Raw genomic sequence first — 69,026 nt, forward strand, 5'->3', positions numbered from 1 at the left:
GAAAGGCCATACTTCCTTGGTTTACATTTTGGGGGGGCAGAGGGCAGACCTCTGTCTCCCCTCATTGCTCAGAAATCCTCTTAAAGAACCAGATGCGCACGTCAGAGATACAGACGTTGTCTCCGATGAAACGAAGGGGCTCAGGGAGAGAAACAGGAGAAACGGTAAAAGAAGGAACAGGAGAAAATCTGCAGGCTGGCCGGGGGGTGGGGGAGGGACCAGCGCTCAGCCCTGAAGCAGGCTGCGATGCGCAAGGGCAGTGGAGGGAGACAGAAGGTCTGAAAGTTTCTGGGGGTAGAGGCTGGCCAGCGCGGACAGTGTCCCCCCTCCCCTGTGACGCTGGACGTCCCGCCTTCCCGGCCTGAGTGTACAGGACCACGGGCCCCGCAGACCAGCTGTCGTCGGAGGCGTGAATGAAGACATCTGCGGACACGGCAAGTCTTCTCAAAAGATGGGCCTCCGGCGCAGCCCTCCAAGAAGACCACAGGGACGTGCGCCCCAGACGGAGAGAGGGGACCTGCGGGTGGAGACAAGGGTGCCCAGGAGTCCGGAGCTGCTCACCACCCGAGTCCGGGCACCGCGGAGGGACGCGCCCGGCCCCAGCCTGTGTCCGGCCTCCGGGGCGGGTGGGCCCCCTGCACCCTGGCCAGGGCTTGACCCCAGGGCGGACAGACGGACAGCGCAGGGAGGAGCTGTTGCAGGACACAGGGGTGTGGCCAAGGGCCCCTGGCCCCAGCGCTGCCGCCACCAGCAGCGTCTGCACATGTACACACGCTGTGGGACCACCACGCGGCAGGAGCCCCACACGACACCGTCGACACACAGATGACACGAGGTCCACACACCAGCACGCACAACCGGATCTGCGTGCAACACAAGGCCTGCCGACAACAGCAAAACACAACACCTGCAGAGACAAGACCCCCGCCCTCCACACACAACCAGAGCTACACGTCACACGGACCGACACACCAGCACACACAACACCCACGTGAACCAGTGCACGGGTCCTCACGCACAACGTGACCGACACAGAACAACAAAGTCTAACCTACGTACCCCGTGGCAGAGTGTGTGCAGATAAGAACTAAGGAGATCTGCAAAGTGAATCATTACCTTCCTGCCGGCCACACTGCAAGTGTGTGAATAATAAATCCGCTCGAGCAAGCGGTCGGCGCCGTCGCTGGTGTTTCAGAGTCAGAGTCATGATGTTACACACACCGATTTCACCAAGACGACGTCGGGGGTGCTGGGAGGGGACAGAGTGGGCCGCCGTGAGAACTCAGGGTGCAGCCCCCAGAGGGAGCCGCCCGGGGCCTCAGCCAAGCCCGTCCTTCCCAGACGCGGAGGCCGATGTGGCAGAAAGACAGGAGACGGCCGGCCTGGGAGGCACCGTAGGAAACCAGGCAGAGGGGTTGTCTCTTGGCTCCCGTGGTGTGCGTATGGTTTGTAGCAGTTCACTTTTCCTTTTTTTTTTTTTTTAAGATTTATTTATGAGAGAGAGCGTGCGTGCAAGCGAGCGGGAGGGGGGCGGAGGGGCGAGACAGTCTCTAGCAGATTCCTGCCTGAGCGCAGAGCCGGACGCGGGCTCTATCCCACAATCCTGAGATCGGGAGCTGAGCCGAGATTAAGAGTCGGACGCCACCGACCGAGCCCCCCCAGGCGCCCTGCAACTGTTCGCTTTAATAGAGGGGAAAGTGACCTAGGATGAGAACAAGAGGACGCGGAGTGAGAGGTCTGGATGCTCCATCATCTAAGGGCCCCGCCCTGAGAGGTGGCTTGAGCTAGGTGGGGGACAGTTTTCTTCCTGCAGGTCACCTGGGTATGTGCCATGTCCCCCCGGGGGTGCCCTCCTGTTCCCACGTCCCCGGTCCCGGATCTGGAGACACGGTACCTGTTGGGGGACTGGGGCCATCCTGAAGTCAGGAAGCTGCTGATAAGGTCCTGTGGCCACAGCAGAGGCCCGTGTTCTGTGTCCGTCCCCACAGACACACAGAGAGGGACTGGCCTCCCACGTCTGCTTTCGAGAGCCCCTGTCGGCCTGCAGATTCCGGAGTGGGAACCCGCGGGTGGGTGAAGCGGTTCTTGGGAATTAGTCTCCAGGCAGTGAAACATTCCCCGAGTGGTCACGGAGTCCCGGACGGCGCGCAGCTGTCCAGTGGCCTGTGGCAGTCAAACCCGGTCCTCCTGGTGGCGTCACGGTGCTGGGAGAAAGGGGCACGGGCATGCACAGTGGCCGCCTGGGGCTTTAAAAGCGGTGCCCGCCCAGAGAGAGCGCGCACGCCGTTCTGGAGGGAGGGGGAGATGCATCGAGACGAGGCAGAGGCGAGGCAGTGGGACTGGCGGGAGGGCGGGTAAGGGAGGCTCTGGGAAGGTCCCGAAATGAAAACTCTGGAGTGTGGGCCGTCACGTCACTGGGCCGGAGCAGAGGCACGTGTGATGGGAGACAAGGTTGGGAAGCACTGGAGACTGTAACCGGGGCACAGAGTCGTCGATGTCAAGTTCATGGGTCTGAACTAAGCAACCAGGCGTGACTGCCGTATCCTGCTTCTTCTCTCTGACACCGCAGGCAGACGCAGGCAGGGTCATGGGGGGTGTGGGCTTGTGCCATGGGAAGTGCTAGGGAGCCACTGTCCTACGGGATTGTCACGATGAGCTAGAATTTCAAAGCCGTACCTGTGCGGGCTGGAGGGGGCTCGTTGTGCAAAGGAGGAAACTGAGGCCCCCGGAGAAGAAATAGCTAATACGGAGGTGTCTGACGTCCAGAACAGGGCAGAGCCAGACTCACACCCTGGTCCCTGGTGCCTGTGCCCTGCAGCAGGACCAGCCCCTTCCCTGGCACTGGCACACCCAGCCTGTCTGTGCTTTGGGCTGCAGTTCTCTAGCACATGAAACAGTGTGTGCACAAGTGTACCAGAGAAGCTCAGACCCTGCTGGGCTGAACACTTTCCAGTAGATTTTTATTACAGGACTTCTCAGGGCCTTTACTGTGCCATTGTGAATCAGGACTCCAGATTGGGAATCTGCAGTGTCTCACCAATTTACTGGCCACAGAATTCCTCTCTACCCACCTACTACTTCCCGGGGGTCCACACCCCACCCAAGACCCGTCTTTCAGGAACATTCTGCAGCACACGTTTGTCAAGACGGCTCGTTTGTTTGCTTTCCTCTTTTCATCATTTTTCTCTTAAAGCTTTTAATATTTTACGGCGCATGGACCCAGTGGAAAACATCCTTCTTGCTTAAAAAATGTTCCCTGAGCCTCTAGACCAGGGCTGAGCACTTGAAATGGCTGATCTGAGTGAAGATAGGGTATACGTATGAAAAAAATCATTAATTATTCTTATATTAATTACATGTTGAAATGATAACTTCTTGGTTATATTCTGTTATCTAAAACGTTACCAAGATTACCTGTGTGAATTCCAGCAAGACTTGACGTAGGTAAAGGCACGGTTGTTCTAAACGTCTGTATAGAAGGTCAAGGGATGAGCATGGCTTCAACCATCTCAAAGGAGAATAAAGTGAGAGGAAACAGTCTACCACGTTGTAGGACTTTTTCCAAAACCGTGGTCCTTCCGCCAGCATTGCCTGCTGTCTGCCAAGCCTGGTGCTGGCCGGGGACAGACATCGCGGCGGGCGTCGGAACAGGAGAGAGAAGGCAGACGTCCAGCGGCACGAGTAGGGACAGCTGGTTCTGGGCCGAGGCGCAGAAGCGTTTCCGTGGTGCCGGCCCACTGCTCGTCTGTGGGCAGAGTGACCCTCGCCATCCCGTCATACACAGACATTAACTCAAATGGGAGAATGCAGCTTAACGTGTGAAAGTGTAACGTTCTCCCGAGAAAGCTCGGAGGAAATTTGGGGAGCCAGGGCTCAGCGCACGGGTCGTAGCCAGGACACCAGAAACAGAATCCACAGAAGCGAAGATCGGTTGAGTGGAGCTGGATCACGTGAGAAACCTTCGCTCGGCCAGGCCCCCGTTGGGAGGATCCCGAGCAGAGCTGTAGGGAGGGAGAAAATGCTTGGGAGCCACGTTTCTGACAAAGGGGCTAGATACGGGGGGACCCTCGAGACACAACAGGGAAAAACCCCAGGCGGTCTGAGAAAATGGCAAAGGACGTGGGGGACACTTAGCGATGAGGTAATATACATGGCGGAGTGGCCGCGAGAAGGTGTCCAGTGACCTTCGCCATTCGGGACGTGCGGAGGGAAGCCCCAGGGAGATGCCAGGTCCGTCTGTGACGGCGGCTCCGGTCAGACCCGGTGGCGACCCCAGACGCTGGCGAGGACGCCGAGACACTGGGCCTCTCAAACACTGTGACAGCTTCTCAGTCAGTGAAGCGTGCACTTGTCGGCGACCTGGCCTGACCCCTCGCACTCCAGGGCGTGGATCCCAGGGAGGGGACAGCCGTGTCCACACAAAGCCGTGCACGCTTGTTCACAGCTGCGTTATAAGCAAAAGCCTCAAGTGGGGGAAAGCCCAGGGGTCCCCTGGCACGGGAACGGTGAAACCAACCGTTTCACACCCATGCCTCTGAGTGTTACAGCTCCGCACAGGGATGCCCCGACCCGGTGACAACCTGATGGACCTCTGGGGCATTTTGCTGAGTGAAAAAAAGCCAGCGTCCGAAGGTGTCTCATGCACGATTGTGTCCGTATGATCCCCTTGAAACGACAGCGTGTCAGAGACGGAGACTGGCTTCGAGGTGGCTGGAGGTCAGGGGTGGCTGGAGGGGGCGTGACATTGAGGGGGCCCATTGGCAAGGTCTTCTGCAGATGGAGCAGTCCTCCTGCATCGGGACGGTGGGGGAGGCCGCCCAGAGGTGCAGCTGTGGTGCGAGTGCACGGAGCGACAGGGACGCTCCGCGCGGCGGCCTCGTGGGGACGTGCCGGCGCCCATAGTTACGTAAGCCAGACCGTCGGGGAAGCGCGCGCAGGGTGCTTGGGGCCTCTCTGTGCTCTTCTGGAAATTTCCTGTGATTCTATAATTATTTCAGAAAGTAACACAAACCGCTCCCAGGTGGCGCGTGTGGCTCACCCGAGCCTTGCGTTGGAGAGCGAGGCCGGGTGGATCCAGTCCGTTGTCCCAGCCGGGAACGGACTCGCGGTGTGCCATCGCCCCACTTCCGGAACCCTCCCCCGTCACCTGTCACGTCGATGGTCCCGGGAGGGGCAGGGAAGGCCCCACCAGGCCAAGAAACCAGAGAGAATCTTCGTTTCACACTTACGTCACCGGCGGCCCTGAAAACGCCTCGTCTCGGAGTTATTTTTAGCTGCCTGCGTTCTAAGGTTGTGATGTGTTCGTGTGCAACATTTCCACCCGGGTTGCTTTTTCTGAATCGGTGCTTTTGCAGGTCTCACTAAAAGATGGTCTTTCTCCACCTCCCCCCCACCAGGATGGTGACTACAAAAACAAAGGAGCAGAATCGCAGGCGTGGGGGGACGCGGGGCAGCGGGAAGCCTCGGGCACCGCGGGCAGGGACGGATGGTGACCCAGCCGCTGTGGGCGCCGTATGGCGAGTCCTCAGCCCATGAGACAGAGTCCCCCCCTGCGATCCAGACTTCGTGTCCAGGTCCACACCCGGACGGGTGGAAGCGAGGACTCCAAGAGCTGCTTGTACCCCGCGTTCACGGCAGCGTTATTCGCGGTAGCCGAGGGGTGGAAACAGCCCCGTGTCCGACGGCGGGTGAAGGGCTACGCACGGTGTGGCCGATCCCCGCAGGGAAGGGGTGTCCAGGCCGCGGGAGGAGGGGCATTCTGACCCCCGCTGCCCTGCTGGGGGGCCTGGAGGACATCGAGCCTAGTGACACAGGCCAGACACAAAAGGACGCGTTCTGTCGGATGCCACCGGCGAGAGGGGCCTCCAGTGGTCAGACCCGCACAGAGCAGTCTTCGTAAAAAGCGCCCACACCTGTCCTCCTGAGGGAATTTGAGTTGTGTGGCCTGCGCTGCTTCTCCCCTCTCCAGGCCGGTGTTTCCCTAAGGGCAGGCTGTAGAAGCTTCTGGACGGCAGGGGTTCTGTAGAGCCGTGCTGTGTCCTTATAGAAGATTCCTGCAAAACTCAAGAGTAGCCCGATGAGGCGTCGGGGCTTTCTGAGTGGAGGGCAGTGGTGGGACGTCTTCCCCCATGTCGGAGTTTGGCTGTGAACGCTTGTCACCACGGAGATGAACTCTGGTCCCCTCCCCACCTGCCTGAGGCAGCCAGGCTCGGGCCCCGCGGGTGACCAGTGGCCATCACTGGAGAGATGTGGCTGGCTTGGTGCCCTCCTGCAGCCGGGCTTGGGTCCCAGACGGATTGTGACCTTGTGATTGACCTTGGTGGGGGAGAGCTGCCTGGTCCCTGCAGGTGAAGCAGGTGCACCTCGCTCAGACCTTTTCCCCTTTGTACTGAGGAAGGCGTATGCGGGGCTTCCCTGGGGGCCGGAGCAGCCTCCCCGGAAGCAGAGGGCGAGGAGCCGTTGGTTTGGCCAAGCCCGGGTCCCACACGCGGCCCTTCCAGGCTTCCTCCCAGCTACGGGGGGCACCTGCCAGGTCGTATGTGGTGGCGGGGAGAAGGCTCGTACCTGTTCTGCTGCCTCAGACAAAGCAGAGCTTCACCACGCGGCGCCGGCGGGTGCCTGTGGATACTGGGGCAAGGGACAGATGTGGCCCCGCATGAGCCGTTGGAACGTTCTCACGGGCACCAGCCGCCGTCCTGAAAAGCTGCCATTCCCTGTGACGGCATCACAGTTTGCAAGCTTTCTTCGCTAACGCAGATTATCTGTTCAGACTTTCTTTCAAGTGCGTGGAGCTGGAAACCCTGCAGAGAGGGTCCGTGTCCGAGGGAGAGGGAAGAGGGAAGGCAGGAGCCCCGGGAAAGCAAGGCCAGGCCCGCACCGCCCCCAGACAGCGCACGGGAAGGGCCTCGTGGCCGGCCTGTGTGGGGTGACGGAGCAGGCGGGCCCTGGGTCCCGGGTGGCCGGTGGCTGAGGCTGCCATGAGCAGGTGCTCTGAAACACGGAGGAAGTGGGATAAGCAATGGATGGGAACGCGGGGAGTCTCTTCCGGTCTCCCCACTAATCTACCCCAATTTCTGAAGTTCCCGTCCTAAGTTTGACAAATGAGGCATTTGAAGCTTTCCGACCAACTCTTAATTATCTGGCGGCACCGAGGAGCCAGGGGAAAGACACCGAGGCTTACTGCTGGTGGGGCGCAGCGCACCAGGGACGTGAGGGTTTGGAAAGGGGGAGAGTAGGAAGATCGAGGCTCTGTTGGGAATCTGGGTAAAAACAAACAAACAGCCCCCAGACACCGGCCATGATCTATGACAACTTGAGACAACTGTTCAATAAGAAGGTCAGCCTCGCATTGGGATTCGGCGGGGAGAGGAGCTGAGGGGGAGGGAGGGGTCTGGAGGGTGAGCCTGGGCTCTGTGGAAGGAGCCGGGGGGGCTTGCACGGGGTGGGGGGATCTCTGGGGGAAGCAAACGGCAAAGGCAGCACGAACCTCTGGAGGGGACTTCGGTCCCCAGCGGGGGGGGGGGTGCGTGCAGGGACATACGTGGAGGAGCAGATGGCTCCGTCAGCATTGCCGCCCCTCCCTGGGCCTGGCCTGCACGGGCCCCAACACGGCCGATCGATGGCTCTTGCCCTGTGGGTCCTGTAGGGTCACTGGATAAACGAAACACAGAAGTGATTACCACTGGAAGGTCAAAGTTGCGGTGAGGGAAAATTGCAGGGTGCTTTTAGAACGTGTTACAAGGCCTTAATTTGGACAGGCGGACCAGGAAACCCTTCCCCAAAGATGTGCCAATTAAGCTCAGATGTGAAGAATGAGTAGGAGTGAGCCCAGGGCAGAGCCCGGGGGAGGTTCTAGGCGCAGGGAGGAGCTTGTGGGAGGCCTGGGGGCAGGAAGGCACTGGGTGCTTCTGGGAACGAATGGGAGGCCACAGAGGCCTGAGAGGTCAGCGAGGGGGAGGTGGGCAGAAGAGCCTGGTGGGCTTGGTTCCGTCCCGGGGACAGTGGGAGGCCATCGGCTTTCAGGGTGACAGACGATATGATTGGGTTCCAGTTCTCAGTGAAGCCCCCTCTGCAGCGTGGGAAGTGGAGGCCGGCCGGGGTGGGGAGCAGGAAGCGCTTTCGGGGGCCCTTGCCGCCTTCCAGGAGGGAGGAGGTGGGGTGTGGTCCGTGGAGGCTGCAGGTAGGGTGTGTGGGGCCGCTGGCCCCGGGGCAGGATGAGCGCGTCTCTGACCATCGTGTTCTGAGATGTGGGAGGCACAGGAGGGCCCCGTTGGGCAGGGAAGCCAGGGATGGCCCGGCGCTCGCTTCTGGCATGTTCGGCTGCTTGTGGCCTCCAAGCGAAGGTGTGGGGGCAGCTGGACATCCGCGTCGGACTCCTCGGAGCAGTACCAGCCGCCGATGGTCTGCACGTAGGCATGGAAGCCAGTGTGGCTGCCCGGGGAGGGGTTCTCCAGAGCAGCTGTGAGAAGGGGCGCGGGCTGTGCCCCAGGAGAGCCCAGACCAGACGGGGAGGAGGAGGACCCCCCGCAGGGGAGTGGCTGGGGAGGACAGTGACCGGCCGAGTCCCAGATGACCAGTCAGGTGAGGTGAAGAAAAGATGCCTGTCCGCGGCCAGAGCAAGTGGAAAAGGAGGCGCGGGAGAGCGTGCACGGACGCCATTTACGGGTAATTTTATCACGAGGAATTTGAGCACCCAAAACGGTAGGCCGGCTGGCAGGCCCCGGCCCCCGCGGACCCATCACCCGGCTGATCTGCCCCATGTCCCCGTCCGGGAATCCCCACGGGTAGTGCACGGAAGCAGAAGGGGCCAGGCTCCGGCCCCAGGGCTGAGTTTGTGTTTCAGTCCGTAGCTCTGCAGAAGGAGCCTCACGGGAGCCACGATCCCAGCCCGCGGGGAACCTGTCGTGCTGGTCCCTCAGTGTGCTCGGGGACCACAGTTCCGGTTTCCAGCTGCCCAGCAAAAGCCACACACGCTGTTTTCATCGGAATCTGGCCCCAACCCGCACCCTGTGCTTAACGTCGCTTCTACGGGGCTCCCGGAGGGGCTCAGCTAAGTGTCCAACTCCTGAATTCAGCTCAGGTCATGATCCAGGGTTCCTGGGCTCAAGCCCTGCATCAGGGCTCCCTGCTCAGCGGGGAGCCTGCTTCCCCCTCTCCTTCCCCACTCCTGCTGCTTGTGCGCTTTCTTTTTTTTTTTTTTTAAGATTTTGTTTACTTATTTGACGGAGATCACAAGTAAGCAGTGAGGCAGGCAGAGAGAGAGGAGGAGAGAGTTCCCCAGATCCCGAAGCGTATCCGTGGTTCACTCCTTTTCATCGCGGATGAGCCTTCCAGGTGTGGGTCCCTCTGGACCAGGGACCGGGGTCACCCGTTGGGGGCCAGCCGTCTGGCCTGTTGTGACTAGAGCTGCTCCGAACAGGTGTGCGGGTTTTCGTGTGGGCGCAAGTGTTCATTTCTCTGGGGCAGGCGCCCCCGAGTGCAGCGGTGGGGTCATAGGCCACGTGCTTGCTGGCCACAGGAGACACCACCGTGGTCTCCGCCCCGCCAGCCGCCCACGCGTGCCCGGGGTTTCCTGCGCTACTCGGACGGGAGCGCGCCGTGTCCGGTGACGTGCTGACCACGTTTCCCTGGCCGAGGGTGGCAGTACCTTTACCTACGCTTGTCATTTGTATATTTTCTTGGCTGAAATGTCTTTCGGGTCTTCTGCCCATTTACTGATTGTCTGGTTTTTGTTTTACTCTTGGGTTGTGAGAGTTCTCTGCACGTTCAGTTTGGGTGTGTGGTTTGCAAAGATGCCTCCCGGTCCTAGCCCGTCTTCTTGCCCTCCGCACCGGGGCTTTTGTAGAGCAAAATTTTTGAATTTTGATAAAGTCTAATTAGATTTCTGTTTCTAGAGGATTCTTGTGGTGACAAGTCCAAAAACTGCCTACCCTAGATCCCAACGATTTTCTCCTATATTTTTCTAAAAAATGTTACTATCCTATGTCTGAAGTCTAGGACCCATTAGGAGTTAATTTTGTGTGAGATATGACGCCACGCACAGCTCACTGACCCATCCCCTCGTCCACTGGCCCGTCCCCTCGTCCACTGGCCCAGCACTGCTCCTTCATGAGCTGCTTTTACACGCCCCGCGAAAGCCCGCTGAGCCTATCTGCGTGGGTCTGTTTCTCGGCTTCCGCTGACCTGTGGGTCTGTCCCCCTCACCACCGGCAGCGTCAGGGTGGACTGGGTCCTCCCGGAACTCTTCCTTTTCAGGGTTCAGTCATCCCTGGGGCCTGCCTGTGAGCTCCAGTCCCCACAGAGAGCCTCTGTCCAGAACGGCCCTCGCCCCATCGCCCCCCAGCTGCCAGGTCCTGGTCTGAGCCCAGCTGCTGTTCGTGGAGATTTGGTTCCCGAGGCTATCGGTGTGCTCCCCCGTGACCCCGGCCGTGGCTCGTCGGCTCCGGTCACTGTGCCAGACAGATGTGCGGGTCAGCAGCGACGCTCAGACGTGGGGTTCAGCAGAACGACCTGGGGTTTTGGAGGGCGGCATGCAAGGACCATCCCAGAGGGTCTGCTCCAGCCGGTCTGGGAAGGGGCCCGAGAATCTGCATTCGTGAGAAATTCTCAGGTGCTGCCGGTGCTGGGGACCACCCTTGCAGAACCCACGGCCTAAGGTGACTTTTCCCAGGACAGGTGTTCAAATGGCCACATCTCTCGCTTACAGGCTTTTGGGTTCTTTTCCCTAAAACACTACTTACAATCTGTCATCCTGGGATTTCTTGCGTGCTGCGAATGTCCGGAGGACGGGCGTCCCTGTGCAGAGGGACCGTCTGAGCGCTAAGGGGATTTTGCGAGCCCAGCACACAACGTCAAGCCGCCCCCTTCCTTCCCACCTCACTTGCTGTGTGGGGGTGGCTGTGATCTCTTTTCCTGGCTTCAGAGAGCCGTTTTAGGGGACGGGTCTCGGGGATCAGATGCTACTAAGGAGGGACGTTCGTTCCCGGGATGCGCGTGTCTCAGTATATCCACTGCGCGGGCGGTAAAAGGCTAAACGCCCGTTGTTTCCTGCCGCTCCCGTTTTCCTCTTGTGGCCGTGGCTCAGCGAGTCGGCCGGGTTTCCCGTCCCAGCTTTGTGCTTGGAGGAGCCACTTCTCTGGGGACACTCAAGGGGCAGGAGACGGTCAGCTTTGCCTCCCTGGAGGGGTGCGGAACAGAGGCAGCCCCCCGGGGCTCCGTGGGCCCAGCCAGGCTTCTGCAAGTCCTGCCCAAGGCAGTCGCCCTCATCTGCGCTTGCCCATTCCAACAGGTTCTGGAGGGACCCCGTGTCCTTTGGGCAGCTTCTGGAGAGCCTGCCCCTGGGGTGCCCGGGAGGCTCAGTCAGCTAAGCATCCGACTCCTGACTTCGGCTCAGGTCATGATCTCAGGGTCCTGGGATCGAGCCCTATATCAGGCCCACGCTCAGCGGGGAGTCTGCTTAAGGATTCCCTCTGTCTCTGCCCCTCCCCCTAAAATAAATCAGTTAATCTAAAAAATTTCAAAAAAAAAAAAAAAAAAAAAAGACCTGCTCTTGCCTTTGCAGAACTTCCTCCACTGGGAGCCAGTGCCGGCAGGGGGCAGGTCCCAGTTGCAGGTAGACCTCGGGGCCCAGCAGCCACGCACTAGAGAGGGTTTCCCCACGTGTGTCTTCTGTCGCTTTGTCCCTTTCCACCTCCTGCTCAGTGACCCGAGGCTGTCCCCATTCCAGACTGGCTCCTGACCACAGCCGTGGTACCCATCCGCCAGGAAGCCCCAAGAGAAACTTGCAAGGGCCACATGAGATGCCTTTTAGCTTCAGTGGGTGTTCCAGGAGCATGCTGTGCTGTGTTTGGGAAAATAAACAGCCTGGTTATTGATCCTGGCACTTTGTTTTGAGGGTTTTTTTTTTTTAAAGATTTTATTTATTTATTTGACAGAGAGAGATCACAAGTAGGCAGAGAGGCAGGCAGAGAGAGAGGAGGAAGCAGGCTCCCTGCTGAGCAGAGAGCCCGATGCAGGACTCGATCCCAGGACCCTGAGATCATGACCTGAGCCGAAGGCAGCGGCTTAACCCACTGAGCCACCCAGGCGCCCCTGGGTTTTGTTTTTTTTTAAGAGGGGTCAGGGGAAGGCAGAGGGAGGGAGAGAGAGAGAGGGAGAAACTTGGGCTCTGTGCCAGATCCAGATGCGGGGCTCGATCCCAGGATCCCAAGGTCATGGCGTGAGCCAATACACACGTATAAACGTATACACCACATCTTCACCCACTCCTCAGCTGATGGACACTGGGGTTCTCCCCGTGTCTTGGCTATCGTAGATAACACAGCTGGACCACGCATGTTCCTTTGAATTAGTGTTTTGTGTTGTTTGGGTCAGTATCCAGTAGTGGAATTACTGAATCATATGGTAATTCTGTAATTCTGCTTCTAGCTTGAGGACCCTCTGTACTGTGTTCCAGAGCGGCTGCCCCAAGCTTGCGTTCCCACCGGCAGGGCGCGAGGCTCCCCCTTCTCCGCATCCTCGCCGAGACCTGTCGCTTCTCAAGCTGCTGATTTCAGCCGTCCTGACAGGTGGCAGGTGGCTTCCGGACGATGAGCGATGGGGAGCGTGTCCCTGTGCGTCTGCTGGCCGTCTGCGTGTCCTCTTAGAGGAACGTCTGTTCAGATCTTCTGCCCGTGTTTTAATTGGACCGTTTTGGTTTTTTGGGTGTTGAGTCGCATCCGTTCTTCCGGATGCTAAGCCTTCATTGGAAAGGTCATTTGCGAGTGTCTTCTCCCGCTCCGGAGGTTGCCTTTTGATTTTGTTGATTCTCTCGCTTTGCAGAAGCTTGTCATTTTGGTGTAGTCCCAGTAGTTCATTTTTGCTTTTATTTCCTTTGCTTTACGAGACCGTCGCCATGGCCCATGTCAGAGAAAGTACTGCCTGGGCTGACTTCCAGAATTTTTATGATGTCAGGTTCCCCCATTTAGGCCTTTCATCCATTTTGAGTTTATTTTTGTGTTTGGTGTAAGAAAGCGGCCCAGTTTCATTCTCTTGCAGGAGAGGACAGTTTTCACAACACCGTCCTCTTCCTCTTGCCTGTTCTTGCCTCCTTTGTTGAAGATGACTTGACTGTACAACTGTGGGCTTGTTTCTCGGTTCTCTGTTCCGTTCCATGACCTGTGTCTGGTTCTGTGCAGGTCCTGGACTGCTCTGATCATGACCACTCATATATCTTGCAATCTGGGATCGCAATTCCTCCAGTTTTGTTTTTCTTTTTTCTTTCTTTCTTTTTTTTTTAAGATTATTTATTTATTTATTTGACAGACAGAGATCACAAGTAGGCAGAGAGGCAGACAGAGAGAGAGGGGGAAGCAGGCTCCCTGCAGAGCAGAGAGCCCGATGTGGGGCTCGATCCCAGGACCCTGAGATCATGACCCGAGCCGAAGGCAGCGGCTTAACCCACTGAGCCGAAGGCAAACACTTTAGCCCACTGAGCCACCCAGGCGCCCCAAGTTTTGTTTTTCATTTCACGATTGCTTTGACTCTTTGGGGGTTTGGTGGATCCACATGTTTTAGGATTGTTTGTTCTAGTTCTGTGAAAAATGCTGTTGGTACTTTAACAGGGCCGGCACTGAATCCATAGATTGCTCTGGGTTTGCTCTTCCGCTCCATGAGCACGGGGTGCCGTTCCTTCTCTGTCCTCTTCAGTGTTTCCGCGGGGTTTTCTAGTTTTCAGAGTCCCGGTCTTTCATGTGGATGAGCATCTTTATTTCCATGTTGTAGGTGAAAGAATCGAGGCCCGAGAATGACCGTGTCCAGATCATCCCTCCAGTAAGTGGGGTCCTGCCTCACGGGATGAACAGAACAAAGAAGTGACTGACCCGATCAGAGTTTTGCGAGGTGAGCAGGGCGCTGCCCTCCATGACGCCGTGTGCTGCTCTGGTCCCCAGGAGACGTGGGTGTGCGCTGGGTGTCGAGCCTAGGGTAGCCGCTGAAGGAAGACCGACCGAGGTCGTACGAAGACATGAGTTCCCTTGAGGAGCTGACAGTCCAGTGACAGAGGAAAGAGAGCCAGAGGTGACAGCGTGAAACCAGCTTTTAGAAATGGTGACATATTTGCTTTACAGATGGAAACTGGTGGCTCATATAAAAGATGAAAGTCTGAGTTCATCAGGACTTTCTAATCCAGAGGACATTCAAATCAATTGTTTTTAATTTAAAAAAAAAAAAAAAAACCAGCTCAAAACTCCCAGCCTCCTCACAGTAAAGGGGACCCCACTGCTAGGTACCTTTAAGACCCCCAGGTAACATCCCCACACGAGCTCAAGGAACCTTTAACAGGACTTCTCTTTAAAAATTGCTTTGTGGGGCGCTGGGGTGGCTCAACTTTAAGCCTCTGCCTTCGGCTCAGGTCATGATCCTAGGATCCTGGCATCGAGCCCCACATCAGGCTCCCTACTCAGCAGGAAGCCTGCTTCTCCCTCTCCCACTCCCCCTGCTCAGGTGGCCTCTCTTGCCATGTCTCTCTCTGTCAAATAAATAAATAAAATCTTTTAAAAAATTGCTTTGGGGGGCACCTGGGTGGTCAGTTGGTGAAGTGTCGGTCTTCAGCTCAGTCGTGATCCCGGGGTCCTGGGATCGGAGTCCTGCATCCGGCTCCCTGCTCAGCGGGGGGTCTGCTTCTCCCTCTACCCCCCTCCCCTGCTCTTGATCTCTTTCTCTCGATGTCTCTCAAATAAATAAAACCTTAAAAAAAAGAGAAATAAAATCCAGTTCTTTTGTAAATGAATAAATACTGCTTTTGCAAGAAGCTCGGCATTAACAGCAGACCCTTGTCTCCCGGCAGGTGTCCGACATGGCGGAAGACGGGAGTGAGGAGATCATGTTCATCTGTGAGTAACTCCGGCCCGTCCTCAGGGGCCCGCGGGCGCGGTGCTCACCGCCCCGGCAAAGCCCCATCGTGTTTCCACGCGCCAGAAAAGCTGCTGCTTTTTGCGTTGAAACGGCTCGTCCGGCTCTAGGAAGCACGTTTATTGTGCGCGCAGCGCTGCAGGGCTGTGGTGTTAAAAAGCATCGTCTTTCTCAGGACGCTGGGCCAAGAGCGCTTTGCGGGAGGGCCCTAGATTCAGAGCAGTAAGCCCCGGGGGTTGACAAGGAGGTTTATGAAATGTTCGATTTATGGTAAACAGGTTAAATACGTGAGTTTTTGTGTCTCCTCGGGAAGATCTTGTTCTTTTCAGCGTGGAGTCACTGCGTACTCTGAAATGGCCGCAGGTGGACGTCTCTCCCTGGGGGACCACGTGCTATGCCTGCCCCATGTCCGTGTGGGGGGGGGGCGCCGTGGGTCACCCCCGTCGGGCACGGAGCCTGTGAGGTCCGGGGGACCCCCTCCCAGCCCTCCGTCCCCCTGACGCTGTCCCATCTCTTGCAGGGTGTGAGGACTGCGGTCAGTACCACGACTCCGAGTGTCCCGAGCTGGGCCCTGTGGTCATGGTCAAGGACTCCTTTGTGTTAAGCAGGGCACGGTGAGTGGCCACCTGTAGCTGGTGTTGGTCCTTCCCGTCCAGCGGGGCTGTCTGAACGTGCACCCTGCATCGGCAGGAAGGGGGGTCTTTTAGAGTCCCTGGCCCAGTTCCCACGGGGGGTTCCCCACACATGACTCCGACACCCCCAGGACTGACGTGAAGAGTGAGGTCCCAGGAAAGGGCAAGGTGCCTCCCTGCCCTCCCCCTGCACCCCACACCTCCACTTGTTCACCGGCCGAGAAGCTCCCTGCCCGGTCCTTCTGGGTTTAGGAGCCTTCGTTAGGGAGACATGACCGACCGAGACGTCCGCGGTCCCTGACCCACCTCCAGCCCCTCTCCCGCCCCGGCTGTGGGTGTGGGGACGGGATTGGAGGTTTCCACCCTCTACCCAGGTGGCTGGTCCTCCCAGTAGGGTCTACAAGTCGCCTTTGTTAGTGACAAGACACACGTTTCACCTTTACGGCCCTGATGGGTTTTCAGGAACTGTGGACCGAGCGCTTACGGTCTGGGCAATGCATTTCGTCATCAGAGTGACCAAGGGCATGTTTCTTGTAAGCCGTGCATCACAGCAGGAAACTGCAGACAGAGAAGGCAGGACTTGGAGCACGCCGGTCCTCAGGGCGTGGAGGGCGTCCATGAGTCCGTCCCACGGTGGACGGGGCAGCCTGCCGCCAGGACGGGCTGGGACATGTGCTGAAGGGGTCACAGGGTGTGTCTCGTTCCAGTTCAGGGCTCCTAGGGGCCAAGCACAGCAGCCGTGGAGGAGCCCATGGGCCAAGCCTGCCAGTCTGCTCGTTCGGTTTTCCCCGTGGCCAGAACCTGGGCCTGCCGTCCGGCACATGCCCACCGCAGGCTGCGTGGGACCCGGGGCAGGGAACACGGGTCGTCAGGCCAAGCCGTCCCAGGTCCTGGAGAAGCACCGGCAGTTGTAACCAGGAGGCTGGGTAGCTTTGCCGTTCCCTTTCCGGGCACCTGGGGGGCCGGGGCATCTGGAGGGGCCGTGGCCAGGCCTCTGAGGGACGGTCCGTCCGCAGCCCGGGTCAGCCACATGGTCAGCTTTTGGGACTGGGGCGAGGCAGTCTGTGTCCCGTCCCTCGCTGCCTGGCGCGCAGAGTGGGGAGAGCATCCTGTCCCCCGCATGGTTGTGCTCAGTATTGTGTCATGCACAGCACCTGCCACATGGTGGCGCCGTTGCTATCATCATGCTCTTTCTAGAAGCTTCCCTGCTGGTGTCCCCAGCCTCTTTATTTAGTGCCTTTTTCTCACGGTGACTTACCTTCTCACATGACTGTTTTTGCCTGAAGTAGCGATCTCATCAGCTCCCCCCAAAACCTCCACTGGCTGCCGGTTGCTCACGGTGGCAGCTGTTGGTCCCGGGGCAGGAGCCCCTCTGCTTGGCCCTGGGAGGGGGCTGCGCCCCAGGCCCCCTGGTGTCTGACCCACTCGTGGACGTGGGTGGGGCTTGCCCAAGCCTTGGGTCATGCTGGGGTTCCAGCCGTGGGCCTTCCGCTTCCAGCGCCCCGTCCTCGACACTCAGCATTTAGGTAAATGGACTGGCCCCGGGGCAGAAACCCTTTTCTGCCCCTGGGAATGCCATGGCCCTTTCCCTTTTCTCATGGTGCTTTGAGCATGGCTTCTCGTCATGAAGCCCCCCCACCCCGGCCTTTCTGGGCTCTGCGGCTCTGGGGGTGAGAGCTCAGTCCCGTTCATGTCCACTGGCCCGTCGCGCCCCACACCTGCGACGTCTCCTGGGTGCAGATGTCAAACACATCCTTTAGTAAATGGCCCTTCCCTCTGCGTGTGATCTGGGTGAGTCGTGCTAGGGCCCTGGGGCCAGTCTCCTTTGGCTCAGGCTGGTAAGGAGCTGGGTGTGCCCAGGCCACTGGGCCCTTACCCCCTCTGTCCTCAGTGGGAAGCTCTTTCTCACCCTCGAGGATGGTGTTTCAGTGACAGTGAGCTTCTGGGCCCCCTCACCCACCTGTCCCCGGGGTGAGTGGCTATCCTCAGTCAGCGGTGCTCAGGGGCTGCGCGGCTCCCGTTCCATTTCTAGATCATCCCTCCCTTCCAACCTGGAGATCCGGCGGCTGGAAGATGGGGCCGAAGGAGTGTTTGCCGTGACTCAGCTCGTCAAGAGAACACAGTTCGGTCCGTTCGAGTCGAGGAGAGTGGCCAAATGGGAGAAGGAATCCGCGTTTCCCCTGAAGGTACGGGCCCGGGGCCAGCACTGGGAGGGGATGGGCAGGACCCGCCCCCACCCCAGCGAGGGGAGCTGCGCCTTCCGCTGATGGATGGTGTCTTCCGCGGCTTCAAAGATCCGGGGTCCGCTGTGGTTCTCCTTTATCCCCATTTGCTTTTCTATCCCAAAGCATCAGCCCGGAGCTAGTATTTTAAACTGTTCGGCTTTGCCAGCCCCTGGAGGGGGCATGGGGAACGCAGACCCGCCAGGCTGTCCTCGCCTCTCTCACGACCTGCGCTGGCGTGCACCCCCCGGGCGCTGCTTTCCGCGCTTCGCAGAGCCACGGGGACTTGGTGGAGCTCTTCCGAAAGGAAGGGGTTTCGTTCAGGCAGCGATGGGACACAGTGCAGGGTTTAGCGGCTCCAAAAAGTGCATCAGACCAAGGAAAGCAATGGAACAAAACAGGATGGATGTCAGTTGCGGGCAAGGCTATAAGTTCTCGGAGGAAGGTGTGGACGTGCCACGAGGCCGGATATCCGGGGTCTGTCCCCAGCCCCAGCACGTGCCCCATCCACATGCGCCTCCAGAAACATCTGACGGGAGCAGTGAGGGCCAGGGCGCTGGTCTTGCCGCGGGGACCCACAGAGCGAGCTTTGCCTAGAGGCCCTCAGCAGAGACCCGCGGGGTTAGGACAGGTGTGAGATGGCTAGTCCTGGGGTTCTTGGAAAAGTTGAGCTCACAGGGCAGAACTCAGCAAAATGGGGAGGAAGGAAAGGTATTTGACTTGTTTCCCAACAAGGGGAATGAAAAAAAAAGGCTGTTTTATATAAAGGAGTGAAGACGCTGGAGGCCAAGCCCCACGAGGGCCATCGGCTGCCGTCCTGTGCGGGCCCTGGGGCCCTTGGGTGCACATAGTTGCTGTGGGCACGTGGTCGGGCTGAGGACCCCTTGAAAAAGTCCTCTGTTCCTGTTTTGGCTTCCTTCTGTGACTCGGGGCTCAGGGTCTGTGTCTGACACAGTTTTCGGTGCGGCCTCCGCCACGGACACCTGTGTCGGGGGGCGACTCTCTGCCCACCGCAGCGAGGACGGAGGCTCACTGGAGCGTGTCCCCACACTGGCTGGGGCCCTGGGCACCCGGAGGCCCCCTCTGTCTCCGAGGGCTCTGTCCTCAGAGGGGTCCCCTAGTTCCTTAGCAGTGGGGAGCCCCTACGGGAAAAGCTTGGGAGAGGGGAGAGCAAGGAAGCAGTGATGGCATCAGAAAGGAGAGCCAGACCGTCCTCTACTCCTGTGGTGACTTTGGCCTTCAGAATACGGACGGTTCTCCTGTTGCCACCTGCCGGACACTCAGGCTGCGGGACGGTGTCACAGCCGAGGACGCAGCCTGTCGGGACTGACGGGCGTTGGTGGACACGCCTGTGCGAGCAGGTGTCCCTGTGCCCGCCTGGGGCAGGGGGTGCGTTCAGGTGTCCAGTGATGCCTGGAGCAGATGTCACTACGTCCACTCGGAACCTGGTTAGACCCCGAGCGTCCAGCCTCTGGACCCAGACCAGGACTCGGCCTGAGGTGTCCCAGTTCCCACCTGGGCTGCGCACAGAACTCGGGGGCCCCGATGAGCGCGGAAACGGGTTCTGCGGAGCCTGACCTGCCCCTACGACGCGGCCCTGTCTGGACCGGCTGCCCCCCCCGCCGGCACACACGCCGCCCCGCCGACGGGCGGGTAACCGGCTCCTTCCCCGGCCCCTTGGCGGCCGTGCCCCCCTCAGGTGTTCCAGAAGGACGGGCACCCCGTGTGCTTCGACACCTCCAACGAGGACGACTGCAACTGGATGATGCTGGTGCGGCCGGCGGTGGGGCCCGAGCACCAGAACCTGACGGCCTTCCAGCACGGCAACGACGTCTACTTCACCACGTCGCGGGACATCCCGCCGGGCGCCGAGCTGCGCGTGTGGTACGCCGCCTTCTACGCCAAGAAGATGGACAAGCCCATGCTGAAGCAGGCCTGCCCTGGGGCCCACGGTACGCGTGGCCAGGCACCCGGCAGCTGGGGGGCAGCTGTGCCGGCGAGCCGGTGCGGTGTCGGGCGGGACGGGCTGCTCTTCCCCCGGGCCTGGCTCTGCCGTGGCTTGTGCAGTGTCAGGCCTCGCGCCCGAGCCGGACGCCGGCCGGGAAGCCGGGTGCTGGAGCACGACCGGCTGATCCGCAGCCCCGTCCTCCGGGCTCTGGGTGCGGGGACCCCTCCCCACCCACTGTCCTGTGAAGGGGGTTGGTGATCCGCTGTGTTTGGGGCAGAGGAGACGGAGCACAGAGAGGCTGGCGAACCCACGCTGAGTCATGGTGCCTGAGATGCAGGAGTCGGGTTCAGCCCTGGTCTCCTCCAGGACTGGGGGTGTGTGCACGTGTGGTCATGTGTGCGTGTGTGTGCATGCGTGTGCATTCGAGTGCGCGTGTGTGTGCACGCATGTGCATCTGTGTTCCAGGAAAGACCGGGCGAAGGCCGTGTGTGTGATTTGCCTAAATCCAGCATTCCCGTTGGAAAAGCAACCCAGACTGTGTGTCCTGCTGCCCCAGGGTGTGGGGCAGCAAAGTGTGAAGGGGGCCATGGCGCTTCAGAACCCCTGCCCGGTCGTGAGGCTCTGTGCACAGCCCGAGGCCACGTCCTGCCGCGCCATGTCTGTGGCCACGAAGTCCCCCATTCCCATCCTTGCCTGATGCTGCCCCGGGCAGACGCCCCATTGTTCCCCAGGGACTTGTTCTGGGGGAGACGTGACCCTCTGTCCTCTGACCACCCCCCGCGCCATAGGTTCCTGACAAGAAGACAGTTTCCTTTCTCTTACGATCACGATGGGCTACAAAGCGGGTCTTGACGTATTTGTGAGGCTCTGGTGTGTCCCCCGTGGTTGCGACCTTGTGACCCGTCCCCCCCACCCCCGGAGCCTTCCTGGTCATGCCTGCATCGGCGTGTGACGAGAAGTGTCCGTGAGGCCGCCCACGCCAAGCCCCCCACGAGGGGGCTGCCTCACACCCCCAGAGCCTGAAGGCCAGGACCCGGTGTTGGCGGAGCCGGTTCCTTCTGGAGGCCTCTCCCGGCTTTGGGTGTGGCCAGCAGCCCGTGGCGTTCCATGGCTGGCAGATGGTGTCAGCCTGATCCCTGCCCCCTGCCCTCGCATGGCCTTCTCTCCTGGGTCTCTGTGCTCCCTTGGAGGGATGGCGGTCGTTGGATTTCAGGTCCGCTCTACTCTGGTATGGCCTCCTCTCAATGGCGTCTGCCAAGGTCCCATCCAGAGACTGTGGGCGGATGTGAATCCCGGGGGCCACTCTTCCGCACACTATGGGCTGGGTGGCCGCGGGGGGAGTGTGGAGCCACTGAGGGTGCCCTTGGGGAATGTCGGTGGGAGCCGATGGCCAGACAGCCTGCATGCCGGCTCTGGTGGTGTGGAGGCCTGGCCGCCTTCACAGAGAGATTTGCAGAGTAAGTCCGGGAGCCTTACAGGCTAGACTTTACCGTGGAGGTGAAGGTCACAGGAAGCGTTTGGAGAGACCCAAAGCTTTTCACTCAGCTGCTCCCAAGCCCACCCTTTAGGATTTGCTGAAACCAGGTGCCTGACTTGGCCCTGGGGAGGCACTGATGTGTCCCGCTGGGCCAGGTGTCCCCTCAGAGTGTGGCACGGCCGGGTGGTGCGGCTGGCCTCACCGGGGCCGTGCAGGTGCTCCGGGGTCGTCCTGATCTGGCTTCCTCTCATTCCGGATTCCTTCCCGCCTCAGCAGCTGATGTGTGTGTCCCGGCCCTGGGACCAGCCAGCTGTACATTGGGTTTGTGTTATTAGAGGCTGACCTTGTCTGCTGTGTCCTGCACGGTGTCCTCCCCCGTCACGACTCTCAGGTCACAGTCAGAGCAAGGTTGCCGCCCCCTCCCGGAGCTGGGGTTCTGCTTACTTTCCGTCCAGGACAGCGCTCTAAGCCAGAGCTGCATTTGCAAGGGAGGTTCTTAATGGAATTAGTCTGGACTGTGTCGACCCGGACTGCTGCCTCCTTATTTTCCCACAGGCACCGTCCTGGGGAGCCCTGGGGAGCCCTGAGCTGTCTGTCCTTCGTTCTCCGTGTGTTCCTTCTGAGAACACGGCACACGGTGGGCCATGACATCCCCATCCGCTGGAAGGCACAATCCCCCTAAATGAGTGTTGAATCAGGAAAGCAAATAAGCGATAGAAATAACTTTTCATGGTTTTTCACTCTCTTTTGGGGGAAACGGCAAAAAAGTAGCTCGTAGAAATGTAGAAGTTCTCGACTACTGTTGACTAGTGGGCTACTGGGGTTCCTCACCTCTCACACCTGCTGAATGATGGCTTAGCTCGGGCAGTGCTGGGAACTCCCCAAAGGACACGACGGCCGCCGCGCATCACTCCAGGCCGTCGCACCCTGCCTCCGCTGCTCTGTTCTTCCACCCAGCCCCCTCCCAAAGCCCTGCCGCCCCCTCCCAGGGACCCCCTCCTGGCCCAGTGGAGCCTCTGGAACCCCACTCCAGCCCTGCCTGCCCTGAGTGGCTAGGGCCCCGCCGAGCAGTACTGGGGGCTCACCCCGCTGAAGCGTTTTTATGGGAGCCCACCAGGCCGGCATCTTGGACACTGGAGGAGGGGCCGAAACCTGCGAAGAAGGGCCTGGGCGAGCCAGAGAGCTGTCGTCTGTGTGACTCTGAGTCCCCAGCTCCAGGAGGTCGGGGGAGGGGCTTAACCTCTCCTTCCCAGCAACCGGGGCCTCCCGCCTGCACGCCCTTGGGATCCCCGCAGTGGAACGGAGTGGGGGCCCTTTAGGGGCCATCACTGTGCGCTGGGGCCCGTGGCAGAGGGGCGGAGCAAGCTGAGGGGCCTTAGCGAGCACCACCACATTCTAGAAGAATCATACTGGGGGCCAGTGGGCAGGGAGCTGTCTTCCCATAAGTTACTCAGAGTCTTTCTTGGTGAGCATCAGAACTGGGGAGACTCCTTCATTTCATTCTGTCTCTTTTTGCCATTTGCTTCAAAATACATCTTTGTTCTAGAAATCTAGAAATCAGTTTGCAGATGGCAGACCCACCTTCTCAACATAGCAGAGTTGGAGGAACAGACACATCCTCAAAAAAAAATAACTTCTGTTTTTTTCCGGGTAGGAGATTGACTTTTCACCTTTTTTCTTGGTTTGACAATGAAGTTGGTTTCCTTTCTGTGCACGCTCAGGCCTGCTGACCCGCAGGAGGGACCCGGGATGCCTGGTCTGGACGGGCGGGCGCGAGGGCTCAGGTCGGTGGCTGTCCTCATATGTCATCGTCCAATTTTCAAAACTACTTCCCTAATGAGAAGGATAAAACGCACACACATCTGTAACATTTGGAAAATGATTTTCGGTCACCGTTTGAATGACTCTTGGCCTTTTTGACTAGTGTTTTACGGTATATTTTAAAAATCGGCGCAGCTGATGTACAGTTTGTGCCCGAGAAGACTTGGCAGTTCTCGGCTCGCCGCTCAGTTTCGATGGAGGCATCCGGTGGCCACAGCCGAGAGAGAGAACATCTCCTCGGCCCGAGGGTTCTCACGGTTCCCAAGTGTGGCTTTGCGCTCAGTGCCCCGCAGGCTACCTTCTGTCCCCGCGGCTGAGCTGTGTCCCTCCTGGTCTCCAGGAAAGCCCCGCGTTTCCCCGCAGGCGAGGTCTCCCTCCGTGGACCCTTCTCTTACTTCTGTTTCCGGGCGTACTTGGAACTCACCGTCCCTCCCCAAGTATCCACGCCCCGTGGCTCCCTCTGTGGCTTCTCCTGGGGCCTTGTGGCATTACTGTCACTTTGATGCGTCTCTCGTGTCGGACATTTAGGTGATGGGCCATCAAGAACCCGTCTTGATGGTGGGTTCATTTTTGTTCTTAAAAATTCTGATCTTCTAGTGACAATTTTTGGAAAAGGAGAGTTCTTCCCTTGGTGCGGGGACGGGTCACGACTCGCTGGCCCTCCTGACTGGCCTCAGAGCCTCGTTGAGGAGAAGGGCTTCTTGTGTCCCGTTAGTGTGAATCCGCCCCACGGCCATCCTGCTGGACGTGGCAGCCCCTTGGGACCAGGGGAAGTGGCCCGGGTTCACCGGTCCTTCCAGCTAAGCCCCTCGTCATCCCTGCCCGAACCCTCCATGTGCTGGTGTCTCCGCCCCTCCGTTGAGCCGCGTCTGCTTGAGAAGGTGCGGGAGAAGCGGGAATTCGGCTCTGGCTCCGATTCCTCCCTGACCTCGCGCCGACGGTCTTCAGGCGGTGGGCTCGCGGGGGGTGAGGGAGAGCAGAGGACTGGCTGGGCAGTTCCCATCACAAACTTCCCCCTTACCGGCTGAGGAGGACTCAGAGATGGACACAAACAGTTCTGGGGGTGCCCTGCGTCTCTCCCTTTGCGTCTTTGCAAACTTGCTGCTCGTTGTGGACACAGAAAGAGGCGTGCTTGGTCCCCGCTCGGAACACACGCACAGCTGTGACTCTGGGTGATTTTTTTAAGAAAGCAGGAGTTTGCTGAATGCGTGTCCCCCGGAGCGTTGGGTGACGGTCGTGGGTGCCGGCACAGGCCGTGCGGCGGTTGGGTGGGAGCGGTGGCCAGGGCGCGTGGGGCCGCCCGTCGGGGCCTGGAGAGACGGGCTGGGCCGGGAGGTCATGACCCGAGGCACGTTGAGAATGTCCCCAGTTCTTAGGTCCCACGGGAGCCTTAATAATATTTTGGGGAAAGGAGGCTGCCGTTCCCCTCTGCACAGCCAGTATCTCCCCCGTCCCGGAACCCTGCCGCTTGTCTTTGGGGAGTGAGGAAGGGGGACCGAGGGCCGTCAGAGAGGTCACCTGCCTGGGGTCCCCACTTAAATTCAGATGCAAAGTAAACAGAACTTAAACCTCGGCTCCTCGGGTACACTGGCCACAAGTGGCTGCCACCCCAGACCGCCTGAGTGTTCAAGGCCATCCTGTCATCCCAGAAAGTTCTGGGGGATGACACTGGCCGGGAGCCGCGGCCACACCAGGCCCAGGGCCCCCTGACGGCCGGTCTCTCGTACAAGCCAGAGAGAGACTGAGGAATTCATTCTGCTCCGTAGGGTGTTTTCTTCTCGAAGTCCTGGGAAGGGATGCGTCCTTCCCACTGGCCCTGCTTTGGGAGGGAGGGAGGGAGGGGGTCGCGTTCCCGTGACTGGGACAGACCCCGCAGCGGGGCTGCTCCAGCGCACCTGTCTGTGCTCAGTTTCCTCGCCTGTGAAACGGGGGAGTCCCTGGGGACCGAAGGCGTCCGCGCGTGAAGCCCCGGGAGCGGGGCTGAGAGGGGAGCTGTGCTTCCCGCCTGGATGGCACCGGCCCCGGGTGGACAGGCACGTCCCTGGGCCGCAGGCTTCGGGGTCGCGCCCTGTGCATCACGCTTCCCTCCGCTCCTGTGAAGCTGCAGGCACCCCGGAGAGCAGCACCGCGGTGGAGTCTGAGCCCAGCCAGTGGGTGTGCAAAGTGTGTTCCGCCAGCTTCCTGGAGCTGCAGCTGCTGAACGGTGAGCCTGCGGATGGGGCGGGGTGCGCCGGGGCGTCAGGGCGGGGCGGGCTCTGGGGGACGCTGTCGCTTCCCTGTCCTTCTGGACCAGTGGCCTCCACGGCCAGCCAGGAGGACGTTCCCTGGCCTCGTGCGAGCAGCTCCCTCCCGGGCCGCTGCATAGACCCCACCCGCGTCCCCAGCTGCACACACGGGAGCGCCCCGGGCCCTCCGGCAGCTGGTGCCGGGACCCCTGGCCTGGAACGAGGCTCCCGCGGGCCTGGCACCGGAGCACTCGTCCTCTTGCCCTCAGGCTCTGTGCCGGCTCCTGTCTTTCCAGTGTGTTCAGCCGGGCGGGCTCATCACTGGCGGTTCTGCTGTGTGGCCCACCTGCCGAGCCCTTCCTGTGACACACGTCACGTTCTGTTTGCAAACACGTGTTTGCTTTTTCATTTTCTTTCCCTCCCTGGACCCAGCTCCTCGAGGGCACTCGCCCAGCTCGACGGTCCCACATGTGGAACCAACAGAAGTCACAGCCCCTTCATGCTGGAGGCCTGGGCTGTGGTGGGGGGCAGAGCCCGGTCCCCGGCCCGGTTGTGTGCACAGGCGCCGTCTGTCAGTTCTGGGTGGGTCCCCTTGTCTCGTGGGTCGTTCCCCCCACCTTGCCCGTGAGCTGAGGTCCAGCCGGTCCGGGCCTTCATTGAGGGGAGCCTGTCTGCTCTTAGCTCTCTACCCGCCCTTGCCTCCCTCCTGGGGTTCTGTGGTCTTTCCTTGGGAGACCTTGGAGGGCTTTCTTGACTTGAAAACAAAGCAAAGAATTTTTGCTTTTGTGCAGCGTTTTTTAGATAAATTCATTTATCGTGAGTTGAGTATTTCCCAGAGTTTCTCTTCAGAGGCTCCGTTCCTGAGTGAGTATAGCATAACTTCATCATAAACGCTGGAAACCATGAGTGTAGGGAAGGAAAGGGGCCTGGCCCGTAGCGCCCCGTCTGGAGAGGGCCACGGTGCTGTGCCGGGACAGCTTCTGTGTCTTCCTTGCACATACATGTGTGCACGCTTGTACTTTCTGTAAAACCGTGTGCCTGGGGAATGTGCCCTGGCTTCATCGCCTCATTGACCTTTTAAAGTAGTAGTCCTGTTTGGTGCAGTGAAAACGCTTATATTTTCAAAAGCAGCAGAAATAAATTTTTATTTGCCCACGAAAGGGCACACTCTCAGCAGATGAAGGTAAAAACAAAAATGGGGGCAGGGAGCAGCCGTCGGGACGGGCTGCCTCACTGTCCTTGGGCATTTGCTTCCCTTCCCCGCAGAACACCTGTTGGGTCACTTGGAACAAGCCAAGAGCCTGCCCCCCGCCAGCCAGCACGAAGCAGCGCCAGAGAAGGAACCAGATGTGCCCCGGGGGGAGCCTCCTGCGGTTCCCAAGAGTGTCAGTGCCACCAAAGAGCAGAAGAAAAAGCCTCGAAGGGGAAGAAAACCCAAAGCATCAAAACCTGAGCAGCCTCTAGACATCATAGAAGGCAAGGAGCCGCCAGGTAAGGGAGGTCCTAGGGGAGGAGCCACCAGGGAGGGAGTTCCTTGGGGAGGAGCCGGCAGGGGAGGGAGGACCTGGGGAAGGAACCAGCAGTTGAGGGAGGTCCTGGGGGAGGAGGCGCCAGGTGAGGGAGGTCCTTGGGGAGGAGCCAGCAGGAAGGAAGGTCCTGGGGGAGGATCCGACAGGGGAGGAAGGGCCTGGGGGAGGATCCGACAGGGGAGGAAGGGCCTGGGGGAGGAGCCGGCAGGGGAGGGAGGGCCTGGGGGAGGAGCCGGCAGGGGAGGGAGGGCCTCGGGGAGGAGCCGGCAAGTGGGGACTGGTCCTGGGGAATGATCTGACAGGTGCAGGTGGTCCTAGAGGAGCAGCTGGCAGATGGGGGCTGGTTCTGGGGGAGGAGCCTCTAGGGGAGGTCCTGGGGGAGGAGCCACCAAGAGAGGGAGGTCCTGGGGGAGGACCCGACAGGGGAGGGTGGTCCTAGGGGAGGAGCCGGCAGGGAGCTGGTCCTGCGCTGAAAGCCTCAGCTGTGGGAAAACTCCGTGTAGAGAGGCCCGGTCTGGGAGGAAGCCAGCCTTCCCTTCCCCCCGAATCTGCTCTCTAGAGCACGAATCCCTGTAACACAGTGGGCGCTGCAAAGCGTGCAGGTTGTGAACTGTGGCCAGGGTTCCACCTGTCACCAGCGCCCCATCAGGACAGGAACGTGGCTGTCTCCCCAGACTTACCCTCCTTGACTTGCAGGAGTCAGCCTTGCCCCTCCTGGGGTTTCGTGAGCATCCGTCTCTCCATGTCCAGGGTCCTGCTCGCGGCACCGAGAGCGAGACTCACCCACGCCGGGTTTCTGGCCGCTTCTCCTTTGCTGCGGAGCTGGGTCATTGCGGGTGGGAATGTCCCGCCCTCTGCTCCCTCAGCTGCCGTAGCACCGTGCACGGGCTTGTAGCTGGCTTCCGGGCCGCGACCGGGCTCATTCTCTGTGATGGTTTCCTCAGTTGCGTTTGGAGGGACCCTGGCCCACTTTCTTGGGTGTGCAGAGCCCATGGCCCCTCCGTCCTCACGTGGCCTCTGCCAGCAGCACCTGGTACCAGCAGACTCCCTGCGGGGGGCGTCTCTCGTATTGGGACCAGATAGGATGCTGAGCTCTGGGTCCCTTTGCTAGTTTTTCCTCTTTCTCCCTGTGTGTGTGGTTCTTGCGATCCGTGCCTACAACCCTGGCCTGGCCGCGGTCTGCTCTGGCATGTCCTCTGGGGTTGGCTGTGGTCAGTCCCCTGCCCTGGCAGTGACATGGCCTGTCCCGCCCGTTCACACAGAGCCAGTGGCCGAAATCGTTACCGAGGTCCCGCCGGACGAGCCCGTGGCTGCGGCACCAGACGACCGCATCATGGAGCTGGTCCTGGGGAAGCTGGCCGCCAGCCCCGGCGACACCGGCTCCGTGCCCAAGTAAGTCCTGTCGCGGCACTCAGGGTGCCGGTGCGGACAGTGCACTGCCCCGACGGGAAGGCACCCCCAGCAGGAATACTGGCTCCCTCCTTGTGCGGGGACATGGGTGTGCTTGGGAACAGCAGGATCGTTCCCAAACTCAGGACCAGAGTCGTATGTTCTCTGTGAAAATGGCTAAAAGCAAAAAAAATTTTGTTTATCCTAGTGGAACCTACATCACCTAAAATTTTCCATCTTAACCACTTTTAAGTGCCCAGTCCTGCCGCATTAAGTCCTTGCATATTGCTCTGTGACCTTCACCCCGTCCATCTTCCCAGATGGAAACTCTGCCTTCCCCGACACCCCTGCAACCTCTGTCTCTGCGAAGACAGAAGTGCCTTGTAGGAGGTCGCTGGGTCCCTAGGTTCCTCGTACGAGGACAGCTGCATGGTGTCTGTCCTTTTGCGACCGGCTCTCTCACTCAGCTGTCAGACTGACCCCCCGGGAAGGCCGGACGTTATTGCGTCACAGAGACATACGTAGGGGCCCTATTTTGTTACCTGTTCCTCCAGCAATGGATACTTGGTTTCCTTTCGCATGTTGGCTGTTGTGAGCAGTGATGCTCACGGCATTTTGTTTTAAACGGGCTGTGTTTGAATCTCTGTCACTTTCACAATTTGTTCTGTGTTTTTCCTTTCATTTTTGTGAACAAGGAAAATACTTAAGATTCCAGTGCTTATTTTTGGGTACATCTTTGCTGTGATGCTGAATAAGCCGGTGGTAAATTTTCTTTTCTTTTTTGGCCTTTTTTGGCGTGCCTCTTGTAGTTCTCACCACTTGCCTGGTCCCGTTGCTTCTGGAACCCGTGCAGATACACTGGGGACCAGCATGCTGTCAGACACGGGCCCCTGTTCTCTGTCCGCCCCATCTTCTTGCCCAGGGCATTTCTGTGGCTGACTGTCGGATGGACCTTTCATAGGGAGCAGAAGCTTTAAAAATCAGGGTCAGAGAAAGGATAAAGCAGGGTAGAGGCCAGAGCCCGTGAGAAAAACCGCACAGCTGGGATTATTCTGGGCGCAGACTGAGCCGTGAGCTTCCTGGCGGCCAGAGTGAAGATGCAGTCACCGAGTAGCCTCCCAGACCACACGGATGCCGTTGTACACACACGGTGTCTGTCTCGTCTGGATGCCCAGAGGCAGACACGGCACCCGAGTACCTTCCCTCCCGTCTTGCGTCGCGCGAGGAAGTTTTGGCAGGAACTCTTTCCGAGATGACGGTGACCTGGGACTTCCTCTCCCGGGGTGCGGTCTGCCCGCAGGTTCCCGCACCATCAGAGCAGCACCATCACCCTCAAGAGGAGCCTGATTCTGTCGAGCCGGCACGGCATGCGGAGGAAGCTTGTCAGGCAGCTGGGCGAGCACAGGCGGGTCTACCAGTGCGGCATCTGCAGCAAGGTCTTCCAGAACAGCAGCAACCTGAGCAGGCACGTGCGCTCGCATGGTGAGTCCCGCACGGCTGCGGCCCGCACACACGCACGCGTGGACGGGCCGGGGGTGGGGCTGCCGAGGACCCCGCAGACGTGCCCCGGGGACACACCTGGAGTTGCAGCCGGGCTCCGTGTTGGTCTGCTCGCAGGCGACAAGCTGTTCAAGTGTGAGGAATGTGCCAAGTTGTTCAGCCGCAAGGAGAGCCTGAAGCAGCACGTCTCCTACAAGCACAGCAGGAACGAGGTGGGTGGGACCGGCTTCTGGGGCTGGCGATGGGCGGGCGTGCAGGACCAGCGGGCGGGGGGCAGAGCAGGCTGCGGGAGGAGGAGGAGGCGGGGAGGGCCTGGGGCAGGAGTGGGCAGTGGGCCCCCGGGAGGAGGCGGCAGGGCCCCTGGGTTGGCGTTTGCCCTGCGCTCCCGGAATGGGGCGTTCTTCCTGGGCACCTGGATGGCAAGAGCGGAAACGGCTCGAGTTCCTAAACCACATGGGAGAGGAGCAGACAGCGGTGTAGACCGCAGGCTCGCGGAAGGTGCCGGCGTGCGGGTCGGGGGGGGCACCTGTCGAGGTGGCCCGCCCCCCCTCCCCCGCCCCTCCCGCGCTGACGGTGCTGCTGTCGCCAGGTGGACGGCGAGTACAGGTACCGGTGCGGCACCTGTGAGAAAACCTTCCGCATCGAGAGCGCACTGGAGTTCCACAACTGCAGGACAGGTGAGCGGGTCCTCCGGGGGCCGCGGCCACCGCGGCAGGTAGGACACGCCACCTCGCGGCTGTTGTCTCCCTCTACTGCACTTGCTTCGGAAGAGCTGCTCCTTGTCCCGAAGGAGACACGGCTGGAAACTTGCCGTGGGAAGGGGGACGCGTGCCTGCCGCCTGCCCGCCTCCCCCGGGCGGCCGTGTGTGCCCCCACCCGAGGCTGGCGTGAGGTCGGGAGTGAGCAGAGGTGTGTGAGTGTCCTAGGACCTCGGGATTAGGACCTGTCGGGGGGGGTTTGGAAGGAGAGCTCTGCCTCCCTGCCACCTTCACCGTCCGCTCTCCGTTAGCCGCAATGCCTGGTGGTGGCCCCGACAGCCCGAGGTGGCTGCCCGGCACAGACCAGCTGTGCTACGAGCCCACTTCTGTCCCCGTTTGGAGCCTCACTCGCTCGTGTGCTTGGACAGCCTGTGGCTGGTGGCCTCTGTGGGCTGGGCGAGCGTGTCAGGCCCTGTCTGCTTGTGGTCCCACTCCCTCCGGAGAGCCTGGGCCCGGTGGCAGTGGGCATAGAGACCCACCGGCTTGGCCCTCGGTCCCGAACTCCAGTCCTGTTGAGCCGTCTGTGTTGGTTCTTGGCCCCTCGTCTCTCAGAGACCCCCACGGGCAGGCGGCACCTGCTCCCGGCATCCGCGGCTCCCTAGGTGTGCTCGGGTCTGGGGCCTCCTGATGGCCCCACGGCTTGTCTCTTCACCGCTCCTTGCTCCCGTGATGGCGCTTCTGTGCGTGGTGGGTGCGTCCCGTTTCCCCTGAGCTCCCTGCCTGCGGCGTCTGTCTCTGTGCCGTCCCCACGCCGTCCCCCCTCCAGCGTCCGTGCCCTCGGCCACTGGGGGAGGAAGACCCCTTAGTCCCCTTTGATCTCAGGTTCTCTGGGCGCAGAATGAGTGGAGCAGAAAGTAATAAAAGAAGTCAGAGCCGCCACCTGTGCCCGCCAGCTTCGGGTCCCGTTAACCGGGCGTGTACCTGTTTTTCGTTATATGGAAATAGCGGAGCTGCAGTGAGTTCCTCTCCAAGGTTAGGAGTTTCAGACGGAAAACAGAATAAACCAGGAGACCGAGGTCCTTTCTGTAACGCATCATCTGCAGCCTCACACTTTTCCTCCGCACGCATGTTAAGGGACCGTGTCCTCCGTAGACCGTCAAACCGCGGATTTCTGTGATGCAGGCAGGAGCTTTTGGAGATGTGTCGACGGATGGGTTCTGCTCAGGCATTTGCTCGGCGGGACCTGTCCCCGGAGCTCATCTCGGCGGGCCCCGCGTTGTCCCTGACTGTCTAGGCAGAGCTGGAGAGCAGCATGGGCTCACGCCCAAGCCCTCGGTCACAGCCTGCACCGTCAGCCTCCCGGGCCGCTCGGCTCCCCCAGACATCCACCGCCCCCGCAGTCTCCCCGCACCCCCACCAGGTCCCCGGTAACAGGCATTTGTTCTTTGTTGCTGCATTTTGTAGAAACACAGGTGCAGACCTCGAGGGCAGGGGGTTGCTGGTGGCAGGTTACAGTTGGGACCGGGCACCGGTCTGGCTTCCTGAGTTGGGGACGTGCCCGCCCCACGACAGGGAAGGCTGCCTGCACGGGGCGGAGCCCTTGGGAACGGCTGCAAGCGGGTTCTCTGCCTGCACCTGCCGGTGCTCGCGACAGAGAAGGCCGGAGCCCAAGGACAGCACTGCCCCTTCCCCGGCTCGCAGGCCCCGGGACGCGGGCCACCTGCTCAGGGGTGGGGGCTCACCGCGGCGGATAAATGCCAGCCCGGGGCTGGGGGGGCACGTACGCGGGCGGTGTGCGTGTGTGGTTGTACGGGATCGTGAGCGGGGCTTGAGAGTGTGGGGGGCGTGTGAGAGTGTGAGGGGTTTGTCGGGGTGTTGCGTGTGTGTGAGTGTGCGTGTGTGTGGGAGGGTGAGAGTGTGGGTGTGCAGGTGTGGGTGTGTGCAGGTGTGGGTGTATGTGAGTGTGGGTGTGCAGGTGTGGGTGTGTGCAGGTGTGGGTGTATGTGAGTGTGGGTGTGCAGGTGTGGGTGTGTGCAGGTGTGGGTGTGCAGGTGTGGGTGTATGTGAGTGTGGGTGTGCAGGTGTGGGTGTGCAGGTGTGGGTGTATGTGAGTGTGGGTGTGCGAGTGTGGGTGTGTGGGTGTGTGAGGGGGTGACCGTGGGGTGTGTGGGTGAGTGTGGGTGTGCGAGAGTGTGGAATGTGAGAGTATAGGTGTGTACGTGTGAGTGTGGGTGTGTGGGTGTGTGAGTGTGTCAGGTGTGGGTGAGTGTGGGTGTGTGTCTGTTAAGAGGGACCTAGAAGACAGTTGTGTGCCCGGTGGGAGAACCTGGGCGTCCGTGCGTGCGGACGGGGACAGGTGGCAGGGGAGGGACGGGGCAGGTGGGGACGGAGCCGGGGCGGCGGGGGAAGGACACCACGTCCTCGGAGACCAGGGGTCGGGGCCGCGGTCGGGTCGGGTGCAGGGAGAAGGCCAGACCGGTGGCCGTTCAGGCCTGGCTCCTCCGGGGACGCATCCCCAGATGCCAAGGAGGCGTGAGCGGCAGGGGCGAGGCAGGGCCAGCGGGGGGAGCCGGTGTTCACTTCTCTCCGCGGGGACCTGCCGGCTCGGGCCCCTGCTGTGCTCCACGTGTGGTCCCCAGTGCTCGGCCGGCCGAGGGTGGTGGCTCCTTTCCCCGGGGGCTCGGCCCCCCCTGCAGCTCTGCCCTCCCCCAGCCCCCCGGACCCTGGGGCTCGTCGCCGCTCCACCCCCACGGCCAGGATGCCGATCCCGTCTTGAGTGCCGTTTACCTAAAAGCCGCCCTGTGTCTGCTTGCTCTCCGGACAGATGACAAGACGTTCCAATGTGAGATGTGTTTCAGATTCTTCTCCACCAACAGCAACCTCTCCAAGCACAAGAAGAAGCACGGGGACAAGAAGTTCGCCTGCGAGGTCTGCAACAAAATGTTCTACCGCAAGGACGTCATGCTGGACCACCAGAGGAGGCACCTGGAAGGTGAGCGCCACCCCGCTGGGGGCCTCAGAGCGGGGCCGGGGACTTGGCCTCGTGGGGTGCCGCCTGCGATGCTGCTGTCCGTCGGGGTTCGGGGAGGCCCAGCCAGTGCTGGCGGGGGGCCGAACGGTATCTTCGCGGGAACCCCCAGAACCATCCTGGATGTTCCACGCTGAGAAGAGTTAAGAAATCCGGACTCTATTATTACTATTTTTTTAGAAATCCGGACTCTTTTTTTTTTTTTTTTTTTTTTTTAGGGATCCGGACTCTAGGATTGAGGACTACACAGTCCGTAAAAGCATTTCTTCAGGGTCTCTCACTCTCTTGAGAAAATGCTTTTGATAGGAGAGAAAGTGGGGAGTAAACAGCGTATGAAATTGGGGAGGGAGTGACCTTGCAGCCTCGGGCACGGAGCAGAATGTTCTGGGCAGACGCCGCGGCTGGGGCCGTATGTAATTTCCCCCGTGCCCCTCAGGCGCTCTGCGGGCCCCCGATGGCCCCTGCCGTCTGTAGCTGCGGTGCTGGGGAGCCTCCCGTCCGCCGGGGGCTGACAGGAAGCCGGCCGCAGGGGGAGCTGGGGCGGTGGGTTCAGCAGCGGGTGGGGGGAGGGGCCGCACGATGTGGGGGTGGGCTAGGATGGGGCTGGGGGTGGCCGTGCAGGGCAGACGGGACCCCCGCGTGGGAGGGCGCCCGGGCCGCGGGTGTGAGCCGGGCGTTCCTGCCCAGACTTCCTCGGAGAACTGGCCAGACAGATCCTCTCTGAATCGGCATCTTCATTGTGATCGTCCTGGTTAGTCCCCCAAAAGCCACGTCCCCCTTGCAGACCAGCCCGCAGTAAGCGGCCCTGGCTGACCACAGCACCTTTCTGTAAAAGCGTGAGGGGAGCCATTTGAGAAAGAATTACAGGTGACGTTCACACGTGTTGAAAAAGAAAGAGTCACGTGCAAGGTGTACCTGGGGCACGCGGCTGTGTGTAGACGCGTATCCTGCCTCTTCCGAGTAAGACGGGTCCATCCTGTAGGAATCTCGCACCCAATTCTCTGCTTGGCTGTCGCCCACGTGGCTTCGGGAAATGCACCTCTTTTCTCTCTGTGACCCTTCAGGTGGGAGGCACCTGGGCCTCTCCTGCTGAACCTGGTGCCCACTTTGTGCCTGCAGGGCCCTGGGCAAGCCCCACTGTGCCTTGGTTTCCCCCCAGGCTGGTGGGTGGCCAAGCCAGCCCCTGCTGATGGAGCCCTAAGCCCCGTGTGCCACCTGCCAGTGGTCCTGCCGGGGTTAGTGTCTCCTGACGGGCGGGCATGCGGGCTGCATCTTAGAACTGCTTTTCCCCACGTTTGGCAGCCGACACGTGAGGCTGATCATTTTCTGCGGGACGACTGGACGGGTCTCGTGGTTCCGCTTCCCGTCAGAGCCGAGTCTCAGCCACTGCTTCTGCTCTGGTGCACCTTATGCCGCTGGGAGCCTTTGGGGATGTTGGGTTTTCACGGCCCCTTGACTGGGCGTTCTTAAGTCCGGCCCTGCGGTCCCTCGGTGGGATGCAGGAATGTTCCAGAACGGGTCCACTGGGTGGAAAGGCCCTGAGAGCAAATTTCTCTTTTATTGAACGATACCCTGTTCCTGTGAGCGTCTAGAAGTCCACTCTGATCCCAGGTAGGAACTGTGAGGTCTTCAAACCTTAAGGAGTCCCTTGTCACTTGGTTTTTCTCCCTGATCCTGATTGACTGATTTAATTTGCAAGGATGAATATTGGTATCTTTTTGACCAAAACGGTCATCCCTGAGAATCCTACCTTGGCCTTGAGCGCCGGGATCAAAGGAGACTCCGTTGTTCCGCGTGAGCTGCCGAGCGTACCTCCTCGACACCGTAAAACTCCGAACCCCCTTGTGTCTTCACGCGCTTCGGGAGCATGAGTTGTGCCACGGTTTGCTGGGGGCGCGCGCGGCCACTCTTGCCCTGGTGCCCGCAGGAGCGCTGGTTCCCATGGTGCGTGCGGGGGCCACCAGCCCTGCCCCCGCCGCCCGGGCAGCCACGCCAGCCGAGCGGCAGGGGCCCAGCACGCGCGTGCTCCTGTGTCGTCACTCTCTCGCTTGGGGGGGTGCGTTCCAGGCGTGCGGCGGGTGAAGCGGGAAGACCTGGACGCCGGTGGCGAGAACCTGGTCCGCTACAAGAAGGAGCCCTCGGGATGCCCCGTGTGCGGCAAGGTAACGCTCTCCCTTCTGGAACCGAGCTGGGAGCCCCACCCGGCCTGCAGCTGAGGCCCCGAGCTGCAGGAGAGTTTCTGAGTGCGCAAACAGATGCATGGGCCGTCGCCAGCGCCAGCGCCCGCGCGTCTTACACTATTGTCCTCGCATTCTGTGAGATGCGTCTCCCGTGAGTGAGCGAAGACGGGTCTTCTCCGAGGCTGGCTTCCCCCCTGAGCCCCTCCTGGAGCTCGCCGTCTCCTCCTCAGCGCCCCTGCCACGCGTCCTTGTGGCGGAGGACCTGAGTGCGGGGCCCCGAAGGCGCGGGGAGGCCCGGCCTCCCCTGCGTCCCAGCAGAGCTGGTCTAAGTGCTGACCCACCCCATGGCTGTGGGCGCTCCGGGTGAGCGAGGCGGGACGCCACCCTTAGGGGCAGGTGCCTCCGAGGCGGGCCTTCCGGGCCGCGACCGTGTGTCCTGCTCACCCTCCCTGCTGTCGGCCGGGACAGAACCCGTGTCCGCGACCGTGTGTCCTGCTCACCCTCCCTGCTCTCCACGGAGCCCTTGTCCGTATGCGTGTGTCCTGGTCAACCCGCCCTTAATCACGGACTCTCGGGGAGCACAGGCGCCATGTCCCTTCGATGCCCTTGGGAGATCACAGGTGTGAAACCACCTCGCCCTTGACTGGCGTTCAGCACATTTTACTCAGTGACACGTTCATTGCGTTTGCGTGGAGGGTCTAGACGGGAAGGGAGAGAGCTCGGGCGTTTCTAACGCTGAAATCTCGGCTGCTCCCAGCGACTCTTGTCTTTAACGTTGCCGCCTTGAGAAGACAGGGCTGTTGGCGATACCTGCTGCCTCCGCCCCTGCCCAGGAGGCCTGCCTTCCCTGCTGTCCCGCCCTCCCACACAGTGCCCCAGGGCCGTGGTCACAGGGTGGTTGGCCCAAGTACCCTGAAAATCTGGAAAAGAGATGTCCCGTGAAGACACGAGCCTCCTGTGCCTCGTGAATCGTTTCCCTTCATTCATCTCTCATGTTCTCCTGTTCTCCTCCTGGAGCGTGTGGGGTCAGGCAGGCTGGAGGAGACCTGCTCTCTGGGTTACGTGCCCTTGGGACTAGCCATGCAGACGGGTGCTCTCAGACCAGCAGGGCCTGCAGGTGGCCTCTGCAGCCATTTCATCCCTGGGCTCTGTGCCAGAGGGCACGGGGTCTCCAGCATCCCAGCCCAGCCCCACTGGGGGTGCATGGGGACGTGTGTGAGCCTCCTCAGCCACTGCACTAGACCAGGGACAGCAGGTTGGGGGAGTTGGCATGAATTGTGCCTGAAGCCCGGTCCCCACCCTGAGGGTGGCACTCTCCCTCGGTACGGACTCTCAGAAGATCCCGGCTGGTTCTGTGATTTTCCGGCTTCCTGAAAGGCCCCGTCCCAGTGAAACATCTAAGTGAGTGAATAAAAGGGGGCCAGATCGCACTGCCAGTGGAGGCGAGAGGACAGTTGGTTCCCGGGACAGCACAGGCTCATACTGAGACCATCACTGGCTCACGTTCACGCGTGACTCCAGCCCCGAGGCGGGTCGCGGGCAAGGGTCCAGTGTGTCCCTGCCCAGTCCCGGTCTGTGAGGTCCTGCCCCTCTGCCCACAGGTGTTCTCCTGCAGAAGCAACATGAACAAGCACCTGCTGACCCACGGCGACAAGAAGTACACCTGCGAGATCTGCGGCCGCAAGTTCTTCCGCGTGGACGTGCTCAGGGACCACATCCATGTCCACTTCAAGGTGATGCCCAGCGCCGCCCTGGCCCGGGGAGCTCACGTGGCAGCGTGGCAGGCCCTCGTGGTCAGCGTCCCAAAACACCTGTCCGCTTGGCCTGTCTTCCGGTGGGCGCTCGTGACCCCCTGCCGCATCTCGGGCCCCCGCGGTGGGGCTCACATGACCGTTCCTCTGTTCTGGGTGCTTCCTGGTGAGGACAGCGAGGAGTGGGGGGGCCGTGAGGATTCAGGGTCATGGTTAAGGGCAGAAGGACTGATCCAGGGAGCAAAGGAGGACATTCCAGGTGGCACCGAGGGCAGATGGAGACGGTGAGCGTGGGCCCCGGAGACACACCACAGTGCGGGGACCGTTCCTGGCAGTTCCAGCCCTGGGTGTGGGCTGGGGTTTCACTGGGCAGGTGGAAATCCAAGGCAGGGGAGAGGCGAGGCAGGAGTGTGGGAGCCCCCCCCCCCCCAGTGCAGGGACTGAGACACATGGACGAAGCTGGGGCCAGAGAAAGGGCCCAGGAGCATGTGGGAGCCTTGGCCGGGGCTCGGGGGACTTAGACCTCCGTTTGTCCCTGCCTGAGCCCTGGGAATGGGGGCCCAGAGACCTGCCAGGGAAGGATGGTTTCCCGAGGATTCGATGAGACGCAGCGGAGGCGCAGGGCCCGGCCGGTCTGAGCGCCCGCGGGGCATGGCGCCCGGCAGTGCCCGTCCTGGGGCAGCGCCAGTCCTGGGGCAACGCCCGTCCTGGGGCAGCCTTCTTCTGGTAGGTGCTGCTGCTTCTCCGCTAACAGGAGCCTGAGTAAGAAACACAGCAGTAGGCCCTTGTGAAAACCTCCCCTCTGCTCCGGGAGGTAAGGGGCAGACAGGATAGCGAACTTCCCAAAGGAAGCCTGTCCACCCTTCTCGGAATCCCAGGTCCTGTTTAAGAGGGAATCTGGCCGGCTGTGGTGCGCCCCCTGGTGGCCCTGACTGGGAAATGGGCCGTGGCAAGGAGGTCCCCTGGGTCCCAGCGAGGAGTAGACAAGATCCAAGACCGGGAGCCAAGCCCCCCATCCCCCTCCCGCCGCAGGCAAGGCCTCTTCCGCCCAGCCTGGCCGCAGCCCCGCTGTGGGGCCCCTCAGCTGCTCGCGGGAGCTTCTCTGACCTGTGACGGGAAGACTGAAGTGTTCCTCATGGTCTTTTTCAGAGAAGTAATAATTTTTAGCACGATCCCTGCCAGGTCATATGGAAACAGGCCTTAGAGAGGACTGATCCCTTCCCAGGGGGCGAGGGGGGTGACCGGTCCCATCACAGCCGGGGACACTAGCATCCCCAAGACCAGGCAGCCCCAGGCCGGGCTCCAACCCAGGGATGCAGGGCAGAGGCTTGGTGGGCTTGGCTGGCCCCGGGCCGGGAAGGATCGTCCGAACGCAGGCAGGAGGCTGGCGGGCTTCCTGCCGGGATGTGGGGTGCACGGAGGGGCCCAGGGAGCCCCAAGGGAGGCGGCAAGCAGGACCCCTACGTGGGACTTACGTGCGGCCGAGAGCGCTGCTGCCTCCTGCGTGTGGGGCAGCCCCGCTACCGCCGGGGACGCGACTAACCCATCCGCGCCTCTGCCGCCCTGTACTCCAGGACATCGCGCTGATGGACGACCACCAGCGGGAGGAGTTTATCGGCAAGATCGGCATCTCCTCGGAAGAGAACGACGACAACTCAGACACCAGCGCGGACTCGGAGCCTCACAAGTACAGCTGCAAGCGGTGCCAGGTAACCCTGCCCCCGCCGCAGCCCCCCGCCCCTCCGCCAGGTAACCCTGCCCCCCATCCCCCTCCCCTCCGTGCACCCTGGCTGTCGTCCTGCAGAGAGGCCTGGGTGCGGGCCGGCCGTGCCACATGCCTCCTGGGCAGGGCGGGTGTGGTGGTGTCTTCCTGCGACCACGGTCTCAGACCCGGGGCTGACCTGCACGCCGCAGAGGTGCTGGCCCGGGTGGGGGAGCGGTGGCTGGAGGCCGAGCTACACGTTTGCCACCGCTGGCCTGGTGAGCGCAGGTCCCTGTGTGAGGCTTTGGTGGCCGCAGACCAGGCAGCTCTGTGCTCGCGGCACCTGGTGTGGAGCCGTCAGGGCCGGCGGGTGGAGGTCAGCTGGGTGGGGAGCTGAGAGGCCCAGGGGGTGCCTGTCTGGAGGGCAGGTCGGCGGGCGCCCGCCTCCTGCACCCCTGCGCACTCCACACTTGGAGGCATCCCTCTCTGTCCAGCCGGGGCACCTCAGTGCGCGGCGGGGCCTCGGGAGCTGGGGGCCGGGAGGCTGCTGGTGGGGTGATCTGGGGGTGATGGGTGTGCCTGTTGGCAGCTGACCTTCGGCCGGGGGAAGGAGTACCTGAAGCACATCATGGAGGTCCACAAGGAGAAGGGCTACGGCTGCAGCATCTGCAACCGCCGCTTCGCCCTCAAGGCCACGTACCACGCGCACATGGTCATCCACCGCGAGAACCTGCCGGACCCCAACGTGCAGAAGTGAGGAGGCTGCCCGGGGCGGGGGGCTGCAGGGGCTGGCCTCATGCCGTGGTTGGGGGGCGCGTTCCCCACGGGGAGGCAGCTGCTCTGACGCCGAGTCCGTCTCCCCGGGGAGCCCGCGGCCGGGCCTGGAGGGAAGCGGGCCGTCCTCGCCCGTCCTGTTCGTCGTGGGTCCTGTCTCCCTCGCCCTGCTGGCCTCAGCATAACAGGGTGCTTCCCGACCTGCCCACAGAGCCACCAGAAACCCCCTCTCTGCACCAAGGTCAGGCTCCTGGGGTGCAGCCCTGTGGCTGCTGTAGCCCACGCTCAGTGCTGGGTTCAGAGCCGCGAGCCAGCCGCCCCGGGCAGAGGCTGGAGTAGCGGGCTCGGGCTGCCGGGCACAGGGCCCCCGATTCGCCCCAGCAGTGAGGTGCACCGTCTCAGTTCTGGGGGCCCAAGGTCGAGGGGTCGGCGGGGCCGGCTCCTTCTGGAGTGGGCAGCAGTTCTGGGCCTCCTTCCTTGGCGGGCAGACGCCGCCTTCCCATGACTCACGTGGTCTTCCATCTGTGCCCGTCTGGGGCCTAAGGACAGCCGTCCTCCTACCCCGCCCGCCCACGTGACCTTGTGTCTCAAGTGACGACCTCTGTAAAGACCTTTTCCAAATGCGGTTGGGGTTTGAGGTGCTGAGTATCAGGGCAGCGGCTTGTGCATTTTGAGGGGCACAGTTCAGCCCTGTTGGAGGCGAAAGTCCTCCTGTGTCTTGCTCCAGTAGCGGCTTTGTTGCCTGCCCTGAGCTGAGGCAGGACGTGGGGGTGGGGTGCTGCGGCCGCTGCCTTGCTGAGGCTCCCGTCCGCCTCCAGGTACATCCACCCGTGTGAGATCTGCGGGCGCATCTTCAACAGCATCGGGAATCTGGAGCGGCACAAACTCATCCACACGGGTAGGGCCCTGCGGCGGGGACTGGGCCGGGCCGGGGTGTCCTCGTGCTCCCTGCTCTGGCACCCGCACAGCCCTCCTCCAAGCCTTCCTCTGGCTTCTCCCGTCCTGGGGCCCTTGTCACCGCTTCTGACCCCGGCTTGGACCCCTGCCCCGTGGCCCCGGGTCCCGGGGACCTTCCCAGCGCCCCGGAGCCCTTGTGCAGGCCGAGGGAGCGCCTGAGGCAGCGGCCGTGCTCCTGCCCCCGCGCTCCTCCTTCGCTGCCCTTGTGCTGTGAGCGTGGATGCGGGCCTGCGGGGTCACGTTCGATGCGCTTGTTGCTCAGGTGTCAAGAGCCACGCGTGCGAGCAGTGCGGGAAGTCCTTCGCGCGGAAGGACATGCTGAAGGAGCACATGCGCGTGCACGACAACATCCGGGAGTACCTGTGCGCCGAGTGCGGGAAAGGTAGGGGCGCGGGGTGCGCGCGGGAGAGGTCCGGGGGCGTGTGGATTGGGTGGGCGCGGGGCTGGGTGGGCAAGGGGCATGCACAGGAGAGGTACGGTGTGGGGCCCCGGGGCCCGGCGGGCGCGGGGCTGGATGGGCGTGGGGTGCGCGTGGGAGAGGTAAAGGCGCAATTGGGTGGGTGCTGGTTGGGCGCGGGTGAGGTACGGGGACGTGGGGCCCGGCAGGCACGGGGCTGGGTGGGCGTGGGGTGCGCACGGTAGAGGTAGGGGTACGCGCGATTGGGTGGGCGTAGGGCGGGTGCGGGAGAGGTACGGGGACATGCGGTCAGGTGGGCGCGGGGCATGCACAAGAGAGATGGGGGGGCAGGGGCCCGGGGGGCGCACGGCTGGGTGGGCGCGGGGCAGGCTCAGGAGAGGTACGGTGGGCAGGAAAGGTACGGGGGCACGGGGCCAGGCGAGTGCGGGCTGTGACCTGCGGGCGCACCCGGCGTGTCGGAGCCAGGGTGAGCGCCTGCCAGGACAGGGTTTAAGTGAGAGGTTAGAGGAAAAATAGGACCCCCACAAGGAAAGAACAGGATAAGTTTTAAATTGGGGAAACAGCCCGCCCAAGGGCCGTGGGAAGCGCGGAGTAATTCTAAGAACCGCCGGGTGTTCTGCGCACACACGCAGGCTCCCCAGCTCTCAACCGCCTGCTAACCGGAAGCAGCGACGTGTTAAACAGCGATTTATTGTGACCAGTGAGGACTGTGACCCTCATTTTAATCAGACGAAATTAGTTGAACAATAATAAACTTAACAAAATATCTCACACCCCTAAGTAAAATGGGGAGAAAAGGTCATCCTGCTACATGGTAAATGTTTAACCCATTTCTGTTTAAACAAAACAAAATCGTGGAGAAGAAAGGGAGCGCAGAGCTTCTCAGGCTGTCACCAGCGGCCACCAGCGCCGTCTGTGGCGGGGCAGCAGGGCCGTCCCCGCAGGGACACGTGGCACATCAGGGCCGTTGGCTTTGCTGTTATATCTTTTAAAAATTGTGCATTTTTATAAAGTCTTTCTTTTTCCTTACTTGGTTTTTTTAAATTAAACGAAAAAAGACTGAAGAGAACACCAGTGTCTTATCATGCGTCTCCCTGGTAAGCCGTTAGCAGGTGTAAAATTAGACAAATCATAGAAGCTCCGAAGAGTGACCTGCAGGGAAAGCAAAACGTGATCCTCCCCCTGCCCTTGACCCTATCGCCTCTCCAGAGGTGACAGTTTCTTGTCCGTCCCCCAGGGTCACTTTGTGCAAAGGATGCACAGATTCCTTCCCTGGAAAAGCAGTGCAGGCCCCTAGCCCAAAACAAAGTGGCGCGCAAGGTGAAGTTGTCGCTCCTGCCTCAGACCCTTTACGCTCTGGAGAACCATTGTCACCATTCTGCAGGAACATTCTAGAAGTCTCTGTGCTTCTCTTAGTGATGTCCTGGCTCTCCCAGCCCCTTTCCCCACTTGCGGGAAGGGACAGTGTTGAGCACCACAGAGACGGGGAGGGTCAGAGGTAGACCTGGTAGGGATGCCCCCCACCCAGGGGGCAGACGCCACACCCAGGTTCCCCTAGGGGACCTGGCAGAACAGGGGCAGCTGCCCAGGGTGGGCACTGAGGTCAGAGTCACATCTTACAATGTTATATACTTGGTCATATCAGAAGTGTGCTTAAAATTTAGTTGCGTGATTTTGTCCACGAATTTTGAAGACTTTTTATAAATGCTGGTGTTAGTAATTGGACTAACATGTTATCTCACACAAATTAAATTATCGGTGTGGTCAGTTTGCTTTCAGATTAGCTATTACCACGTACAAGCAAATGCTTGGGTTTATCTGGGGTTTTTTGTACTTTGTTTTTTTACTTATTTAGAAATTCATTTCAGAGCATTTTCATGTCAGAATGGGTAAAATGGCCTTAATGTGACTCTCGGAACCTGGATGGGACTCTGTCCTGGAGATTCCTAACATCTCCTAATACAGACCTTTGCTTCTGTATTAAGGGCTTTTTTGTCTTCTTTCATTACAAACAGTACTGTAGGAAGTACTCTTGATTATTGTTTGTTACTTTACTTCTTCTTCCCCCAAATCCTAGGCCTGCCTGGGATTTATTCAGGGGAGAGGCTGTTAGGAGTGAGGGAGTTTCAGCCCAAGCAGCAAAAGGAGTCAGGATACCCAGGAAAACACTGGGTTCCGAATCGCTCGGTGCCGTGAAGTATTTGGGTCAGGCCCTGGGGAGGCAGCTGTGGGGCCTGCGTGCAGAAAGCCACCGGGGATTTAAAGATGTAAAGACGGCCGCCCCCCACCCTGTTCCAGATTTGGGAATTCTACCCATTTAAAACCCCAGCAGCTGGCCCAGAGTAAGTTGAAAATGGGATGCAGAGTGAATCCAGATCCCAACAGAAGGAGGCTTCAGATTTCCACCGCGTGGCAGTCATGCTTATTTTAAAGCTGTTCGCAGATCTTTTTTAAACTGGAAAGAGAAGTGTGGCTTGTCACTGATGCGGGCTGCAATGAGGGGTCAGAATGGGGAGTCTTTCCTTCTATGCATTTTCTTTTTATGACCATGTATTATTTTGTAACGTAGAATCTGTTCATTTTATTTTATTTTTTTAAAGATTTTATTTATTTATTTGACAGAGATCACAAGTAGGCAGAGAGGCAGACAGAGAGAGGGAGAGGAGGAAGCAGGCTCCCTGCTGAGCAAAGAGCCCGATGCGGGGCTCGATCCCAGGACCCTGAGATCATGACCTGAACCGAAGGCAGAGGTTTTAACCCACTGAGCCACCCAGGCGCCCCAGAATCCGTTCATTTTAGATGCATGTGGGGGAGGTGCAGGTGTGGGGCAAGACAGCACGGACTGGTTCTCTTCTGTTCGTTTTCTCTGCCATGGTCCCATCAAGGCCAGCGCCAAGACGCCCCTGTGCCTGGCACAGCCTGGGGGCAGCCGGTGCAGGGGAAGGGAAGGAGGCAGGTGGACTCGTGGACCTCGGGTGGGAGTGTACATTGCTACAGTTGGGCTGAGCTGTTGGGCACTCTTAGCTGCAGTTAGAAATGGATCTTGCTTATTTGGGGTACAAAGATCTATTTGCGGCTTAAACGTAATGTAGCACTGTTTGTAACAGAGAATGTAACAGGCTTGAAACGTGGGTGGCTATTTCCGTTGGCCTCAGGGCCCTTGCACTGGCTGTTTCCTCCACCAGAAATGCTGTTCCCCCAAGTAGTTTGAATTCAGTCCCTCCCACACTCCTTCTGGACCACTGTTTAGATGCGTCCTCTAAGGGGACCCCCGTCTGTCCCCCAGCATGAGCTAGCTTCTGGGATGGTCACTCAGACTCCTGCCTGTCTGCTGGCTCGGGCGGGGCGCAGTTCTCGTGGCTTCCGGCAGGCTGGGGTCTGTCAGGGGCCAGGGCTGGCTGAGACCCAGGCCCACCTCCCTGGCACAGGCAGTCTTCCGGGAACCTGGTGGGGACTCTGGTCAGGCACTGCGATCTGCCACGGCTGTCACTGAGGACGGTCCTGGAAGTGGGCTGCATCTGCCCCGCTCCGGTGCCCCTTTGGTCATCTGTGTGTGGTTCCAAGTCTGCAGCCCACTGCTCACTGACCCTGCCTGGTTCAGTTTGTGGCCGGCGGGACTGGACACTGCTGGCTTTGTGCATGGGAACCACCGCCCACCTGCTCCGCGGCCCCCTTAGCGCTCCCCACACAGCCCTGCCCACCTAGTGGGCATCCTGGACTGGGACGCCCACCGCGGACTCCCACCCATAGGGGACCAGCCCACCCGCCTCTGACTCCCACACCATACCGGGCCCCCCGCCGCTGACTCACACCATGTACCAGGGACATCCCTCCTCGACTGGCCCAAGTTGGTGAGGCTATAATTTGTCGCCCGTCCTTTAGCGAAGGGGCGTTGGGCTAGAGGCGGAGTGAAGGTTGGAGCCCGCACCTTTCTGCCTTGGCGGTCGGCGGTCCGGAGCACTGACTTCTCATCTCAGTGTTCGCGCCGTCGGGACCCACAGCTGCTGGGGCAGGGTGGCCCCCCTCCCCCGTCCTCAGATAACTGGGCTGTGTCACAGGTCCCATTCACGCCCTCTTGCTGTGAGCACTGACCCTTAGGTCTGCGCAGGCCCCTGAGAAGGTGAGCTTCTCCACAGGGACAGTAAATCCCCAAGGGCCTCTGAGGGCGTCAGTTCCCGTCTCGCCCCTGGTGGAGGGGGTCCTCTAGGGGAGACACCTCCACGCCCTGACCCCCACTTGTCTTGTTCTGTCCCCACCGAGACCTGTGCCTGCCCGAGGGTCCAGGTCAGGCGGGCTCCTCGGGGGGTTCAGGCAGTGTGTGGAGTGGGGTGCGGACACTGTGGGGCGGGGGCTAGGTGTGCGGTGGGGGTGTGGGCACCGGGGGTGCTGTCCTGGCCCAGGGTTGGGGGCAGGCGCTCTTGCAGGTCTGCATCACGGGCCGGGTAGGGGTATGGGGTGCGAGCACGGTGAGGGGTCCTGGATGCAAGCGCCGTGGGGGGCGCGTGGCGGGGCGCGGGCGCCCTAGCAGGGAACTCGTGGGGGCGTGGGCACGGGGCAGGGATGCGAGCTCCGTGGCCGGGGTGCAGGCGCGGTGGGGGTGCATGGGGGGGCGCAGACGCCGCAGGGGCGCGGCGCGGCGGGCAGCCGGCTCAGTGCGCGCGTCCGCGGCAGGCATGAAGACGAAGCACGCGCTGCGCCACCACATGAAGCTGCACAAGGGCATCAAGGAGTACGAGTGCAAGGAGTGCCACCGCACGTTCGCGCAGAAGGTCAACATGCTGAAGCACTACAAGCGGCACACGGGTGAGTCCGCCGCGGCCGGGCCGGGCGTGGGGGCTGCCCCGGCTCCTGCTCCTTGTGGCCGGGCTCTCGGGCGCTGCCTCTGCCGGCGACCGTCCCCTCCCAGTGGGCACCCCATCCCCACGTGCCCCCACGGTCACCATCCACGCGTTTGCTGAGCTCTCCCGGGCTGCCCTGCTCGCGTCTTGCACGCAGCCGTGTGCCCGAGCGGGTGCCCACGAACTGACTGCACGGGCCCGGCTGTCCACCACCGCTCTTCTGGGGCGGGAGACCCTGGAACATCCCAAGTGTCTGTGCGTCCCCGAGAAGGAACAGCACACCTGTTAGGTCAACGTATGCGTTAATTTACTTAGAGGCCTGTGATGCGGCAGGGAAGACAGGCTGTGTAGCAACTACGAGTCCTTCTCAGGAGACACGGGCATGTGGATGAGCACGTGTGAGGGAGAGAAGCAGGGGACACGGGAACTCTGCTGACCGGCTCTGTCTGTGTGAAGCTTCTTTCCCGTGGTTCCCTGTGTCCCCTGCAAACTGGATTTCGAGCATTGCCCTGTCTGGTCCAGCTTCCCTGCTCGCCCACCTCCCTCATGGCCCCCCTGAGAGACAGATGAGCTCTTGGGTCTGGGGAGAAACACGTGGAGCCCCAGAAAACTTCAGAAATGCGGTGCCGAGTGAGGCTGACCACACTGGTTCTGCTGGTGCAGAGCGGACGGAGGGCTCGGGGCCCGCTGGCCTCACCAGACCCACTGAGGGAGGCGCTGCTGAGCTGCCCAGCTGTCCGGTTCAGTGCTCTGGGGTCCCCTGGCCGTTCCCTTGCCGCACCACGGCCTCTGTGCACACAGAGACCCTTGGCCAAGGGGTCCAGTTAAAACCCCGTGGGAGCCTCTGAGGTCAGCACGCCTCTCCTGCAGGGATTAAAGATTTCATGTGTGAGCTGTGCGGGAAGACCTTCAGCGAGAGGAACACGATGGAGACCCACAAGCTCATCCACACAGGTAAGCAGGGCGGCGGGCCTGGCGCTCGGCCCCTCGCCCCGGTCCCTGGTGCGCCCCTCCCACCCCCGCGTGTGCAGGGCGGGGATACTGTCCACCTGCTCTTCAGGGCAGGCCTTTTTCAGAGTGTTTGGTCTGTCCTGCCTTCGTGGGTGGCCCCTTGCCAGCTAAAGGTCAGCCCACCTGGACTCTCCAATGTCCACTCCCAAATTTTCCAACACTGGAGCAGCATCCCACGCCATGCTCCGGGAGGAAGGCCGCCGTCTGCTCATCTTGGCCCGGGCCACCTGTCCCCCCGCCTGTCCCGTGGGTCGCGGGCCGACCCCGCTGGTGACCCGGGCTTGTATCTTCCTCCCCGTGTGCGTGGGCAGTGGGCAAGCAGTGGACGTGCTCCGTGTGCGACAAGAAGTACGTCACCGAGTATATGCTGCAGAAGCACGTGCAGCTCACGCACGACAAAGTGGAGGCGCAGAGCTGCCAGCTGTGCGGGACCAAGGTGTCCACCAGGGCCTCCATGAGCAGACACATCCGGCGCAAACACCCGGAGGTGAGCAGGGGCGGGCACACACGCTCCCTCCCCATCCCCGCCCAGCGCTCACAGACCACTTCACACTGGCTCCCGGGTCCCCCCTGCAGACCCAGGAATCCTAGGGGCGGGTCCGGCCCTTATGTTCCCTCCTCTGGGAGGTGCCAAGCGATTGAATGAGTGAGTGAGTGAATGAATGAAGGGAGACCCTCAAACACAGTTTTCGCTGAGGTTGTGGGTTATGGTCTCACTAGAATCACAGCCGGACAGAAGCACGACCCCGGTGCCCTCCCTCCGTCCTTCCCGTCAGGGTGGCTGACACGGGGCGCAGAACGGGGCCTCCCTGTGGCAGGGGGCGAGGCCGGTCCCAGCACCGACAGGAACAGTCACACAGAGAAGCCGACTCTGCCCACCTGGGCGCAGGCTCCAGAGGAAGATCTGGGGCATCAAATAATTCACGTGCTTTAAAGAGAAGCAAACAAAAACGGGTAGAAAAAAGCGCGGGTCAGCAGCTGTCCGATAACTCTGGGGGAAGGAGTCACGCATGAGAACATCCGTCGATCTGACGGGCAGGGCACCCCCGACTCGGGATGCCGTAGGTCCGGCCCAGGAGCAGGAGGCAGCCCGGGAGCAGGTGAACAGTGTCCTGTCGGCAGCCGCTCTGAGCTGCTGGTAGGGACGGCTGTTCGAGGAGGAGACTGGAAGAACCGAGCGTGCGCACACGTGGAGGGGAAGCGTATGAGGCTAAAACTCAGAAAAGAACCTTCAACCTCACCAAACCCCAGAAACGGGAATGTTCGCTGAAGATGCCGTCCTTCGTCTGTTGGCTCAGCGGGGGAACTTGAGATTGGAAGTGACCGTGCTGGGCTGGCTCAAGGCGGGCACCCTGGTCACGGCCGTCCTCCTGGGGGCAGCGTGGCCGTACTGGATCCTTCCTCCCAGTGGGAGCCCTGCGGCTCCAGTCGTGACAGTGTAGCCATGTGCTTGGAATCCGATACACGGTTCTGAGTGGCCACAGTTACACGTCCTACAGGCTGTATGTGCGCGCGCGTGTGTGTGTGTGTGTGTGAGATGCTCGCCTCTGTGAAGCAGGTGATCGCAGGAGGAAGAGGAGACGGCGTTGTATGGGGTCCTGGTGTTGAAATTGTCCGCCACAAGCAGCCAGCCGGGGTTTCGGCCTCTCCGAGTGTCCACCTGGTAGACCGCTGTCAGCCAACTGGGTCTCCGGGCCCAGGGCAGGTGCCGCAGGCTCTCCACATGGTGACTCTGCGGTCCGTGCGAGTTCCCTGTTGCTGTGTGGGTCTCTGTAGTTGCCCGTGTTCACAAGGAGCCCGGGAGTCGGTCTCTGCAGACCGGAAGCATGCTACTGGGTGCAGAGAGAGGCCGCAGCCGGCGTGGAGGGGCCCAGCGAGCCCTTTCTCCAGCAAGTCCTTTCACCAGGATCGGAGATCACTCCCTAGCGGACTGATCACTCTGCAAGGTCCCCTTTCCATGCCTGCTTCTCCAGTGGCGGCGGCGTTCGCCACAACCCGCCTGGGCACGCCCACACTGGGCAGGGGTGGCCGGCAGGGAGGGGAAGGCTGTCGGATGAGGGGCAGAGGACGCTTGTCTGTGCCTTTTCTCAGCTCTGGTTTCCCAAGACTGGGTTCATTCCTTGGGATCTTTTCACCCTTGTTTTATTCTGTGTTGTTCAAACGTGCGCACATGAAGCTGCCGCTGGTGGGGAGCCCACTGTCCAGGATGCATCTTGCCCTCCTGGACTTGACAGTCCTGGACTTGAGCTGAGCTGGGTCGGGAACAGGGGGGTGCCTGTGAGACATGCAGATATCGCATCCCAGGCTTATCACCTGTGCTCACTTGTAGGTCCTGGCCGTGAGGATCGACGACCTGGACCACCTCCCGGAGACCACCACCATCGATGCCTCTTCCATTGGCATCGTCCAGGTAGGCACTGAGCAGACCCGCGGGCTGGGGCGGGGAGCCTCGGACAGGAGCTGTGCACAGCTGGAAGCAAAATTGCCTCTTCTTCAGGGACCTCGCACTTTACTCTGAAGGCCTTCAACTGATTGGATGAGGCCCACCCACAATAAGGAGGGTTATCTACTTTCCTCAGAGTCCACTGATATAATGTTAATCTCATCTAAAAAAATACTTTCTCGGGACGCCTGGGTGGCTCAGTTGGTTGGACGACTGCCTTCGGCTCAGGGCGTGATCCTGGAGTCCCGGGATCGAGTCCCGCATCGGGCTCCCAGCTCCATGGGGAGTCTGCTTCGCTCTCTGACCTTCTCCTCGCTCGTGCTCTCTCTCACTGTCTCTCTCTCTCAAATAAATAAATAAAATCTAAAAAAAAAAAAAAAAAAAAACAAAACCTTTCTCGGCATCTTTGCTGGACAGCGAAACACGTGGGCGCCCCGGCCCAGCCATGTTGACATGTGAAATTAACTATCCCCGTTAGAGTCCATAAAAACTCAGCATAATGAGATTACTGTAACTAAAATAACTTTACGACGTGAACTTAGTTTTTAAGGACATTTAAGCCACTGCGTTCATCGAACCGGTGTTTTATTATAACAGGAATATGCCACGGTCTTGGTTGCTTTAAAATCATGGGCCACACCTCTGATTGTAACAGCTCTTTGAACAGAGTACTCAGGTGCTGGGTCGCAGTGAGTGAGCCCGAGAAGGCCTGTCCCTGCCTCTCTGCAGTGCCCCAGAGGCCCATGGCCCACGTCCTGCCCCGATGAGGGCAATCCCATGATGGCCTTGCCCTGGCAGGCTTCCACTGGGTCTCTCTGCCCCTGGGTGGGATTTCAGCACATGGGACGGCGTAGGAGGCCCAGGAAGTGTGGTCGGTGACCAGGATGGCCTCTTGGACACCCAAGCCAGTCATGGCGTCGGCTTGGTTCTGAACATTGGTCAGTCTGCAGCAGTGCACCCTGGACGGACCAAGAAGCGTGCAGTGTGCCTGCCTGGGGTCACCATACGGCTGGCACGGTAGCCGTCCCCAGAGGAGACCATGTGATGTTCTCACGGTCAAGCCCGTTCTGATCCAAGGTCATTTATATCGGGAATTTGCTTCAGCCTGGGGATGAGAGCACGGGCATGATTGGATTTTCAGCCTCAGGTAGAGCTCAGCAGAGCTGAAACAGGCATTAAAAACTTGTCTTTAGAGATGCTCATGTTCCAGCACAAATTGTGGCTTTTAAAAACAGGACGTGCACGTAATTTCCTTCACTTTTTAAGAGAAAGTGAACCCAATGGGGACATGACCCATCTCTGGGTGCACCCGAGCAGCCATTGCCATGGTCGTTCTGTTCCCTGGGGCCACCTGGGGGCATGTCCTGGGACAGTCCTAGGACCCAGATGGTGCCGAATGTTGTTTTCTGCAGCCTGAACTGAGTCTGGAGCAGGAGGAGCTGGCCGAGGGGAAGCACGGGAAAGCTGCCAGGAGGGCCCACAAGAGGAAGCAGAAGCTGGAGGCCGAGGCGGCGGGCACCCCGGGGCCAGAGGAAGCCACCTTCAGCGAGTACACGGAGAAGGAGCCTGTGCTGTCGGGCGTGGGGGACGAAACGGACTCCGCGGTACAGAGTATCCAGCAGGTTGGTCCCTTCCTGCGGGGGCGGAGCATCCCCGGGAGCAGCTGCGGGGCACGGGGACACTGCCTGTGCCCTGCAAACGTGCTGATGCTGGCCCGGGCCCCGCGGTGGCAGGCGCTGTATGGGGCACTGCTCCCATCAGCCAGCATCAGCGACGCCCTTCCCAGCTCAGACCTAGAGGTCACAGCTGTCACCGGGACCAGCGGCTTGACTGTGGTGCATGTGTGGGGTAGGCATCTCCCACCGCTTGGGAATCAGGAGCTTTCTGGGAGGTTATAAGTGGCCCCTGTGTGTCTCCTTACCACGAGAGTGGGGCCCGGTGCATCTGCCCCTGTGAGGTCACACCCAAGGTCCCCGGAGCGCTGGCGGAGGCAGAGATGCCCGTCATCTGCTGCTTTTAATGGAAGCCTCCGATACGCTTTGGTTCTGAGGCTCGCAGACCTCTCCCTGACGTGTGTCTCGTGCCTGGTTTGAGGCACTGACAGTCACAGCGTATACTTGGCCGTTTGTTCCTCTCCGTGGAGCAGATGCTGCTTTTCTGTGCCTTCTCACTCCGGGAGCTACAGATTTGTGCGTTGCTCTTTTCAGCTTGATCGTTGGGGTTTTTGTTCTCCGATGGCAAAGCAGTGAGAGCAGCGAGCACAGAGGGCACCTTCCTTCTTGTCGTTCCTTCCCTCTGCTCTTTTCCTGGCCCATGGGATTGTTTGATTTTGGTTCTAGCCAGAGCTCTGTGGCTCCGTCCCTGTCTTACTGCTCTGTTACGCTGGCTTTATTTTTCTGGGACGAAACTAACTTGGTTTAATTCTTCACCAAAGGACGTTTTCCTCTCTTCCTCCCGGCCGGGGGTGGGGGGTGCCGGGCGTGGGGCTCCTGCAGCGGAAGGCTTTGCCGTTGGCCATTCTGCAGACTGTTAACCGGCCTGCGTTGTATGACCCTTGCAGGTGGTCGTGACCCTGGGGGATCCGAATGTGACTACCCCGTCGAGCTCAGTGGGCCTGACCAACATCACCGTGACCCCCATCACCACCGCCGCCGGGACTCAGTTCACCAGCCTCCAGCCCGTGGCCGTCGGGCACCTGACCACCCCGGAGCGCCAGCTGCAGCTGGACAACTCGATCCTGACCGTGACCTTTGACACCGTCAGTGGCTCCGCCATGCTGCACAACCGGCAGAACGACATCCAGATCCACCCCCAGCCCGAGGCCACGAACCCGCAGTCGGTGGCGCACTTCATCAACCTGACCACGCTGGTCAACTCCATCACCCCCCTGGGCAGCCAGCTCGGCGACCAGCACCCGCTGACGTGGCGGGCGGTGCCGCAGACGGACGTGCTGCCGCCCCCCCAGCCGCAGGCGCCCCCCCCGCAGGCGCCCCCGCCGCAGGTGCCGGCCGAGCCCCAGCCGCAGATGTACAGCTACTGAGGCGCGCGGCTGAGAGCGCAGACGGAGACCCACGCTCGGGTTCCTTTCTCATTTTTGAGATTCCTTTGCTGGATACCAAACCGAGGGGAAAAAAAGTTATTATCGCCACGTCCGTGAGGTTGACTTAGCTTTTTGCAGCATTCTCTCCAGACCCCCTCCCGGCACCGTGGTCTGGGGGCGCGCCTCGAGTGTCCCCGGCAGGTGGCCACGTGCGCCCGGCAGAACTTGGTGTGGGGACACACGGGGTCCGGGGGAGGGGGCAGGTGGGAGCAGAGAGGCGAGCGAAGTGTCAGGAGGGGCACAGGGGCCCACCTGCCTCCTTCAGGGCAGGGTTCCCACGTGGGGGCTCGGGGCGGAGTCCCACGGGACCGGGGTGGCGAGGAAGCTCCCACTTCTCGCTTCTGGGTGTTTTTGATGAATGAGCAGTTAGACGTTAAAGTGACGTTTATTTTCTTTGAAATTGGAGTCGAGTTGAATTTGTGACCCATCTCCGGGCTGAAGATGCCCTGTGGCCTCCGCTGACGCTCTGGGGCACAGTCGGCCCGGGCTGGGGGGTCCCAGACATCGCTGACTCGGGCCTCAGAGGCCTCTTTGTAACATAACGTGGATCGATTTTTCATTTCTTTTTTTTTTTTACTGTATGTCCAGCCCATGTTACGTATTCCGGACTGTCCCGGCCACGTTGTTTTCAACCTTGAACGCGCTCGAGTCGTTTGCACTGTCGGAGCCTCGGTCCGCGTGCGGCTCTGCGCGGCTGCCCGGGTGCGAGGGACACGCCGCCGTGGGCCACACGGCCGCTGCACACGTCCCTCCCGGGGCTCCTGCACGGCTGCCCGGGGACCCTTGGCCAAATCTATTTATCACGGTGAGGCTCAGCCGATCCCAGCGAAGGACATGGAAGAAACCGTGTGTTCTTTCTGCTTGAACCGAATTCCAAAGGTTGATGTGTTTCTAGACCAACGTTCTAGAAAAATGTCGAGCCAGCGTGGCTCTCCCAGCGGCTCAGCACACGTTCTCCGAAATCCAGAGGGGCCGCCTTCTCCTGCCAGGCGGCGACAAAAGCAGAAGAGGTTCGCTCACAAGCAGAAGCGTGAACGGCCTTCGTGAACAAACGTGCCAAGCTACAGCCGCGCCGCATCCCCGGGATACGCACTTCCACGCGCGGGCGCCCCCGTCAGCGGCCTGGGGCCTGGCCCGCGCCGGTCAGCGGCTCAGCCAAGGACACAGCGGCGCGGCGTTCAGCCTCCTGATCCCCGTAACGCTGTCCGAACCACATCCTAACGTGCCCTTATACTGGCCTTGCTCCCGTTACCGCGTCCTGTCTTCTTGGGACACCCACGCGGAAGGACGAGCAAGGCGTCCGTAGTGAATACGCCGGAGGAGTCTTGTGCCGTGCTGAGGCCAGGGACGATTCGTTCTGCAAAATCCAAGTTTCCCAGCACTTCACCTGGTTCCCAGTAGCAGGAGTCTGAGGACAGGGCTAGGATTTGTTTCGTGCAATGCTCGCCTCCAGAACCGCGGGGAGGCCCACGTGGCTCCGTGACACTCCCGTTGCCTGCCTGGCGGTTGAATTCACAGTGGGAGATTATTTGATTTTTTAATTTATGATAATTATTTTTATGTTATTTATGTATATAATTAACTGCTTTCTACACAAAAGTTCCATCAAATGAACTTGGGCTGGGAGTGATATATTTTCTAAAATACCGTCTTCGTTCTCCCAATATAACGGGGCCGGGTACCCACGGGATCAAGAACACCAAGATTCCTAACATATTTTAAAAAAAAAAATCACTGACAATTTTTTTTTTTTGCTCTTGCAGCATAGAAAGGGTGAATGACTAAAAATACGAACACGATTAACCCCCCTGTTCGCCTTTATCTCTTACTCCTCTTCCCGGTGTAATAAAGGCCTTTTAAATTACAGTTTTATTTTTTTAAAGACTTTGTTTGTGTGCCTGGAGTAAGGAGGCCTCCGATGTTTCTAAAGCACCTCGTGTCGGCTGCGCGGCCCGGCTGGCCTCCTGCTGTTCCTTCACACGCACGCCTGTGGAAAGACCCTCCGTGTAACCCTCAGTTAGAACTCTGAATAAAAATCTGATTCACTCCTGAGTTTCCTGTAGACGCACTTGGTCTTAACCGGGTCACTATCGGGCGCAGAATGGGTCTGTGGGGTCTTAAAACCGATGCTGAGAATTTGCATACGAGAGACGGAGTGAAGGAAAAAGTGCCGCCCAGCCAGAGTCCTTGACCGGAGATGCTTCTGCGCCAAGGTCACGGCGGACTGATGGGACGCGCTGAGACTGTCAGCCGATCCCGGGTGCAGCCGATCCCAGCTGTGCCGTGGGAGCCACCGCGGGCCCCATCGCAGCCCCCGGGCTCTGTGTGTCTGGGCTGCTTACTCTAAGTTAAGGCACCACGGGAGCTTCCCTGTGGCCTGTGCATCTGTAAAGTCGTGCCGCTCTGTGCCGCAGTCATGGTGAGACTCTCCCAGAGCTGGTGTGCCGAGGAGGGGGCTGGGCGTCCGGAGCGGCGCCGGAGGGGGACACGTCGCCTGTGCCGGCCGCCACCTCCCCGTGCCCAGCGGGAAATCCCGGGTGTGGGGGGCAGAGTCACGGACCTCACGCGTTCTCCCCAGCCACGGCGTCCGCAGGCGTGGCACTCGTGGTTCCTCCGCTCAAGACGGCGTCCTTGGTGACGTCCCTTCGCATTGGTGAAAGGCACTGAGACTGTTTCAAGAAGTTGCGTGTATTTCGTGTCCCGTCAGTTTGCAGAATGACAAGTAAAAGTGTGGTGACCTGTGTTTTTCAGTTGCTGGCCCTCGGCCCCGAGGGCCCGTTCTGCGTCGTCCACACACTGGCGTCCTCTGAGAGCGGTTGTGGCTCCGGCTGCCTGCCCCGTCGTGACTCCTGCCCAGCCCAGAACCCACACAGTGTTTGGGGTATTTGAAATGTTCCCAGAGATCCCAAGGCATCAGAAGCTTCCCAGGGGGCTGAAAAGGGGCAACAAAGAAGGTGCATGTGGGCATTTCTTGCAAAGCTTAGACCAGGGGAGAATGGAACGGAAAGAAGGAGCAGCCAGAGAAGAGAAAACCGAGAAGTGGGGCATTTCTTTGGCCAGGGGGCCTGGAACGATCCCTTCCATTAGCAAACGTTTAACAGTAAGTTCGATTTGTTAGGAGCAGTCATTGTTGAGTTAGGACGCACCCCAGGAGCCATCCACTCTTCTAGGGACCTGAGCCCTGGGAGTCTGTCTTCCATCCTTTCTTGTATTTTTGGTAGCTTCGGGGGGCGGCTCCCTGATCCGCCATCCAGCACCAGGGGAGCCCCAGCCGGTGCGTGCCAGGCCTCCGGGCCTCCCTGGGCACAGAGGCAACCTGCCAGAACACTTCAAGGGAAGAGGTGGCAGTGTTGCCCAGACAGACTTGCGTTCTCTGTGAAGTACAGATCCCGAGAAGCCATTTCATCCGCAATGGCCACATGGTGGGACCAAAACTAACAGCAGCAACCTGGGAAGTCTTCCTGCGCCCACGCATGGAAAACAAAGTCCCGTAGAAAGGGGGGACCTGAGTGCACTGACAGCCAAGGGCCCCGGTTCAGGAACGATGGGGCACACGATCTGGGCAGGTGCAGCAGGCAGAATAATCCAGATGGGGCCCTCCATGGCTCGGACAAAGCTGCCCCTCTCCTGCACACCCTGCTCCCCACGATCTCTGGCACAGGGGGGACCCCAAGCAATCTCCTGTCTCCCCACTGGCAGGGTCACCTGCCCACATCCGCCCCAGGAGGAGGGAGCCCTGCAGGGTGAGGTGCTCCTTGGGGGGTATAGACCTGCCCTATGTCCCCCCAGAGACCCCAGCCCAGCACACTTTCCTGGGTGTGCGTGCCACGTGCCGACTGTTGCGCACACGGGAGCTCAACCCCAGCATGTGGCTGCGTCACCTCCTGCGAGACCCTCTGGAGCCCGGCCGAGCCCTGCAACTTCTTTCCGCTCCTGAGTGCTAGCCGCGAAGACCCGGAAGGGGAGGGGACTCTGTCTAGAGCAGCAAGTCTGTGGGTGCTTATCCGCCCCAACCCTGTGCTGTGGGGAGCAGGGAGGGGGATGCTGGCGGCGTCCTTGGCATCGAGCTCCACACGTTCAAGCCGTGGGATTTACAAACCCCGGCCCCAAAGCTGGCCCCCTCGCCCTGCGCCCATGCAAGCCAACTGCCCTGTCACCCGCCTCCTCACCCCGAGCCAACCCAGACGTGTCCCCGTGTCCCGCATTGACGTCTGAGTGGTTAGGGACCCATCAGGTTTCACCATATCCATGACTCTCCCCCACCCCAACTGTCCAGCCGACGACCCCAGCACCCCACTCCCGTGCCACTTTGATGGCCCTCGTGAGGGCGCCTCCCATGGTGCCATCCGTGCACCGAGTCTGGTGTCCTGCGGTGGATTCTGAGGGCTCTGGACACAACCGGCTCCTTTCTATGTCTCGAGGCCCGTGGGGCTGGCCCTTCCTCCCTCCTGCCGCTCTCCTCCGGGGATCTCTGCACCTGGTCAATGCCTGCCTGTCCTTCACATCTTGGCTCAAACATCCCTTCCTTAAAGAAGCCTTCCCGAATCCTCCAGAAGCTAGCGTTTCAGAGCGAGCCCTGTTCTCTGCTGGCTCTCACCAGCCAGCCATGACATATTCACCAGGGAGCCCTTTTGTCCCCGTCCACGCTTCCCTGCTCTTCAGTCGAACTCCAGAAGGAAGGGACGGTGCTGCTTTCTTCATCGGGCTGTCACTTTCCCGGGTCTGCCCAGGACGGTGAAGCCAGAGGCACAGCCACGAGAGCTAACGACCGTGGCGTGGACGGCTGTCTCCTGCTGGTTTGCGCGGCTTCACGGGACTTTCTGTGGACCGAGTGCTGTTCCCCGTTCCCGTCCCGTGCTCTGTATCCATCACATACAATGTCTTCCCCATATGGTCCGTCTCTGGTAGTACTTACAAAGCCCTGTTTGGTCAGAATGGGCTGTCTTACGGGGCAGTAATGAACAGCCCTAAAATCTTCGCAGCTTGAAACAGCGACTATCCTTACTGCTAAAGGCTCCTTCCTCAGTCACTCAGCAAACAGCCCCCGCTGCCCCTCCCAGCCCAGCCCATGGGCTGCTCGTTGTCCTTGCAAATGGAAAATCGAGCTCTGGGGTCTCACACATGCAATTCTCTGATCAGAGCACTCCTGCCTCTGGCCCAGGGGGACTACAAACTGGGTTTACCCTCCTCTGTGAAAAATAAAAAGTCAGGCAAAACACAGGACACCAGGGAACTCAAGCCCTTGGCACCAGGAATGAAGGACGCCTCCCTCCCCCCCCAACCCCGGAGAGATCAAAGACCAGCAAGGCAAGTCCTATGACTGTCCAGCTTTTAGCTGGGGGAGTTTCCAGGCTGCAGCAAGAGGGAACCCAGGCAGAGGACAGCCGTCTCTGAACCGATGGGATGGACCTGGCAGTCCAGGAAGGCCAAGGTTGCTGAAGCTTCCTAGGCAGAGGAGCCGAGATGAGAGAGCTGTACAGAGAGAAAATTCCAGAGCTCAGAACATCCCCCTTGCACCTTGAACTGAGCGCTGTTGGGGCATGCCTGTGAGGAAGGTAACTTCCCAGTGTGCAGAGCAAGAAGCCTCATAACCTGGGGCCCTTGGGGCAGAGTTCGCAGACACATTTTGTGTAAACGTCATGGGAAAGCGACCCTAAGCTCTGCCCAGGTCCCGCCCAACAAAGCTTAAAAGGAAAACATGAAACCTTAAAAGTGAAACAGCTTTAAAACCAAGTCAAACTGTTTTCGAGATCCTTAACTGACTCCCAGAACAAGGCTGAAGCATTTTAAGTTTTTATTTATTTGAGAGAAAGAGAGAGAGGTGGGGAGCATGAGCAGGGGGAGATCCAGAAGGCGGGGGGAGGGAGAAGCAGACTCCACATTGAGTGTGGAGCCTGACATGGGGCTTGATCCCAGGACCACAAAACCATGACCTGAGCTGAAGTCAGATGCTTAATGGACTGAGCCACCCAGGCGCCCCCGCAGCATATTTTTATAGGAACATAAAAATATCCATCCCTCCAGTGATGTTACATTCCTGGGGGGGCAGCTGATCAAAAATTACCAGACCACAAGGAATCAGGAAAATAGGACCTATGATGAGGAGCACAATTAACTATAAAACCCAGCTCAGAAATGATAGAATGACTAGACAGGGATATTAAAAGAGTGAATTTAACTGTTTTCCATGTGTTCAAAAAGCTAGAGGGAGACTTAATCATGTTAGAGGCATGGAAGATGTGTTTTTAAAAACAGATGCGATTGAACTTCTGGAAGCGAAACTGCAGCGATGATATAAAAAGTATGCCCGATGGTGTTCACGGAAGGTCAGTCTCGGCAGAAGAAAGGATCGGTGAACTTAAGCAATAAAATCTGTCCAAAATGAAATACGCAAAAAAAGCACTTGGGGGGAAACCGAGCAAGCACCAGTGAGCTTTGGGATGACTTCGAGCAGCCCAGTATATGGGACATTCGGGTCCCTGAAGAGTCCTCGGAGAGGGGTTGGAAGAGACTGGAAAAACACCTGAAGAAATCGTGACTCTATTTTTTCCAAATTGGAGGAAAACTGTAAACCCACAGATTCAAGAAGTTCAGTGAATCCCAACCACAAGATCATGAAGAAAACTACATCAAGGCATTTGATAAGCAAATTGCTTAAGACCAATGATAAGGAAAAAAAACCTAAGAACATCAGAAGAAAAAGACTCGTGACATCCAGCAAACAAGGACCGTGTTGACCAACCACTCAGGAACATGGTGCCAGCCAGAAGTGAGGCAAGCAGCATCCTTGAAGTGTTGAAGGAACTGCTCAACATAAACTTTTTTTTTTTTTAAGATTTATTTATTTATTTCAGAGAGCTAGAGCATGAGCGGGGGGGCGGGGGGGCGCAGAGAAGGGGAAGAAGCAGACTTCCTGCTGAGCACGGAGCCCAACAGGGGGCTTGATCTCATGACCCTGAGATCAGAACCGGAGCCAAAACCCAAGAGTGGGCTGCTTAAACGACAGAGCCACCCAGGCGCCCCCCTTCAACATAAATTTTATACCCAGCAAAAATATCTTCCAAAAACTAATTAATAAAGGTGGCTAAAGAAAGACTTTTTCAAACACAGAAAGGATGAAAGAGTGAGGCACAGCCGACCGGCACCACAGCAAACCTAAAGGAAGCCCTTCCGGTAGTGGGAAGACTCCATGGACAAGAGAGCTTCGTTATGATAAATGATCACATAATAGAAATGCAAAAAATAACAATATTTATGGGACACAATTATGTAAGTCTAACGCCTGAAGCTGCAATACATTTTTGAAGACCCTGGGGTACATATCAGTGTTGAGGAAGGATTCGGTCAGAAAAAAATCCTATTCCCTGGACGGCCTCCGCACATCCCAATCACTGCCGTCCAGCTTTCTAGCACCTTCCCTGTCATGGGCTTGGAGACTCCTGATGGGTGAAATGAAAGTGAAAGCTTCCCGTAAAGACCATAGTGAAAAGAATACCCAGCCATGCCTCTTAGTCTTGTTCTTTGTCTCTGGGCATCCCAAGTAAAGAACTTTCTCTGCAGCAGGTTATCTTTGGTAGCCGGCTCACGGATTGTTCTACTTCTTAGCAACAGCTGAAATTAGAAATAGCTGTCACTAGATTTTTGGTTTTTACATACAGCTTGTAAGCATCAGGAAAAATATGTAACTGAAAAGAATTGTATTTAAATATCCAGCAGACTAGTTTGGGACAGGAGGAGTAGCCTGTTGATGCTTGCTTGGGCAGGGGCTCTGCAAACATGAGCTCACTTAACCCTTCAGTGACCTTCTGAGATGGCTGTCATCTCGTCATGGGGATATGGGGTTTCTCAGCTGTGGGGTTCACTTCTTTGCCAGTGAACTATCATTGGAACCTTTGCTTAATGTGTCTGCACTTGGCATATTTGTGGGATCTGGTTTCTTCCCCTGTCTTTAGAACAGTGTCAGGACTTTGGAGAAATTGTGGCTTGGGAAGATGCTAGCCCCCAACTTGGGCCAGATAATTTTAGGACAAGAACCTGGTTGGTGGAGAAAACCACACACACTAGGCGATCGTTCCTCAGCTCCTGATGAAGAGCGACCCACCGGGATTTATCCCGAAATCACCAGCATCTTGATGCGACACCAAATAGCGCAGAGACTTTTCCATTTTTTTTTCTTTTTTAATGTAAAAGGCTACAACAACAACAAAATTAAATGACTTTACTGGCTCCCATTGTCAGCAAGCTTTCCCGCTCTGGTTATAATTAACCCTCGACCCCACCCCTGCCTCCAAGTGGAGTCAAAGCCTGACTATTTGAACTGACTCCTCAGCGGCACCGGCAGACGTCTGATTCTCCAGGGCTTGCCGGCACCTCCCGTGTGCAGTACAGATTGCTGTGAGATCTTCCGTGTGGTGGACAGCTCAGCCCAGTGACTCAGGGTTGAGCCAAGCGTCTTTCTCCTCAGCTGGGACCAGCTCAAGTTTTATAGCCCTGAGCTGCAATTTGGCACCACGATCTCCAACCAAGACCAGAAAGGTGGCTGAACTACCCCGGATGTGATGTGTTTTTATTAACAAAGCGAGTGGAAGAGATTGCACAATGTCGCACAACCATGTGAGTATTCCTGTCCCCAGACGTCTTCATGTCGGGTGATGGAGGGTGCATCCTCTTCTGTCCTCACTGAAGGTCAAGAAGAGCCGAGTGGAGTCAATGTCCCATAACCTCTCATTTTGTCCAGCCACCAACGAACGCCCCAACCAGCCCTGGTCCTTCTGCGTTTTCTCCAGACATGCTCTCCTCTGAACCTTTGGAGGTTCCAAATACTGACTGTAAACTCCAAGCTTTACTTACTGTAGGGAAGGGTCTTCCTGACGAGGGCCGCGTGGGCTGATGAAGTCTGGTGACTTAGGAACTCGGAACCATTTCACTGAAGTTAAACATGACAAGTGCATGGAGAGTTTCTAGAACATACTGACTCTCGTCCTGCCTCTGGCAGTAAAGGTCACCAACCCTCTCTGAGAGGGTAATGTTTTTAAAATCCTTGCTCTCCCGAGTCCCACGAGAGTCTGCGCCACCTTCCTGCGTCCTGACGAAGGGAAACTGAGTGTGTGTGAGCCACGGTGGCGGCAGAAGTCCGCGTGCGGCCAGAAGGAGGCCCGGTGGCCCCGAGACATCGGAACAAGGAGCATTGCTCCGATGCGGAGTCCTGACCCACACCTGCATACCGCTGTGACGGCAGGCTGAGGGGGAACGACCTGTTGCTCACCACGGGTCCTGTTTTTGCCTGTGCACAGATAATAAGCTCATTTCTATGCAAGCTAAATGCCATCTCTTTTTCTTCCAAGCAAACGGTTCATCGCCGTGCGTATCTGAGACTTACTTTCCTCTCTAGGCCTGTAACCCACCTCCCTACACCTTTGAACTTGAATTCTTGGCTGATCGGTCTTCCAGGGGAATTTAAATGCCTGACCCGTCCGGCCTCCGAAGCACTGTGGTACATCAGAGCTAATGTGTTTGCAGACCTCGGACATTAAGTCTGTAAGGAGGCTGAAGTTCATCACGGCCCCGTGAGGCCCGGAGGGGGCAGGCAGCGTCCCGGTTCTCTAGCTCATGGGCTGCTCTGTTTCTAGAAGGATTTACACTCACGTTCCCTTGGCCTTGCCGTGCACGGAGACAAAGGCTGCCAACACTGCTTGCGTTACTAATCTTTCTTTCACTTTCCGGAAGCCTTGCGAAGAGTGACCGTACCTCACTCACAGCCAGGGACTCATCAGCCGGTCAAGGAGCTCTTTTTATAATGCACAAGGCAGGCCTTGAGGGTGAGAAACTCGCCCTCAGGAGAATGTTCCTGCTTGTCCCTCTGGTCCAGGAATGTTTTCCGAAATGGTTAAGCGTTGGATTTCGAGAAACAGGAGATTCCAGAACACAGTAAAGTCCATTGCTTTTTTTTTTTCTTGTCAACAAATGAAATACCCTTGTAAAGTACTTTTTTCTGCGATCCGGATTTAATTAGGACATTCAAAGTGTGAAGTTTGGAAGGTTCCGGAACCACAGTGCTCTGCTTGGAGGCGCTCCTCCTTCTGAATCTGAGGGCGGGGGTGACTGTGTCGCACCCACAGCTGCTCTGGACAGATCGGCCTGTAACTCCTGATTAATCGTCGCAGTGCAGGAAGCGTGAGTAATTTCCAGGGACGAACCGAAGGCGGGAGGCTGTGACGTCAGCGTGACATCATTGCTCTACAGGGAAGCGTCGGGCGCAGAGTGAGCGCCGCGTGGGAAGGGCTAGGAAGGTGGAGGTGGGTGGGTGATGGGAGGAGATGGGGTCGTGGCGGGGGAAGCCCCTCGAGGCCCCATTCACAGCCTTGCCTTCCTCCCAGCTGCCCCTGGGAAGACACTGTGTGCGAGTCTGGCAGGAATCCCTTTTCCCGTTAATTATACTTTGATGTGAAGTTCTCTTAAGAAAGGTCTGGAAAAGGCATTGCTTGCTGCTGAGATGCGGGGGGAATGGAAGCTCAGAAACTAGAAGTTTTAGGAAGGTTTAGAGGTGTTAAGCGAGTGGCGTATTTTATTATAGTTACTGTTCTCATTCGTTTCAAGGAATCGGTCTTTTTTTCTCTCTAGAGGTCAAGTGCGTGTGCTTTGGGATATCCGTCCGGAGAATAGCTTCCTCCTTGCTTGGAGAGCCCTTGACATCATCATGTCACTGCAGAACTGCTCCCGGATGTTAGCTTAAGGAAAGCCATTTACCAAAAAGCTACAGTACCTCGAAAGGTCTTCCTATCTTACAATTTGGGGTGACTCTTGTGGGCCTGACAGATTTGGGGCAGCCTCAGACCACGTGCAGAATCAGGCTGATCTTGCCTTCTGAGGACGGCAGCAAGGGGAGAACTTAGCCTTCTTCTTCTTTCTAGGAACTTCCCTAACTCTGTACTGATGTGGGGAGTGGCAGGTCCTCGTCTACTCATGGACCACTTAGGTCTGAGCATCTGTGATGAGTCAGAACCGTCAGAAAGTCCCAACCCTCGATCACCCCACTTCCGAATGGGGAGCACACATGTGGGCACGTTCTGAGATCAGGCAGCACGTGGCTGGGCTCGAGTGACCCGTGATAAAATCTGCGGTTGGCCTAAGGATGGTTCCACATGCGAGGCCTGTTCACAGCAATTTTTCTCATGGCAAATGTCGGCTGAAAGAAAACATTTTCTTCCATGCACTCTCTCAAACACACACACACACACACACACATTCACAAGTTCAACTCAAGTTCCAAGATGTTTGGCTAGCACTTCATTTTATTTTTTTCAAATCTTATTTAATTCATGTTTGTATTGTAAGTAATCTCCGTGTCCAGTGTGGGGCCTGAACTCACGATCCCGAAATCAAGAGTCCTGTGCTCTGTGAACCGAGCCAGCCAGGTGCCCTTCGATTAGCATTTTAGGATAGATTTTTAAATATTTATTGAGTTTGTCTTTGCAAATGACTGTTAAATAGGAGGAAATTAGGGTATGGGTAGAAATGCCTTTTGAAATATCTGGGTCTGCTGATCTATGATTGCAAGTTTACATCCAAACAAATTTTTAATTGTAATATTATTTTTTAAAAGCTAGTTTAAGTTTGTTGGCCTGTTTGTTATTGTTGTTATTTTAAGTTTATTTAGTTCTTTATTTCTGTAAGCTCTACACCCAGCTCGGGGCTCGAACTCACGGCACCGAGGTCGCATCACAAGACCCAGTGACAAGGCTAGACAGACGCCCCTGCAATGTGTTTTTATCGAAATCATTTCTATCTGTGCTATAGTTTCTGTTTCTATGGAACCTTGACTGATACGTCTACGTTGTACAGATTTTCAGGGACACATAGGAATGATCATCTTTTAAAATCTTCTATTAAATTATCCCCCTGTGATGAGTTCAGGTTGAAGATTAGAGCGTGCGTTCGTGAGTAGGGGGCAAACGCTTGCCTGTGAAGGAACTCCTGGAGCCAGGAGCCCACAGATGGTGAGAGAGGGTTCGTTGCACTTTTCCTAGAGGCACAGATCAGCTTTGCGGGGATTTTTAGCCTGGAACACGACGAGACTAGAGCAGCCCACTGTGAAGACGTTGGGAAGGCCGATTTTAAAATGTGATTAATTAGAGTCTACCGAAGCCGCGGAAAGAACGAAGATGACTCCCCAGAGAAAGTGAACGCTTAATTTTTAAAAAAACACTTTATTTTTTAAGACAGTGACGGTCTATCCTGAATTTCCCTGTAATGAGGGGTTTTATGGGGCTGTTCCTTGGCTCTCAGCCCATGATTGGATGCTGAGTCGTTCAGTGTAGATACACGTACAGTTTGCGCAGCAATTACTCTCTCTCTCTCTCTCTCTCAATTCCTGCCCAATGGCTGTATGCAAGCTTTTGTGCCCATCTGCCGTGTGGGGGCGCCCCGCTCCCCCAGTGTGGGTGTGTGTGGGGGGGGACTTGCCTGTGGCACGGGGAGGGGCTGCGCCGCTCACCCCTGCGTGTTTTTGGAGAGTCAGTCCTGGAAATAGGGGCCCATCTGGACTGTAAGCTAAAATATTTAAAACGACTGCCTTAAAATATGCCAGATGTACCCGGCAAGTAGTTAGAGTTTATTGGAAACAGAATACTACATTTATTCAAAACAGTGGATGTTACTTTAGAAATCTTTGATACTAATTAGTCATTTCTAAAAAATTTATTTATTTATCTTAAAGATATTTGTTTATTTATTTGACAGAGAGAGAGATACAGAGAGAGGGAACACAAGCAGGGGGAGTGGGAGAAGGAGAAGCAGGCTCCCCGCTGAGCAGAGAGCCCGATGCGGGGCTTGAACCCAAGACTCTGGGATCCTGACCTGAGCTGAAGGCAGACACTTAGCGACTGAGCCACCCAGGCATCCCTAAAGTAGGAGTTTTATTTTAAAAAGGATTTTATTTATTTATTTAAAGTGGGGAGGAGCAGAGGGAGACAGTCAAACAGGACCCCGCTGAGCATGGAGCCCCATGCCGGGCTCGATCTCACGGAGATTATGACTTGAGCTGAAACCCAGAGTCGGAAGCTTAACTGACTGAGCCCCCCCCCAGGGGCCCCTAAAGTAGGCTTTTTAAAATTTTTATTTTATTTATTTATTTGAGAGAGATTGAGAGACAGAGCATGAGAGAGAGAAGGTCAGAGGGAGAAGCAGACTCCCGGCTGAGCAGGGAGCCCGAGGCGGGACTCGATCCCGGGACTCCAGAATCATGACCAGAGCCAAGGCAGTCGCCCAACCAACGGAGCCATCCGGGCGCCCCGAGGAGGCTCTTTGAGCAGTAATACAGATGTCATGCTGGATGCTTTTGTTAGCAAAGTGAGGTTAGAAAAACCACACTGTCTTCATGTTTCCCTCGATTTCTTCCTCATTCGTCCCTGGAGCACGGCGCCCTGAGCCGCCCAGATGAGTGGCCCTTGCGCAGCGGTTTCTGTGATAACCAGGGAGCGTCAAGGGCAGGTCAGAGGACGCTGGTGGCCAGGCTGCAGAATGTCCGTGGGGGACGAGTCTTCTCACTGTCACGCAGGAAAGTAAACAGGTGGGATTTTTACACAAGAATCCAGAGAATCTGCAAGCAGGGGGACGGGCTCGAGTCCTGGGTCTCTACCTCAGGCCTGTGTCCCAGCTCCCGGGCTCGCACCTGCCTGGCCGGCCAGCGCCCTAGGCACCAGCCCTAGTGGTGTGGGCGGAGCCTCCCTCTCCCGGCCACGCCTCTCCCCTTTCCTGTGCTTGTCCATAGACGCTTGCTAGTTGCGGGAAAATCCTCTCCACGGAAAGTGATAGTATTTCAACACCGATCTACACGTGCGGAAAAACAGGAGCCTTTAAAAAGTTACTCACTTGTTTAAATGTTTAGTTAGGGGGCGCCTGGGGGGCTCATGGGTTAAGCGTCTGCCTTCGGCTCAGGTCATGATCTCAGGGTCCCAGGATTGAACCCCACGACGGGTTCCTGCTCAGCGGGGAGCCTGCTTCTCCCTCTGTCTCTGCTGCTCTCTCTCTTTCTCTGTCAAATAAATAAAATCTTTAAAAAATAATAAATAAAATGTTTAGTTAATTTAAACATTCATTAAAAATTATTAGTTAATGATCATTTATCAATACTGCTTCCTAAACGGTGATAAGATACCTGCATGAACACCAGATGCCAGGAACGAAGGAAATCCGCGGGAGGCTAGGGGGCAGGGAAAGAGGGTCCACAGGGATCCTGTGCGTTCCGCGCAATTTTTCTAAAATCTCAAACAGAAACCTCAGACTGCTCTGAGAAATGAAGTGTGTTCACGGGACCCTGTTGGCCAGGAACCGCCTGGCGCCCCTCCCGTGATGGTTGCCCGCCCACCGTCTTCCCTGCTCTCCCTCTGGGGTTCCTCGTCGTTGGGGGCCGGCCTGTGCTGATGTGCTCTGCATCTCCGCCGGCGGCTCATCCCCTGGCCTCGGGCTGTGCTCTCCGCAATTCTGCCTTGGCCTCGAAAACGTTTTAGTGTTGACCATTGTGTGTAGACCTCCAGTTCTTTCTGGTGTCTGGATTCTCTCTCTTCCCACCGCTGTGTTTGAATGTCACAGGTGCGACATCTCTCACGGAGATCCCGGGTCTCCTGCCGTCAGTACCCCCGTCCTGCAGCCCGCGTCTGCCCTGTGTCCTCCAGCTTCTGCGGTCCTCATTGCTTTCTCCGTCCCACACTGGAGGTGCTACCCAGATCTCCCCAAATCTCCGGCAGCCCTCAAGGTTCTTGGGGGACAGGGAAGCCTCATGTGCTCCGGCCGTCACCGTTCCCGAGGGCCCCCAGATGCTGGATGTGGACTGTGAGGGACTCTGTGTGTGGGCGGTGGGTGTGGGGTGCTTCTGGCTATGTTCTGGGCTGGGGGGTGTGTGGTGTGGCTGAGTGGGGACTCTCCGGCTCAGGCTTGCACATGCACGCACACATGTACACACACGAACCCATGTACACACACACTCACATGCACACACATATACACATTTACCCACTTATACATGCTCACACGCACACACACACGTATATACACTAACCCACTTACACACGCTCACATGTACACACGTGCACGCTCACACACACGTGTGTGCACACGCACTCGAGCACAGACTTACCAATCCACACACACACTGACACACACGTGCACACACACAGGGTAAAGTCCCTCTGACCTTAGGAGGGAGGTGGTCCACAGATCAAGTTTTATGGAAGTTAGTATTTTTCGTGCGTTCTACCGTCATTCCTGTGATCTCCTCCAGGTTTCACGTCTGAGCCATTTTCTTGAAAAATCAATGCTGACTTTCCTCTCAACAAATTCAGAAATGAACATTTAATTAATGCGCCACTTGCTGAGGCTTTAAAGCGCACATGAAACCTGCCGTCATAAAGCAGGGCTGTGTTGGAAAATAATTGAAAGATGATGTAATTCAAGTCGCTCTGCTCCCAGCTCCCTCCAGCCACAGAACGTCGCCGGCTCTGGTCGGGAGCGTGTCCGGACGGTGCACGGCCCACCCCCTGGGGCGGGATGGCTGCGCGGGTGCCGCCCGCACCTTCCAGAACTTCCGATCGGGGTCGGACCGGGAACCGGTCTCGGAAAGCAGGCAGACCCTGATTTCCGCAGGGCCCATTCTGCAGCGCTGGGCGTGTAACTCGGACCCACTGTCGTCTCGTAACTAACTTTTAGGTGACAGATTGTTACAGAAAAGTGAATACGTGTTCTCTGAGCTCTCCAGTTGTAGGCAGAAATAAAATGCGACCATCTCCCCGGGGCTTCGGGCTCCGAGTCTCCTTCTCCTTCTGCTCTTAGGGGGGGCCTCAAGGCTCACTCCGCGGAGCCCGACGCGGCTCATTTCGGTGGAAGCCGGGGTTCCTGTTTCTATAACGTGAGCGGGCGGGAGGGGCCGGGGAGGAGGAGAGAACGCGCCCGGGGCCACGACCTCTGCAGAACGACGCCCCTTACGACGGATGATTGGCCCAAGTCACAGCACGTTGGCATGGTCAGGTTTTTTAATTAATTTTGCTTGTTATTCTGTGCTATTTCCCTTGCAAACTCAGGGCTCCTTAATTTCCATTCTCTCACAGCGAACGTCTCCTTTCCCCGTGACACCGGTGCCCTTGGTTTTCTCCCTCAACACGAACACCCGCCCGGGACGGAAACACCCACGTGGAACGATTAGGGAAGGTCCGAGGCGGGTCTTTCTTTTCCCGAGTTCTTTTGCGTTCGTCCTGTCTTTTCCTAGAAGAGCCTTCCCATTCCCACATTGTCGCCCCACAGGTTGGCCAGGCCAGCCACCGCAGGAATCCACACTTGGTTCATCTTCTCCTATTTTTGGTCTATTTTGATATGCCATTGACATAGTTGTTCTATTTTTGCTTTTTGAAAGTTAATTTTGAAAGCTACTGGGTGGCTCATGGGTTAAGCCTCTGTCTTCGGCTCAGGTCATGATCCCGGGGTCCTGGGATCGAGTCCCGCATC

The 69,026-nt window shown here is 58.7% G+C and overlaps 1 protein-coding gene across 2 annotated transcripts; it reads left to right on the forward strand.

Annotated features, from left to right (window-relative positions):
• Nucleotides 1–13,435: 13,435 nt before the first annotated feature.
• PRDM15 (PR/SET domain 15) lies at nucleotides 13,436–54,584 on the forward strand. Of its 2 annotated transcripts, none has more exons than XM_044250892.1 (24): nucleotides 13,436–13,878; nucleotides 14,825–14,870; nucleotides 15,410–15,503; nucleotides 17,554–17,707; nucleotides 19,443–19,695; nucleotides 25,091–25,192; nucleotides 26,481–26,705; nucleotides 28,006–28,135; nucleotides 29,433–29,614; nucleotides 29,750–29,844; nucleotides 30,222–30,309; nucleotides 33,155–33,322; nucleotides 35,426–35,520; nucleotides 37,140–37,271; nucleotides 38,864–38,998; nucleotides 39,581–39,744; nucleotides 40,584–40,663; nucleotides 40,985–41,104; nucleotides 45,812–45,943; nucleotides 46,849–46,932; nucleotides 47,301–47,476; nucleotides 49,319–49,399; nucleotides 50,845–51,054; nucleotides 51,993–54,584. In XM_044250892.1, exons 2-24 carry the CDS (start codon nucleotides 14,834–14,836, stop codon nucleotides 52,470–52,472), a joined length of 3,417 nt encoding a protein of 1,138 aa, XP_044106827.1. In that variant the 5' UTR covers nucleotides 13,436–13,878; nucleotides 14,825–14,833; the 3' UTR covers nucleotides 52,473–54,584. The 2 variants fall into 2 exon arrangements, with proteins under 2 accessions (XP_044106827.1, XP_044106828.1); XM_044250893.1 differs by having other exon boundaries at nucleotides 25,097–25,192.
• The last annotated feature ends 14,442 nt before the right edge of the window (nucleotides 54,585–69,026 follow it).

Source organism: Neovison vison, chromosome 6, assembly GCF_020171115.1.
Source record: "Neovison vison isolate M4711 chromosome 6, ASM_NN_V1, whole genome shotgun sequence".
NCBI classification, from domain to species: Eukaryota; Metazoa; Chordata; class Mammalia; order Carnivora; family Mustelidae; genus Neogale; species Neogale vison.

Coding starts and splice junctions, on each gene's coding strand:
- PRDM15 (XM_044250892.1), top strand. CDS start 14,834: ATGGCGGAAGACGGGAGTGAGGAGATCATGTTCATCT. Junction 14,871..15,409: donor TGAGGAGATCATGTTCATCT/GTGAGTAACTCC, acceptor CATCTCTTGCAG/GGTGTGAGGACTGCGGTCAG. Junction 38,999..39,580: donor ACAGCTGCAAGCGGTGCCAG/GTAACCCTGCCC, acceptor GCCTGTTGGCAG/CTGACCTTCGGCCGGGGGAA.